A 70,925-nucleotide genomic window follows, 5' to 3' on the forward strand; every position below is an offset into this window, starting at 1 on the left:
CGGGAAAATTGATTCACACTAAACGGTTTTGCCACTAACCGTTCGTACGGTCCCAATATGGTCACTGTGGGCTACCACCCGCGAAGACGGCCATGCAAACTCCTCCGGATGCTCTCGATCCCTGGCCGTGGCGTGAACATGATCGTTGCGCTGATCTTCGGTGCTTCATAATAACCTATGCACGGTCAATGCCGCAATGGGGGAATTATCTGCTTCACTTTCACGCGACCGTCCCCGGGGCAAAGCCCCGTGGTCCAGGAAAAAGGTTCCCGTTTAATTTACCTCACATTGCCCATATTTACCTTCCGTTCGATTGCGAACGTTTCGCAAATCAGTCTTGGTTTTTTTTTGCTGTTCGGTAAAATCTCTTCAACATCGCCGAATGCTCTCTATTTGTGTAAAACTTCGGTCGTATGCGAAGATAAAATTGTTCGCGGCATTCAACAGTGAAGACAGCACTGTTGGAACCAATGGGTGCTTTTTGTTTTGTTTAACAGTGAGCATACTAATTCACGCTAAGTTAATTAACAACTTCCACACACCATCACACCACATGGGAACAGTTCGAGAGATCTCTAATCTTCATGATTTCGTCTGTCAGCAAACAACGGTTTCCTTTGTTTTTGCTCCCGAAAAAGATGAAACTGCACGACGTTCGTCGTCTGCATGGCAAATTGTCTCTTTAAAACCATTCACCAACAAATTAACAACCGATGAGCATCTCCATAATCACCAACGGCTTAACGGTAGATGAAGGCGTCTTTGGTAACGGCTTATTTTCGTCTCGGTTCCCCCTTTTTTCTTTACCGTTCAAACTCGATCGATTCGGGCGATTACGTCCGTTCCGAAGACATTCTATTAATGTCCTTTTGCACAAAGGTGAAAATAGGTGTATAAAAGCGTCTAAATTCTCAGTGTCATAAACCATCCCATTATACTTATTTTGAGATTTTTTGCGTGTGGGTTCGAGATGGTATCGCATTGATAGGGTGCTCAGCCGGAAAATAGCGTAAAATTGAGAGTTGCTACCCATACGTGGCCACACAGCACGTTTCACTGCCAGTGGGAAGCACAATAAATCCACTGCTAATCCTCCGCTGTACGAACCAGTAGATGACAACGGTTTTGAAAGCAAATTAGATCAGATTACGCTAGCTCTCGGGGGGGAATTCTTTATAAAACGAAGTACGTGACGCATGTGGCAATTGGGTGCTATGGAGAAATGTTGAAAGTTTCTATAAAAAATACAGTTGTATTTACAACCACTAACATGTACATTGTGCTTCTTTGTCCTGCTATAATGTGTCGGTGGGAATATGCTCAAGTGGACTAATGCACTCAGAAGCTTGAAAAAAATTACCTTTTCGTGATTTTTTAAATGAAAAACTAGCAACTAACTAACAAATATTAAACGTATAACCATATAAATCTATACAAATCTAAAAATATTAATTTCCAAGGGAAGGTAAAATGCAAAAACTGACGTTACCACATGTTTTTTTAAGATGCTTTGTAAAATAAAGAAGATTAAGTCAAGGTAAGAAGACTTTTTTCCATTTAGGCTGATAACGTTGAAGTCTCAACTTGACGATCCGGACAAAATGACACTCGTTTTAGGGAAGATTTACACACAACATGTTCAAAATAGTCGAACTTAATTAAGATATCTTTCAACTGGTACTGGTTTATTTTAAAAAATTAAAAAAAAAGGCTACACAAAAGTTCAATAAAACAAAAATCTATCGTTTTCATAATATTAGCATTTTATGAAAAAGAGCGCAATAATTTACACATAATAGTACGAGAACGTAAGATATGTATTAGAAGTTACTTGAGTCACTTCCCTCGCAACTCACTTCATCAATTTTCTACACAAATGCCTCCACCTGCAGTTAGCTTTACTTCAAACCATTTCAAATAAATGTACCTCATTACAATAAGGCCGAAAAATTTGGTACCCATTTTTATTATGCAAATTATCAAAAACTCCCATCGGAGCTCCCTCTAAAGCCCGCACTATGCAATTACACATACCGAGATGGCGATGCAGAATTGGGGGGAAAACTTTTTATCTAGCTTCCAGCAACCGCAAACGCAAAGTTTTGCCATAAAGTTGGACTGGCAGCCAAAATTTACTCACTAATAAAATGTAATAACACGCTTGCCAAAGGGTGTCCAGAGCAAAAGCTATTTCGTTCGCTGAAAACCGCCTCATATTCGTATCTGAATTGGGGGATGAATTCTCAGATTCCACCTTTACCACCCAGCCACCATCCCTGGCCGCGTCACAAATCGGCTAGAGAAAAGTCCCGCTAAATCGCTACCCAGTTCGCTGCGCAACGGTGTGAGGTGAACGCTTGGCGAGGGTTGAATATGGATCGGATTTCCTGTGCCTCGTGCCCCGATGGCCCAAAATATAGTGTGTGCATGTGATTGTATGTGCGAGAATCTCGAAGGTGGATCAATATTCGGGGGCATCACGGGATTCTCTTCACCCTTCGGGATGAATAACGTTGCTTTTAGCCTCTTCTTCTGACGTGAGATCCCCTCCACCGCGCACTTCACCACTCGAGACGTTTCAACCCGCTTGAAGGCCACCCGATCTGGAAGGGTCCAACAACGGGCACACATACAGCACATTCACAAATGAGGATGGCCTATAATTCTTGCCTTCACTAATTTGACCTAGTAATAAGGTTTCCCGCTCAAGGCATGCCCCGCCCGGTGCCGCATAGCCGGTGGTAGCGCGTCCGAGGAATATTTATTTGACACTAACTTCCCTTTTCTTCCCAATTCTCTATTCGATGGGATGTAAGCTTGAAGTGGGTACCATTAAGCCACGGTAGCAAACGGTTTATGTCCCGAGGAGGCTGTATCGAAGAATAGACTCCCTACGGGGAGGGAAGCTTTTTTTTATTTTCAACTCGATCGTTCCGAACTTCATTCAATGGTTGGATTTTCGCGCTTTTCAATTTGCCGTTTGCGCTGTCTAAAGAGGCGGCAACCAAGTTGGGGGGAGGTATATTTTTTGACTCCTCCAAAGTTCGCGTCCCCAAACCTTTTCCCGTTGCGTACAATAGCAGTCAGTTCGCTGGGTCACTGCTGACGAGCAGTCAAACTGTTCAGGTTTTGCTTCCGTCGTCCGGGTTCGGGAAGAATAGTCTCCTGAAAAAGCAAAAACAACCACCAGCAGCAGTCGCTTGGATGTGTGTCTGACGAAAAAAAAAACAGATAACCACCATGAGCGGGTCCGGGTCGTTGACGATGAAAATGGCCAATGGGAACTGGCCAGCCAGTACGATGATCGTGCAATAAACGGACACCGTATGGGTGATGCGAAGCGCGAAGGTCACAATTAGTGTTACACTGCTCGTACACACCACCACCACGACCACCCCTTGTCACCACCACCATCAGCATCCTAATAACGGCCCGACCCGGGCCAGGCTATCCAGGCACCGTGGGCACCGTTGTATCGAATCGGCGGATCAATAAAAAGACTCCAATCACCCGAAAAATCTTGCACACCGCATTTCCTTCACCCGGCGCTGACCGATTATTTCGTCGTTTTCGTTGTGTTGTTCTTCCTGCCATTTGCCTTGCTTTCGTTCCACTCATCTTTTCATCCCGCGACTGCAGCGACTGGCCGAACCCTCCCCCAAAAAACAGCGCTGCCCGCACCGATCTTCCAGCCATCTTTTGCTGCCCTCAGGGGTAGGCAATATTTAGGCACTATCATTCCCGGAGAAAGAGGTTGATGGGTCGGGTTGTAAGGGTTTTGGGTTTTCTTTCCCGCTTTCTTCCTTTTGTTCCTATATCAGCTTCCAGCGTCCAGGAGAATGGGTCCGATTTAGCTGTTTAGCTGTTGTGGGCAGTTGTTGTTATTGTTGTATTTAGTTACTACCCATAGCCATCGCATATCACCGTGACAAGCGCCGACCAGCGGTGCCCATTCAGCAGGAATCGAATGTGAAATTGTACTTTCGAAACTACGTACAAAAAAAAACAAAACAAAACACGACACCAAAGACCAAAATTGACCGGAATCTGGGAACTCCGCAGGGATATGCTTGTATAGCCTAAGAAAGAGAGAGGAAGAGGAAAATATATATATATATGTATATTCAGAGACGATCAGAAACAACCGAGTGGCGATTGATTAGAAAACGGGTCGATCGCTTTCCAAACGAGAAGAGCGCTATCCCAGATGAATAAGGTTCGCTATTGGAATAGAAAAGGTGAAATAAAATAACATGCATGTTCCGATAGACAAACACACGCGCACATACACTATCATACAAGAGACGAACATACTCCTTGGGAACCATTCAACACAATCCCAATGGTTCAAAACATCCCAAATCGTCGAGTCTACGGACAGCGATCGCAGATATCGAAGAGCATTTTCCCAAAAAGTTTCACTGCAGACCCTGTCCGAAATACACAAGCAAATGACTTTTAAGAGAAAACCTAGCTGGGCAAGAATTGAATGCCTTTTCCCTTTCATGTTGATCAACACAAACGTAGTGGAAATGTTGTTTGCAACAGTTTTGCGTTTTTGTATCGTTATTGTACTATTAGGTTTCAAATTATAAAGTAAGTCAAAAGGCAAGCAACAAAACAAGAATTAAAATACAGCATCTGATACTTCATTTAATGTGTGATTTGTTGTTAAATTATTGTGACGGAATTTCTTATCTGAGCATTGAGCATCTAATTGATGTGTCAACTCAACTAAATCTCTATTGTCACAACGATTATCAGGCCTGCTATGATATTCTGCCTTGTACATCACTTTGTTTATTCTACAATCAGTTGGAACATAGAACCCGTTTTAATTGTGATTTGCTGTAGAAAATGTTTAAAATAATTTAAAAACTCATAAGACTTCATAGATAACTATCTTATTTCATTAATAGGAATTCCCTAAAATTATGTTGGCCATTTTAAACAATTATTAGTACCATTATATTGTTTGGGTCCGGTAAAAATTAGTGAAAACTTTAATGTACTTACCTCATTTTCAAATCACTAGTCCCACAAATTACAATCTAACATCCGGGTTAGACTTGTACTACGTCCACATAGCCACTCGAACACGTTAAGCTGATGTAAATGATTATTTCTATTATTTCTTTGATAAACAATACATCCTTACTTTCTTCTACTTAAATCCTGGGTGGAGGATTACGAAAATTGTTCTTATCTTTGGCACATTCCTAACCCCGAAATAGAAAATTGCCTGCCTCAGTTTGACGGAAATCCCGGCACATTAGCTAAACACATCCCAGAATGGGTGGCAATCACCCGTATCTCCCATGAGGGCACACTAATGTATCATCCATTAGGACTCATTGATAAAAACATTCGATACCCAAATGCAAATAACCGCTACCACCAACCGATCATGACCCACAAAGTCTGTAAAACGAAAGAAAAATCATACCGAAACTGAACCTCAACAATCGACCAAACGTACCGAATCGATTCCGTTCCAAACATCCGCAAGGAATCGTGGAATTCCCATCGCCTATCACGAGAGAAAGTGCTCCTAATCTGCTCCTTGTTCGTGGTGAAAGATGAGAGCCGGAGGTACTACTTTAAAATTCTAATTTTGACACACAACTTTCGTTGGACCGCAAACAGCAAAACGCGCCACGGTGGTGTCGACTCCGGCGCATCAGCTAATCGTTTGATAAAGTGTGTGATTTGCATTTTTGGATTAGTATCGCTCGATGCGGCGGCGCTGTTTTGCTGATCGGCCCGTTCGATTGCCGTACGACTCATAAAGGCGTATTATTCCATTTTGCTCGCTGCACACTGCTTGATATGATAGCTTGCCAAGAACCAACTGATGCTGGGTTTGATCATTTCTAGCACCAGCAAACATTATTTGTAGCCTACTAAACATGGGTAAAATAAACCTCGTATGACCTTTCGGTAGTATCGGGGGCAATAATTTTCGGTACGCATTTCTCGACGAGGGAAAGTGAGCAGAGCGGTGCGTACGCAGGCGACGACACGGGCCACTGCGCATAGTTGCGGTGAAAACCTTCGAATTTGCTCGCCGCAATCACACATGCGCTTCCTTCACATCATCAGGCGGTGAAGAAAAAATATTTGAAAATTATTTAAATTAATCTACCCGATCCCCACCACAGCAGCCGAAACCTGGGTTCCAGCCCGCTCGGTGTACGCAATCGTACAAGATACTGGTGCGGATTCGAGCGAACGTATGCACCCCCGCACCCGATACCTTCGCTTCCGTGGATGCGTGCTATCAGAGCGGGGGAAACACACATTCACACGCACTACAGCACGGGCAAGGGGTGGTGGGACGTGGTGGCGGAGGAAACGGAGGAAGGATAGTAGAAAAATCAAACCATCGTCCGAATGGGAGAAGTTACGAAGCAACAGCACGCTCACACAAATAAAAAACGCTCACACTGAGCCACAAGCAACCGATCAAGTCAAAACCGAAAACAAACGAAGAACATCAACGCACGGACAAGCGATGAACCTCTGTTTCTCTTTCTTCCCTCGAGCGAACAGTTTTGGTTGAAGCCCCCAAATGGGGGCACCGTACCGAGCTCGGAAGCCCCCAGCAGAGCAGAGTGAGAGAGAAAGAGAGAGGGGGAAGGGGAGGGTGAGAGCGATCGAGTGAGCGAAGGAAAGGAAAAATGGGGAGGTTTGGTGGACTGTTCGCCAGCAGAAACCCGATCGTGCTTTCTTCTTTCTCCAACCTTTAACCATGATCGTGATCGTGAACAGCACCGGTACGGAAGGCCAATCGCCGCATGCCGCCCCAAACCACCCCAGGCAGCTTGTCTGTCCACTATTCTCTCATCCACCCCTTCCCGAACCCTTGTGTAGGTGTCGAATGGGTAAAGTGAAAGAAAACTCAACGGTACAGCAGTAGTGCGCATGTATCAATCCGTGCATATGTGTCTGTGTGTGTGTGTGTGTGGATATCTTCGTCGGTTTTTCACACACTGCCCCCCCCCCCCCCCCCTTCTCCTCCCAGGTGGGTTGAATCCCGAGGATGATCGTGATGATGGCGATGGTGATGATGATGCGATCGGGCATCGCTCTTGCATCTCGCTCGGTACGTATCCGCTCGCACCATTCGCACCGTTTTGTTGCCGGCCACCCGGTTCGGTTCGCCACCGGGACCCGAACGGCCAGCAGACCGGGGCCCGGGCCCGGTTATCGGTGCTGGCTGGCGAAAGAGAATAAAACCCGCGGCAGCATTGTCTTCCAGTCACAGTTCACCGGTTGCTTTCCGACAATTAACAGCGTTAGCTAGGACTCATCCAAGGCCCGGCAGTGAAACCACAGTGCGTGTGTGTTTTAGTGTTGCGAAGGAGCGGATTTTTTCCCCCAAACCACAAATAAGGACTTGCAGTGTGCAGTGTTGTGAGAACCGCAGTGTGATCGCAAAACGAAACAAAACAAAACCAAACAAGAAAACAAACGCAATGAAGCAGTTCTATGTGTTGTTCGCCGTCCTGGCCGTGGCCGTTGCCGCCCCATCCTCCGAAGCCGATGGATTACTAACCTCCGCCCTGAAGTTCGTGCGGGACTGTGGCGATAGGTCGATTATGCTGTGCGCCAAGGTAAGCCGCCAGACCGTTACGGCACGACCCGTCATTGTTCTATTGGTTTTTTGTTTGTTTGTTCGCTGTTTGTGTTTCGGTGACATTACTCACGTGAGGGAAACTGATCGATACTGATCGACAGTTGATAAGCAGGCTGCTGCAGAACAAAAATGAAAAACCAGAACTCAACCCACCGAATGTAGTGCACAGTGTAATCCAAGAGTTGATAGTTTCGCTGGTGCAATAGAGAAGATGAACCCAAACATGGAGGGCGACTTAAACAGTAGGAACGGAAAAACAAACAGCGCATACGCGCTCAGGGAATATGTGAGCTGGGGGGAAATTAGCACAACGAGCAAATGGATGCAATACAGATGCAATCATCACCGAAACCGGCCCTCCGAGGCTGTGATCACCCGTTCCGTTCCCGTTCATGATTTGTGTTGCAATTATTATCACCTTCTGCCAAGGCTGCTGCTATGTGCTTTGCAGAATTGGAAGCGTGCTTGCGACCAGATACGCACTTCACCATCTGCCACTCTCTTTGACAACGAAGACCCGGCTGTTTGAGGCCAGTGTCGATCTTCTGGCCCGGGTCGGGTATCCATGACTTCTATGGTCAACCCACATTCAGACCTTGAGGAAAATCGGCTCAATACCTGTTCGCACAAACAGAGAGTAATTTTGCTGCAGCCCGGCAGGACTGATGGCAAATCGCGGGGAAAAGACTCATCAAGCGCTAATGTTGCGTTTGTTTTTAAACACTAGCACGTCCGATCTTGTCGCCGATTGCACACTAACCTATATATTTGTTCTCTTTCTCCAAAACCCCTTCTCTTCCATTCTGCGCTCGGCCCTGTGGTATCATCCGTTCCATAATTCCACCCAACCTTCATACCGTTTGATGATGATGGCAGGAACGTGCACTACGCCTAGCTGACGCCGCCGAGGGCGATTTCGAGATCACCGACGGTATCAAGTTCGTCCAGACCGAAAAGGACGCCGCGAAGGGCCGCTCCCTCAACGACATCTCCCTGCCCGCCGAGCCGGAAGCCCGCGAATCCGAGATCGATGGACTGCTCGTCGAACGTGCCGCCCGTTTCCTTGGCACCCACACCCTCCAGTTCCAGGTACCGAAGGAATCGATCGAGGACATGCAGCGCTCGCTGGATGAAGGTAAGGAGCTTACATGCATCGAACTGCACCGAACTTCTCGCTAGACGAGATCCATTCATTGATGTCGAAGATGCCGAAGATGCTCAATCTTCGCAGGTGCTTCGATAGCGAATATTGGTCATTAACATCATGCCGCTCGGTTTTTCTTTCGCTTGTTCTTGTTGCGTCCATTTCCTCTCCGCACAGCTCGTGGCAAGAAGAAGAAGGTCAAGAAGCTGCTCCTCCCTCTGCTCCTCCTCCTCAAGTTGAAGGCCGCCGCTCTGCTCCCGCTCGCCCTCGGTGCCCTGGCCCTGATCGCCTTCAAGGCTCTGATCGTCGGCAAGATCGCCCTCATCCTGTCCGCCATCATCGCACTCAAGAAGCTGTTCGACAAGAAGGGCGAGCAGAGCTACGAGGTCGTTGCCCACCCGCACTACTCGCACTCGAGCTCGTACGACGATCATCACGGATACGCCCGCTCCCTGGACGCCGCCCAGAACCTGGCCTACGGCGCTCACGCTCAGTAAGCTTGCCATATTGTAGCGAGAAGCCAGATACCACGGCCGCGGCCTGGCATCCAAAAAGCCAAACCGTAACCGTAACCGTCAACCGAAGCTTACCGTCACCGTAGCGGGGAGGCAAATGGGTTTTGGAGGGTGACAAGAGCGTTCATGGACTTCCAGGATATCTTTCAGCCGACCGATTACCTCTCCGTGCTCCCCGGGATGCTGTCTCGGGGAAAGAAAAACCCCACCCAAAAGCATACACAAAAAGAAACCTTCCCCACAAGCGCAAAATGCTAACCCACCACCCGGTATCGACCCCGGGGTGATGCAGCATCTCAAAACATACTCAAACCAACAAGTGGCAGGAGATAGTTTAACATGAGTGAGAGAGAGAAAGATAAAGATAAAGAGAGAGAGACAAAACCAGTGGGACAGATCGGGGATAGACACCAAGGTTCAGCGGAAGGGGTGGAGAGCGAGCTTAGATTAATTTAATTTATTTGCAAAAAAAACACAACCCCTCACTCGTTCTCCACCCTCCCCTTCCGTACACCCAGCCGTGCATCCCGTACAAACAAACAAACAAAAAAACAGTAGCGACATACATTCACACAAAATCAAAAGTTACACAAACATGCATCAGTACGGATGAATGAAAACGTATTTAAATTAATTTATTAACCAGGATCCGTTTCTTTTTTTTGGTTTTCCTTTTGTCGTTGCACCTGCACATCGGGCAGTGCGCCGCGCGAAAGAGATATTTATTGCGAGCTTACGATCCTTTCCTTTTTTTCAACTTTTTTGTTTGTTTGCTCCACTTTTCCCAGACCCGCCAATCTCTCTTCCAGTTGTTTTTTCCTTCCATGGCCCCGTTTGGAAGCACAAACCTCCCCGGGGGACAGCGTTGCACTGGGAACTGGTGCCGTTTTGAAGGGTGTTGGTTGGTTTTCGTGATATTTGTGGGAATTTGACCCTGTTGGAGATTTGTTTCCGAGTGACCTTAACCGACCTTGGTCGCCTTTGGATCGCGTTGGCCCTTGCTTTACGGCTCAATTGTTCCACAACACGAGCGCCTTAACACTTCCAATTGTAACGTCTTTTACTCAACGTCAACTATGTAGCATTTCGCCGTATCTCTGTATCTCTTTACCCGTCTCCGTCTATGTGCCATCTCCGCACCGCAAACATTGTTCTTCTCCCCCAAAAGCGCTTAACGCCATCACGTGGCAACGACAGCATCGATGATCGACAGAATCGATTATGGAAGCCGAAGTGGGTCAACTCAGATTCCTCGGGAGTCGGAACTCCGCGCGCTCCAAATCTTGGACCCGAGTTCTCGGATGTGATGTTTCGCTTGCCCATGTCTTATGCGCCCAATTTTGGGCGCATTGATGTGTGTGTGTGTTGTTTTGTCAAACCGGTTCCTATCCAATGGAAAACGTGACAAATAACGGGGTTTTTTGCGAACTCAGAACTCCGCTCCCTTCCTGAGGAGTACCCCCTTCAAAGGTCTGCAATCGGTGCAGTGCGCTCGTCTATCCATGCCGGCACACAATACTAAAACGAAAAGTTTATATTAAACTAGCTGCTTTTCACTTTCTTTGCGGCGCACTATGTTGCGTTTGCTCATCTTTCCACTAAAAAATGGGGATCCGGGGGGGTGTTTTCGTTTTTTTGAAAAGACCCACCCCACTCCAATGTTCTACCTCTGGTTTGAGGGGTGAATGGACGGACGCGATCGCTGGTAACCGTCACGATCGTCTCTGTCCGCTCGCTCGGAACTCTGCAAAAAACACATTTCGCACCTCTGCTCTCTACGGGTACTATTATTTACTTAACTCTTCTTCAAGCCAACCTTCGGGCAGACGTAAGGGTCAGGAGACATTAGCAAGGAAATGGAAGGAAAGCAACAAATTCACAATCAAAAATCACAAAACACGCACCTCAGAACGGTGCCCCTGTCGACGTCTGTTTAGCGGGGTTGATACCAGCGGGCCCCGAAGGAAAGAACGTTTTGTAAGAATGATCTGTTCTGTTATTTATTGTTTAAATTATTGTAACTTTAATGCAATCCCACCCCATCGCTTCATCGCCATCGCGGCGTTCGGGCGTTGGGATGGGAAATCAATCCAAACAAAAATTTGACAGGAATGAAATAAAATGAATCGAAAAAAAACTCACACTAGAAAGCTGTCAAATAGGGGTGAATGTGTGTTTGAGAAACTGTAGATACATCTGTACCGGTTCCGAGGGGGGAGATCTCGGCCGAATTCAATAGTTCAATAAAACCAGAAACGTAAAACAAACAACACACGCGAGGCATTGAAACAGGCGGATTCGGAAACCAGCGCGATCGTGGTGTTGTTCTTCCAGATGGTGCAGTTCGTGCGACAGCAAAAACCGGCTTTTGGGAAAGTGATCTTTAACGGTGGGACTCCACCGTCACCGTCTCGTCATCCCGGTGCGGTCCTTAACCTTTGGCGCACGTTCGCCTTTCGCTCCTTTTTCTGTTGGCCCTACTCCCGGTAAGCGTTCATTCCGGAAGGGAAAGTGCAATGTGTGTCAAGAAGCGGCACCAGCGGAATGGTGCCTCAACCGGCCGAAACCTTTCCGGGACGCTCGGGTGTACTCCCGTACACCGAAATGCCCACGCTGTTGCTTGAGATCGAAAGTGTTGTCTTTCGGTGTTCTCCGTCCGGTTCCACATCATCGTTCGTCGGTAGCGAGATCGAAGTTTCTAGGACCGTGCAGGGTAAAGTCAGCAGGTTAGTGGGCGAAAGGATGCAGGAGGGTGGGGAAGGGTGAAAAATAAATACCCAACAAATCCTGTCCCCTGGCCCTACACCAACACCGACGCAAACAGTGCGGGTAGTCAACAACCCCGAAAACCAGCCCCAGCATGAATTAGAACGTGCAGGTCATTATTGGAGAAAGTTTTTTCGGACAGCATCATGCGCATCGAATAAACGATTGCCTCGATCGTTTCACCACCCCACCCCGTTCACATTCTTGCTTCTTTCCGTTTTCCCAAAAAAGAAGATAACACTGTGAAGCCAATCCAACCTCATTCGGTTGCTTTCGATAATATTTTTACTTTTAAGTGCTGCCACCACATCATCATTTTTTATGTTGGGCTTCTCTTTATCATGAAGCTACGGGGTGGGTGTGTGTGCGTGTGTGTGTGTGTGTATTTCTCCTTTTCCCTTCGTATGCCGTCAGCTTACTCCTCGCGCCAGGTAGGTCGGAGAAACTTTTCCTGCCCATTTCCGAAGTACCTGTTTGATTTTTTATGACGCTGCTCGTAACAACTAAACGCACCGGCTTTCGGGTTTTCTGGCCGGACCGGTGCGTCTACATACCGGGCGTACATTTTAACTTACCCGCAGTGGTTTGGTCCGATTGGTTATTTGTCTGTAAAGTGTATTATGTTTTATTCCATCATTTCAAAACCTCACCCAAAACACGGCTTCTCGGAATGGAAATTTGGAATTATACACCGGATACACCGAAAAAAGCACTGTTCTCTACTGCTTTTAACTTATGTTATGTACGTTTCGTTTTGCTGCGGCTTCATAGAGCATTTGCTTTCCGATCCGATAAAACAAAAGTAACAAAACTGGCGCATGGAACATTTCCTGGTTGCGAATGTATGCAGTTTTTGGGGAGTGAAATCCGGAGCCTTACCGCTCGCATCCGTGGGAAGAAGTGTTGCGCGAGTCGGTTGGAACGTTGCGATTTAAACATATGCACAATGCCTGGTTTTTGGCTGAAACCGTACCGAACATAAGCCGCTTAAGTGCGGATAATTGTGCTTGTGCCGGTTTGTGCTGGAAAATGGTATGCACTACCTCCCCAGCCGCACCACATTTCACACTGCAACCGGACGCGATGGCGCTAAAAAGGTTAACAGTTGTTGTACGGCTTTGGTTGTGAGCCATTTTCCTTCGCCTTCGTCTGCAATTTTTCCGATCAATCAACTTCGATGCTTGATTACTTTGTTGTTGCAGTTTACCTAGATTCTGCTAGCTGCGGCTATCGGGCTATCGAGGCAACACAAACACACCGGCCAACAATGCGCGAGTCGAGTGCTGAATTTGAAGAAACTGTAATTGATTCCCGTTTGCGGTTGGGTTGGAGTGTTTTAATGGCAATAGAGTGTTTTCTTCTGTTCAGACCATGATCCGTATAACGTTATATTTGTGCAAAGTTTTGACCTAGTGTGTGTTGCGCTCGAATAATACACATCCGGATCTAGCTGAAGGTATTTGCAATCAGAATTAAATTGTGGTTCAGCTTAAAATTGAGTGAACATCTATCGATCGTACTCTTTTAAATGGATTTAATTTTATTCATGAAGAACGGTTGGGTCGTTTTGCTTACAACTAATGGAATGTAATCTAAAGTATAGTTCACATAAGTTTAAAGTCGTGTACACGACCAAAGTGAATGTTTGGATATGTGGATATGTAATTTTCCTATGAAATTGTGATGTGTGATGAGTTGAATGTACTCTACCATTCAACTCATATTGACTGATGAAGCTTACGATTACATTAAAACATTGCTTAACAGGGTATTTGAGCTTAAATGATGAAAATGAGGACATGTTGGGCATGTTTTTCAAAATTAAACTGGAATTTGTTATGTGTTTGTCGTGGAATTCTGCATTTTGTTCATAATGACATTTATTCTAATCAGAGTTATTTTCCTACTGCCCTCCATTTCCAATCCTCCATTTTGTAAAGCTCCGTAAATGCGGAAATTAAGAAAGCTTTGCAAACAAAAAATTATATCTTACAAAGTTTAGGCGGTGGAGAGATTCCACATCTGGCTGTGCTTATTTCACTTCTACTTGACAAGAACTCCGACTTGACCTTCAATATTGAACCGCTTACAATAACTATTTTTATAAACATGAAAATAGAAATCTGAAATGAATATATAAAGTAAATTGTCAATACAGGAAAGATTCCTTACAATATATTTAGTAATATCTAAATAAAACGCGGGGATTATATTTTTTTATTGTTTTTAAAATTATTTTCTTGTTCCTGTTGATTTTTGTCTTATAAAAAATTATAATTTATATTTATATTTATTTATTTGTTATAATTATAATGGCTCTTAGCCGTATTATCAGTCCCATAAGAAAAAAGTGTGTTTCGTTTGATTTTAATTTATTTCTAGTTAATATCTTTATTTCTTTTCGAGTTTATTTCACAAAAATGTTATATTAAGATATTCTTAATAGTTCATGTTAAACATAATATATTAGTAACAACAGAACCTCAAATTTATAAGCATTTGGCTATTCAAACTTTGACTAATATTACATAACTAATTATGTTGGCAGCAGGGAACTTCAATTTTTTTTTGCTTCGTACCATTGTTTGAAGCAACATAATAATATAATGTTGCTTTTATATACCTACTTACTTTTACTTTCATTATTCATCACTAGAATCCCGACTCACCGGCCAAACGACGTGCGGTAAACAATAAAATATCATCCTACTTGTACAATTCGCGTAAACCAAAAAAAAAGAAAGAAAGGAGGGGATGCTCAAACTCTCCACAATAACCCAACTGTAATAATTACCACCTCTGCGAAAAAGAAGCATCCATCCGCGAAAGAAATGAGAGCAACAACAGCAAAAAAAACGACAGCGTCATCTTTCCATCAAAAGATCACTTTCGCAGAAAGCAGAAGGAAACAAATGTGCAAAGTGGCCTGAAAATACAAGGGAAAAAATGTGCGTCCGCAAAATGGCCAGCTAACGATCATGGCTGAACCCGCGCGAATTTTACCCGGTTCGGCCATTGTTGCGTGCGAATACAGAGATATTCATTTCACCGAAAAAATTACACCAAACAAAGCGCACGACACACGTACACGGGACGCGGGACATGATACGGTCGGCCGGCGCTTCCGGCGACGGCGAGATACTTTCGGCATATTCTTTGTAGCTTGCCAGCGTCCCTGCACGGTTTCCTTCCAGACGGACCCGTGCGTCACTTTCACTTTCCGACGGTTGCAACGGACACTTTCGCATGATTCGCAACCAATTGGGTGGTTGGTTTGTCTTTAGTTTTTTTTTTTGCGCGAGCTACGCATTTGCCATTTCGAATAGAAATGAGTTCTGTTGCTTTTTCTATTTTTTTTTCTTCACAGTTCCTACATTCTCTCACCAAAGTCTCGCAAGAGGGTATTATACAGTTTTTGTTCCACCACCTGGCCGCGAGTGGGATGTCTTTATCTTCCCATCGACCACCCGCAAACGGTCACACTAAGTGGTCGCTATGCAACACCCGTAACGATGATCTTCCGTATAACCGCGGGACCAACTTTTTGACGGAACTAAACCTTTGACACACGCACCACAAAAACAAACAACAGACGAAATCACGAATTGCTCCGTAACTAAGGGAGAGTGAATTCGCAACACAAAAACCCCCCCAAAACGAAAACCTCTCACAGTGGAAATGAAATTGGCCTTTTTTTGTTTTGGGTTTTTGGTTTGCATAATCACTTCCGCTGATTACATCCTTCAACGGAACATGACTATGCTTTCGGCTAGTTTCCTCGTGGGAGTTTTTTTGTTGTTGTGCGGTGCACCTCAACAACATACCCAAATTAGCCCCACCGCTCAATCATATGCCCAACCGGGCAGAAGTGTCCCGGTTGTTTTGGGTTTTTCCTTGCACTGTTCTAACCAAATTACCTGTCAATCCGCATCCCCTAAACTGTAATAACAATGTACGGGACAAAACAACATTATAAAGCCCATGAAAAAATGGTTTCCTTTCCAGGTGAGATTAGCTTGTCTACTTGCATTATGATGGGGGCCGTCGTAAGGGCCAACCCTCTTGGAAGGGTGGCGTAATACTTGCTGCGTGGAAGTCGGGAAATTAGTTCATTGGGTTTATCATAAGACGGTTCACTTTTTGTTACTAGTTTTGTTCAAACACTCGACCGCAATGATGTCATGATGGTCGGTTTTCGGACGCAACTTAAATAGATGCCACCCTCTTTTACCTTTTACACCCCCCGATGGGTCACCCCTCACTTTGCCCAAGGGTTGAATCATGTGTTTTTTTTTTTATTTCTTGCTGTGTGTCGCATAACAATCGGTCATGTTAAAATTACCCAGAGGTTAAAATTGTCTTCCTCCTGGTCCATCATTGTCGCCATAAGCCAACCACCCACTGGGCACTTTTCCTTTCATTTCCTTCCGTTCGAGGTTTGCCAGGGAAGGGGAAACATTTTGTTTTCAATTTGGAGCTTCCTCTTGCCGTGCGCTCTGTTGGCGATTCTCACAAGAAAGTCAACAAAAAAAAACACACACACAAATGGTGGCGCGAAAAGTGCGCACGTAATTTCGAGTTCGAGGTTATGTAAATGTGCACTCATAATCGCAATTCGACCAAACGGCTAGGGCAACCGGGTGCAAAACGGGACACGGTGCCGGCGATACGGATCGCTGATCGCAGGGATCGCCAGACTCCTCCTCGCTCCTCGGTTTGATGGTGCATTGTTGTGGCTAGGGAAGTTTCCCATACCGATCACCGGCGAGCAGCCCGACGTCGGGGGCTACCATTTCTACCATTAAAGTATATAAATTTCTTTCGCATTTCGTGGTGCGCGGCCGCGGGCCAAGCATCCGATTTGCGCGACTTCTTTAACAGTGGAAGGCTTTTTTTTCTCACGCGTTCTCTGGCGGGGGAAGAATTTTCCAGCCCGATTGGCGGCGTGACAAGTTGCCCGTTGCAGTATATATACATTTTGGAGATGATTTTTGCACTCAGTGCCCATCCGGAAGACGACGGGGTATAGTTCGATTGGCGAAAAAATTCCGATGCCGTGCCGTACAAGTTTGTGTCCCAAGTGAACAAGTGCAACAAGTGAACAAACAGGACGAGTGAATCGAGAATCGTAGTGTACTTTTATGCTGTAATGTGCACGCCTTGCCTTCCGTGATTGTGAATACAAGCATTACGTAGTGATACCGCCAAAATGCATCAGCTCCTGACCTTGATCCTGTTCGCGGTAACCGTCCGCGCACAGCTCAATACGTTCGACTACTGCATACGCATGACACCGTCGCCCGGTTTGCTGCAGTGTGCCGGCCAGCAGGCCCTCTCGTCGCTGCAGTTCCTCGAGGAAGCGAACAACTATACGCTCGCGAGCGGACTGCTCATGATCAAGGACGAATCGTTGGTCCCATCGTCACGCATCATACCAAACATTGTCGATCACGATCCGCTCGATTTCAGGCAAGTTTCCCGCTGTGGTGCCTCTCAGCTGACAACACTCGACACATATGTACAAACGAGCACAAACACACACGAAACCACTGAAGAAGAAGAAGAAGAAAAAAAACCATGCCAGTAGGACCGAAACGAAACGGAAACGCCCGCCAGAATGGAATTTGTGTCAATCGGCCGAATTGGGAACGGCCGGCTCAAGAGTGTTTGTACGACCCGCGAGCTCCTCAATTGATATTCCACTTTTTGACCGGGTTTTTTTGGGGTTTGCGTTTGCCATACTGTCGGGCTGGTTGTGTTTTGAATAAATTACGGATCAAGTGCGAAACGAAACGAAAACAAATGAGTGCCAACAGGAAGCCAACGATCACCGGTGCGGGGAGGGTGTCCGATTGAGTCTCAATAATGTGATGGGAGAGTGCCGCGGCGAGTAGCTATTGACTTTCTTTCCAACGTTCCTTTTTCGGTGTAAAATATTCGCCCAACTTTAGGCTACAGACGGAAATACTTGTGCATGCTTCTAATATATGCACATTCCACTTTGCCAACAGTGGGTTTCCTGAGGTTGATGGGCCCATTCTGGTATTTCCATTTCCTAATCCGTTCCGAACTACGCTCTGCAGAAGGTTGCAGTAGCTGAACGTTACAATCACGAATTAAGAGTGCGTGTCGCATTAGAACATCGTATATCCTTGTATAGTAACATACATAGCTCCGATAGACTTGATATTGTGTGAAAATATACCCATTGAACCTATGTTTGCATAAATTGATTGAATTCTGGAAGAATTACTAGGATTTGTGGAGTTCAAGATGGAGTTATAAAGTTTTGTTCCAATCTTCACACATGTAACTGTTTGTGTATACATTTAGCTCAAATTATAACATCTTTTATGGCCCCATAAACTAGTTCCTCGGTCAAAAGTGCCGAAGGTCATGGATCGATTCTATACTTGGCCGGCCGTCCGTAGTATTCTTGCTGCAGTCAAATAGTAATATTCAAATCATCCATTGTGTTGCTCAAGAAATTATTGTAATAGATTCCCCCTTCTCAAAGATGCTCAGAATTTCACGATTGATGGACCACAACGGTGGTGGTCGTTATGGACCTTCAATCGTGAAGTTCTGGGAACAATTTCACCGTGAAAACCTCTTGAAAAACTCTCACCGGAAAATCTTTAGCCGTTGTTTCTAGATTGTCGCTTGATTCTTCGAGAAAGCTCACTTGGACTGACGCTTCCACATTGGAATATTCTTTTGAACAAAGACTGTTTAACCTTTTTGGTTCGTAGCTCCCTCTTGCCAGTCAAATGTATGGAAAGAAGTGGTTATTTAGCCTTCCGCCTTCCATGCGAACTTCTGTTAACACCAACCCGGAACATGGTTCTCTCCTTACACCAGAAATGCCAGAATATTGTAACTGTGAGGAGACTTGCATGATGTTGTCAGGCATGATGTTGTCATTCAATCATACTCAGTAATAATTGCATTAAAAGTATGATTTTACTTATTTTATTTCTGCGTAGTTCAACATTTCATACTTCTTCCGAAATAATTAAAATTCCCTTCGGAGCTGTGATGGATCAGGCCCGTTAGAAGCCCTGAGAGGAATGGCAGAGGCTCTTAACTTGAAAAAGGTCTAATGGCTTCATTTGGCAACCGATGATCGGGGGGTCCTTTGGAGGCCCCTTTCTAAATCTCATCTACCTTATCGTTGACGCCGAGAACACAGTTCCATGTACAGAGTAGTGTTAGTGAAAGGATTATGATAACTAAGTAAAAGTATAAGAGTTTGTGAATAAATTTTAGTTTAAGTTAGCAATCCGTACAGCGTACATCTCCTTTCTTCAGCTATTGAACACTTATCTTAACCTACATTTTAATACATAACATGGGAAAATTCCCCTACCGATGGATTACATTGCTTAACAAAGATTTCCCCGTGCGTGGTAAAGATATCGAATTCCTTTGAATAATCTCATATTAAACTAATTACCGTCCCAATCCACGCTTCAACGCTATCAAACGCCTCAAAGCGTGATAAATCCTATTGATTACAAGAAGTAGGCCTGAAGAAAGGCATATCTATTCGGTTCTGTGTTCCTTGGTTTCACCGAAATGCCATGCTTTCTGCCCACTAGCAATGTCGCTTTGATCTTTTTCCCGCCAACAGGGGAAATATCAAGCAGCAGTCGTAACGGAACCATCCCACCCGTACGCTTAATGCGTCACTGATCCACGCGAAAGGCTTTGGCACCGGGAGTGATCGAACATCGACCACCGGTGGTGATGAAAATTTTGCTCTACCCGTCCTAATTTTTCCTTTTGCATTTTTCACGCCATTTTCCCGCGCACCCTTCGAAATCCGACACCCTGCAGAGGAATCCTGGAGAATGCAGGCGCCGTGATGGCTCAGCGCCAGCTGCTGTGGGACATGGGTATCATCTACCCGGGGCTGAAGCTAAAGCTTGGCCCAACCATCGGTGCTGCCGGATTGCTGGAGTTTGTGCTAGATCCATCCGTGCAAAACGACGAACGTTCACTTTTCGAAGAAAAATCTACCGGTGAGTGTCTTGGATTTTTCAAAAGTTTATTTTAAAATATTAGGTAAAGATAATATTGTTCGAACAACTTTCTTTTCTTCGTACTTCTATCAACATCAATGTGGAAAAATATTATTTTTATATTGTTTTGTAACCAAACCACCCACAATTCATTTACATTCATAAAACAGTATACACATTGAACTTCCTTTGAGTCGAAGCGTTTTTCAGTATCTATAAATAAAAGCCACGCGAAAGCTCACTGTCCTTCCAAGGTTAAGCTTTCATCTGCCTTGCGTGCAAGCAAGCTCTCTCTCTCCATACGCGCTTTGCTTGATGGTGAAACAGCCTAACAGTCCCATTTTCCCCACAGCACGCATACTGACCAAAAGCTTCGTCGTACCGTTCCTGCTTGGCCTTAAATTCAACCTGGCAACACTGCTGCCGCTCGTCTTTGGCGGTCTGATACTACTCAGCAAAAAGGCGCTCATCCTAGGCAAGATAGCTCTCTTTCTGTCCGGACTGTTTGGCTACGGTTCGTTTCTAACTCCCTCCCTCTACGGTGGTGGATTCGGTGGCTATGGCGGAGGCTTTGCCGGTCACGGAGGTATCGGTGGTTTTGGATTCGGTGCCAAACCCTTCCGCTACAACAACCCGCTCGCCGACAGTCCTGACTTTGACAATCACCAACATCATCAGCATCATCATCACGATGACTACCACGGCGGCGGTGGTGGTGGTGGTGTGTCCCATGATTCCCACACCAGCGGTGGCTATTACAAGAAGAAGGATAAGTTCCTCAATCTGGATGAGCGTGTCGAACCGCAAACAGCTGCCTCGCTGGTGGATAAATTCTACGAGTACGAAAAGCAGCAAATGCTAAAAGATCGAACCGCACGGCTGTTCGAACGGAAGTTCTACGAACGGGAACAGCAACACCCGGGCGGTGGTGCAGCCGGTGGTCCGGATTATCCCTTTGTCACCGCAGACTTGGCCACCGAGCGTAACGAACGGTCGCTACCGGAAGGTGGCGGCACTGGAACTAGCGGACGTAACTTTGCCTGGAACGATCATTAGCGAGGGCAAGCGAAGATACGAAAGTGCAAGTATTGCTCTTCAATAGCTTACCAAAAATCGAAAACCTCAGTATTATGGGAAATGGTTTTACCTGCCTAGCAAAGTCAAACCGTGATGAGTTTACTTACAATTTAAACAGCTCCGGTTATTACTATCGGGGTTAATATTCACAGTATTTTCATTATATGAAACTTATCGTTCTCTATCTCAATAAAATGCATTTGCATCGATATCGTAACACACAATTGGTAGTTATTCAAAACTTACAAATTTGAGAAATTTTGTTCATACTTTTAGTCGAAAACTTGAAAAAAGTAAAAAAAAGAAAAAAGGCTCAAACATTTATCTACAATTTACAGCTCAAAATTTGCACACACTCAAATTATTCAATAACTAGTTTTCTAAGAGGCAGATTGACCCCTTTTAAGTTAGAAATATTCAATAACTCCTAGGATTTAGAAACCCTGTTCGGGTACTTAAGAATTGTAGCAACAATTGCATACAATCAGGCGAGCGCTTACTGGAAAAATAACTTTCCGGGGAACAGTTGGGATTGAGTTGAATATGATTAACCCAGTGCATTCCAGAAGTACGAAATCTTACTACAAATGTCATGAAAACGGAATGCTTCGACAATATTTTTAATTCAAATATATTTAACCGCCTGTTTAATTTTTTTCTTCACGATGTCGACCATCAGATAAAATGGCAAAGTTAAAATCGTTTACGGATAAACTTCCTACTAAAGTGGATTATGTGAAGCTAGATCAGTAGAATCTCTCAACTTTTCTCGAACCTTTAAATGGTTTAGTATAAAACTTACTAAGCTTACACATTTACAGTGCTTTCCGATTTGTCACACATATCCGTTAAGTAAACAAGTGAATTTGATTATTTACTGAAAATGTAATTGCTTCTACTGTTACTATTCTTTTAAAATTATATTTGCCTCTAAAGCTTCTAAATTTACACGCATGAATTTTTTTTCCATGAGAACTATTCTCTCTACAGAATGACGATTCATCAAGTATAGAAAGTGACTCCTAGAAACGGATGCTCAGGAAAAGAAAGTGCAAGTTCCGTTCAGAATGCGTATGTCCCCTTTCCCAATCGCATTCCCTCCCAAAAACGCATTCAAACTGAAGAACATCCACTAATAAACCATACTTTACGCTCTAATGGCCACCGCTGAGCCCGAATCGGGTTACTAAGCCAAACACCTTCACCCGCGGATGGGCTGCCTGAGAGATGGGTGCATGGAAAATCTGAGACCCATTTTCCTTTGGGATATGGGTAGCAGGGTAGAGCGTGTTTTTTTTTTGTTCGCTTTTCGCCACAATCAACCATGCCGACACGCATGTATGTTGTGCCTAATTAATCCACTGTGTACATACTCCACCGGATCCGACCAGCCCCACAATGCGCAACCTTCATTTCTTGCAGCGTAATGAAGAACTTACCAGTTCGTTCCTGTTGGAATTTACTTTCTTTGTTGATTCTTTCCATCTTCTGCGGTGGATGGATTTGCTATGCGATGTGCCTATGCCTATGCGTTGTACGGTGGTCTTCTCCCAAATTTCAACTGCTCTTCTTTCCATGCCCACACACAAAGCCACATTCAGTGAAGTGGGATCAATTTTGGAAGCAAAACAATCAAGAATGAGGAAACATGTGAGGCGAACGGTAATTAACAAAACGAACTCATTTTCCGTCTGGTGCTTTTCAAGGCCACGACCCCATGAGGATTGCTACTGAAAAGCGCTGAGGTATTATCCGTCAATTGTGGTACGGTTTTCGGGTAATGGTTGCACTACTTTTTACCGATCCCCAAACCAAAACTAGAACGTTTCACATCCGTATAAAACTGTCACTCATCTGTCACCGGACGGATATTTATCATTCGCTTGCCGGTGCCTCGAGACCTGCCGTGATCTCGACGAGATGTCGCGGAGTTGCTGTTACTGGTTAGGACTAGTGATCGGATGCCTGCTACGAGGATCGTGTGTAACTGAGGCGCGTGTGTTACTAGATGCGGTATCTTCAGAGTCTACGACGAACGATACCCGTTCCCCTACGCTACAGCGACACCTGCTCAATCGAGCCCGCAGTTGCTTCGATAGTGGTCAAATGGTGGAATGTTTTCGTGGTGAAGTGCTTCGAGTTCTTGATCGCGCTATCGATTCTAACGTGACGTTTCGCGTAACTCCATTCGTAACCGTGCGCCGAAATCCTGATTGGTCCAGCAGTGAGCCACGCAACCCAACAGACGTTGCCCGGCTTTCCGGTTGGTCGGGATTGTTCCGGAAGTTGCGCGAGCTTCTGCTCTCTCGGCTGTTTCAGCTCAGCTTGGTGGATGTGGATGGACGGGCACTGCTCGACTCCACGGCAGAAGGCCGGGGTAAAAAGCACAAGCAAAAGGGTGGTATGTTCTCGATGGCACTGATGGCACTGATGGCGATGATAGCGCAAGTCATTCTTGGCAAGGTGGCCGTCCTGGCGGCGGTCGCACTGATCATGGCAAAGATCGCACTCGTCTTCTCCACCTTGGTAAATACGCTCGCACTGGTGTTCCGCGCGGTCCTACATGACGGAGGCGCCCACCATCACTGTACATAGCTACGAAACGGCTGAAATTGGATTCTCTTTTCCTCTCTCTCTCTCCCTCTATGTTTTGCCCCTTTCCCCACGCACGGCACTGCTTTCCTTCACAGAATGGGCTGAAGAAATCGAACGGAACGGGCGGAGGGCACGGAACCGAAGTCGTCTACGACCACTCGAATCATGGGGGCGGAGGTGGAGGTGGCTGGCAGCGGAGCATCGAACCGCGGAAACCCTACCAGCGTTACCATTACTACGAGGAGGACGATCTACCATACTGGAAGCGACGCCCCGAGCATCACGATTATCAGGACGCCTACGATGGCGCCTAAATGTAGACAATGCTCCAAACCTTGTACATAGCTCCACTTAGACGGGTAGGAAATTAACCGAGAAACAGAGCTCGTTAGCTCGAACATTGGTACGACGCTGTACACAGAAGAAAAGAAAAAAAAACACTCCCTGCAGCCCGCCGGTCTTGAATGAGCATGGCGGTGGCCCTGCTTAAGGCAAGTATAGGCAATAAAATTAACCCACTGCAAGCTGCATCTTAATAGACCACTTAAGTCCTTGAGGATCTCATACGCGTTCGCACATCAAACCATCGCTAATAGCCGTGTGACTACCCATTGATTGTGTGGGAAATCTGGTCAATGACCGACGGGAATGGGTTGATGCTACTGTAAAACAATTATATCACAACCACCAACTACCTAAGGTGATGATTTTCTAACAGAACATTAGGAACTGTGGGTTAAAAACCCATCATGGAGCGTTGGGGTGCCCGTAAACTACCGTAATCGATTTCACTTTCATGTCACGAACCACTCGCTGCTAGCCGTGGCTTGTTATGAAATCATCTCCAATAGGGAGAAAAAGGTTTCGAACGTTCGGAACTCGCGTAGCTTCCGCTGTCACCTCAACAGGCAGCACGCTTAATCCAATCGAGGCTTAAGCCCTTGGTACACCCTCACCAACTACAAACTTCCTACCGCATTCTGCACGGGCAATAGGGAAATTAAAATTGCCATTCTTTTCTCTCCTTTTCCATGTTGCTGTTTCCGTTTCTCTTCACTTTACCGTGATGAGCTGCTAAACGACACGTGGGTCAGATCGTGAGCAAGCATTCGAAACACTAACTTAACTATGCTTCGCCTGCGGTTTTTATCCATCCCGTTGAAGGTTTGCCGGATTCTCGAAGTAATATTACGGTGAAAATTAGAAAACGCTTTCCATTTTATTTTCTTCTTGTAGCTCACGACCTTTCCTGGGGGCTAAAACTAAGGGGATTAATTTTGTGCGATAAATTCTAACGATAACACGTCGAGGGGCGGGTAAGATCACATGTTATTGTGCCGATATTTCTATAATTCAATTAAAACCTCAGGTGGCCCATTAAAGCATGGAAGTAAAAAGGAGAGTGAGTAACATAAATGGCAAAAAAAAACAGTTAAAAAAGTGCTATCTGAACGATACATATACTTACTGTTGTAACAGAATTTTAAAACATAAATTTAACATAACAAAGAAGTAAAACGAAGCTTTCCATTCTAAATTTACACGAGTGTTCATCATTGAAACAGTGCTCGCTACACCATTTTTCTATCAAAATGGAAAAGCTACGCAGTTGAAATGTTTACGACCAACATTAAACACATTCACCTCGCGTAGGTGGGAACGATATGAATAAAGTGAAGGTACACACGGACACGACCGGGAAAGGCAGATGCACCCGAGATGCAAGCTAATAAAATCAAACACACACACATATATATTTTCTGGTGAGTGATGTAAAGGGGTAAAAACAGGTTGCTGACTGCCAATTTCTTCTCTTACTGCAATCTCACCTTCAATTGCATCCCAACGGTGCACGATGATGTGAGCCGTGCGCCGAAAGTAATAGCGTCGAACAAAAGAATAAACTACCGAAGGCACCAACAGTCAAGTTTCCCAGTGGGAAAGAAACTACAAACAGCGGGTGTATCCCTAATGCCAAGTGCAGTAGCGCTGCTCGGCTGCCGCTCGGTAAGAATGTGACAAGGCAGGAGAAAATGCATCGGAAGACACACACAGACACACCGACCAAAACATACACTTCAACCGTCTTATGGCGCCCTTTGGCAGTCCTCCTCCACTCACCCCACCAGTCCTTCCGAGTGCGATTCCCGGGACCACATAATCCACCACGCCAAATGGGGAAGCTATAAAGCTTACGCGACCATGCAACCTGTGGCCGATGCGATTGCGCAGGGCTATATACCGGGTGAAAGTCTTACCAGCTGCATGTTGTTTTTCCTTCTCGCGCGACCTCGGGAAAAGGGTGGAAATCCGCTCCCGCCACTGCTTCCTTTCTAGCCGAATCATTTTTCTTTATTTCATTCCCTCCTTTCATTGCATTCGCTTTGGATTAGTCAAACAAACAGAGACGACATCGACAGGGGATACGGCGACAGCAGAACTTCTCGACCTGGGCTTTGCCACGGGGCCCCAAAAAGAGAGCTTACCTTTCCTTCTTTCCTGTACACACGGATGGCAATAAGTCACCCCGGTCGGTACCGGTGGCTAATGTTGGCTGTAACAAAACAGGAAGCTTACGGGAAAGGAAGGAAGCAAGGGCCTTGGACAACACTTTTGCTTTCCCATTGGGAAATGGATGAATGGTTGGAAAAACGATGTTTCGTAATGGATTGTGGCAAAGAAAAAGATCCACAACTACTACCAATAGGTAGTTGCATGGACATCGGTTGCCCGGAGTGCCAGCACGACAATGACCTTTCGTTTTGAATATGAAAGTTATTACGTTCGTAGTATTTGTCTTCACAGGTATGGATGAAAGTGAGTTTCAGATTGATTTTCAATTGAACATTTTTATGCGTTGATTTTAATTTATTATATGCGAAAGAAGTAGTTTTAGGAAAGCTGACAGATGTAATTCTTTTATTTTCAAGAATCTTCAGTAGAATGGCGAAAACCGGTTATAAGCTAACATATAACATAACAAGTAGTGAATCAAGTAGTAATAGGAAGATGTCCAAATTTTTCCAAAAAAGATGTCCAATTTCCAAACACCGCGATCTCTAGTTGTTTACTGATCATACAATAAACTTCTTTTGAGCAGTAAACAGTTCTCGTCTAATAATTTTATCTTATATGTAATCGAACAGTTCATCCATCAGCTCTACCAAATGTTTCCTGTAGCATTCATCTGCCTGAAAAGCCTTAACGCAAACCCATACTTTCTTATCCGGCATGAAACTTGCCGTCGTTTGCAAGTCTCCGAAAATTTCCTCCAGAAACCGGCTCGGTAAGGTCACCTCACCGCTAATTATCGTTGAGTGTATAAGCCCTGCCAAACGATAATGTTCGCAGCAGCGAAGGAACGTTTCGCGCGGGAAAATGTCACACACGTTGAGCTGATTTCGCTCCAACACTACCGAAAAGCACGTATAGTAATGATCTAAAAGTGAAGGTAGATGCTCATCCCGCATTTGACGGCTTGTCGTTAGGTACAGTAACAGATTGATGTCGTACGCCGGAGGCACGTAACGAGACAGCTGATAGTCAACCAACGCACAGCCGGTCGGCACTCCTTGTTCATTGCACTTGAACATGATATTATTGCACCAGAGGTCACCGTGGTTCAGACAGTTCCGAAATTCATGCGACGGTTCCACATACGAGTAGATCCTTCTTATCAGCGGTGCTAGACGCTCCAGAATGGTTTGCTTACGTACGCCCTGCCAGTGTTCACATATCTTAACCAACTCCGTGTACAGTTTGATAACATTCGCCACATCTTTCACTCTGGTGCTGGTGGGTGTCTGGACCCAACCGTTTTCGTTGAGAGCGTTGGGAAAAAGCTCTGACAATCGTTTACCTCGCTGCTCTTCCAGCACGATCGAACCCGCATGCAAACAGGCTAACGTTTCGAGAGCTTGTTGTACCAATGCCATATCCAACAGGCCACTTGGACGCTTAACAGTCGTATAGCCGTCCGATTTGAGATTATTCATGACGAGCATTTTTTTGCCCTTGGCAAAGATCACTCGCGGAGCCACCGTTCGCCATGGGCAGTAGCGCTGAATCGATCCCACCATGCACTGTAACACACTACATTCCTTGCGGAAGCTACCCATTTCTTCGATGTAGTTCCGGAGCACCGGGTTCTCGGTGGGAAGACATTTTACGAAGAAACAAAGCTCCTCCGATCGATCGCTTCTCTCGACGGTAACTTTCAGCGCATAGTGATCTGCTAGAAAACCTTCCGGGCACGGGCTAAACGGTTCCAGCAGTGCCCGCACAACACGATACGTTTGGTCAACAGCACTCCCACTGGACGACAAGTGATCGCTCACTATTTTTCGTAGATCTTCATCCGATAGATCTAACTGCTTTGCTTCCATTCTTTGGCGTGTACTGAGTGAAACTGGCCCGATTCAAAATAAGCAGTCTTACTTTGAGAATTACCTGAAATTGCTTTTAAATGAGCACTCACAGGTTACGAATGGCTCGGCTGTTTGTAGAACGATTTTTTGATAATGAGTTCGACCCACCAGCGGAAACAGGAGAACATACACTAACGATAAGGAACAAGATTTACCAGCTTTCCAGTGGCGTGTGTATCGTGTGAACAGTCTATCTCTTGTTCTTACCCTTATGAATGTACCCTTTAGTGTAATCACTACACCACCAAGTTTTATCTACCATGATTTATAATGGCTTTCTTAATTTGTGTTAGGCTAGGGCAGAACAACACGTGCAGATAACAAAAGGCCAGCGTTTGGATACAAGCACTTGCTACCAATCGTTTTCGGGTGGTCAGTGACGGATGATTTGGATTTACATAAGATATCAAATTTTTAATGTTACAAAAGAACTTGGCAGAATTCCATATTATGAACATAATTTCAAATATATATTTTTAATTCGTTAGAGGCTGGCTCGATTTTCCAGAAAGGAATCCTGCAAAAATTGCTAAATTGTGCATTAAATCTAAATATTAATATTATAAATATAAATCTATTAAATAGATTCATTAAATCAAATTAATTTTATAATAAATATAAAATATAAATCTCCATCACAGTGACTTCTGTACCGACATTTAGTTCCATCAACTATTGGAACCACCATCGGGTCTGCTTTCACTGAAAATGACTACCAACCACATGACATAACGGACACCTGAAAACACGTCGTAATCCACAGTAACGATCAATACTGTAGGCTTCGTGTCTCGCACTGCAAACTAAAGCAACCATTTCACGGCACGCCAGTAGGCCAGGGTCATGGGCCTTGCCTTTTAAATATGCAAAACACTTCCGGGGTGCATAAAATCACACACCCCTCCATTCCCAGCTCCTGCATAGACTCCCCATCACAACCATCATGGCCCGAGTGACATCGAACTCTCGGTAACATCGTTTGCGATAGCGAGGCAAATAACAAATCTCGCTGAGTGAAAACTACTGTTTATCTGCTGACGAAACAAAAAAAACAAGGCTTCAGCACCGCTTATTCCTTGCCCGCTCTCGTCTGGCTCTGCAGTCATGGTCATGGTCTGCGGGACGCGTGCTGCTAAACGACCCGCAAGCCTGCATCGTTCGGGGCCAAGAATCGAAAAACACGAAACGAACCGTCCGTCCAAACGAATTAAAAGTAAAAATCCGTTGCAAGCGCATCGAACAGGTGCGATGAACACGCGCTGCTACCAGTGCCGGTTACCATTTCACCAAAGCATTAGCTGGTGTTTGTGTGCATGCGTGACTGTGTGTGTGTGTCCTAGTGATTTTTTGCCTACCGTTCCTCCTTCGTCTAAATCCTACCGTTTTTCATGGGCTAATGTTTAAGCTGAAGAACGCCTGCGCTTCATTTTTAGCCAGTTTTTCCTTTTCGCTTTCTGCACAGTTCCACAACGCCGGCAGGGAGCATCCACCGGCTATGCATTTTCTGACTGCCTTCTCTGGGCGGGGTGGAGAAGTGGAGAAGCGGTGTGATAAAGAGAAAAGTTTTGCATGTCCATCCGAAGGAATCAGAGCTCACCGGATCGGATTAGTTCAGTTCGACTTTTTCCACCACCGCACAAACCTTCCCGCTGACTATGTTGCCTGGCACTGGGGCTACTCCATACATGTGTGGAGTAACTCTGGGTTTTCTACTTTTTTGTGCATATTTTTTCACCACCACGTACCACCCATCCTTCCTGCACACCCTTTTTTCACCCTCCCAACCGCCAACCGCTTCAAAGATCTCCGATCGCTGGAGGCATGTTTACTTTTTGCATGTTGCACAAATTAGTGAAGCAGTTAGGCGAACAGCCGCCAGCACCCTGTCGTTCGCGGTGTACGCCAACACAGTAGAAATCGGTACTCCGCGAAGATCCGCCTCTCGCCCACCTGCCCCGGGTTGCTAATCGCCCCGGTCGGATCGGTAGCAAAATATCGGTAACGCTCACCAATCCGGAGCGCCGTTCCTAGTGATCCTCCGGGCGTGCAGTTCGTTGCATTGCGTGCCGTACGATGTGCAGATGGATCTTGGCTTTCACGCTCCAAAAAGTTCTAGCAAATGCCTTTTTTTACGCGAAGCGATACTGATGATGTCGGTGCAGTCAGTCAGCTGTTTTGTCCGAAATGCATGCAAAGGCGCTTGTGGGAGGATGGATCGTCTAGGAGGGAAAAAGTACGTGCATGTGTGTGTGTGTGTGTTCACGTGCGTTATCGCTTGGCTGGCCAGCTCGGGCCCTTTCCGTCGGGCGATAAAATCTGGCCACAGCTCCTTGCAAGCTATCAGTAGTATAAATACCTTCGAGCGGCCAAGATCGGAAGGAAGTGCATCCAGTATCCGATCGATAGTAGTCTAGCAGCAGCAGCAGCAGCTTGATCAAGACCGTTTTGTGTGGCAACACAAGAAAAAGGAAGAGTTACGCTCTCCTTTTCGTCCTTCGTCCCACCCCACCCAACAACAAAAACCCCTACTTCCCACCCCCACCCACCGAACAATGGTTTCGTTGAAGTTTGTGTGCGCGGTAGTGTGCGTGCTAGCAGTGGCCGGCCGTGGTTATGCCGCCGAGGACGGTACGGTGCGCGCCCTGCGCAAAGTGTACTCCCTGTGCGAGGATAGTGACGAGCTGCTGAAGTGCATCAAGGTGCAAGCCCTCAAGCTCACCGACCGGGCAATCAAGCTGCCGAGCATCAAGCTGCTCGACGGTATGTCGATCGTGAAGAAAGCCGACGGTGGTGAATCGAGCACCCGCGCCCTGAACGAACCGAGCCTCGGCGAACACGACCTGGCCAAGCTGTCCTCGGCCAAGATCGACGAGCTGCTGTTCCAGCGTGCCCAGCGCTTCATGGACGGACACCAGCTGCAGCTGAATGTGCCGCGTATGCTCGCGTCGGGCCAGCAGGAAACCGGACGTCTGGTCGAGGAGGGCCGCAAGAAGATGAAGAAATACCTCGGACCATTCCTCGCTGCAATGGCTATCAAGGGAGGTATCCTGACCATGGTCTACCACTCGATCGCCATCGTCGCCGGTAAGGCGCTCATCATCGGCAAGATCGCCCTCGTCATCTCCGCCATCATCGGTCTGAAGAAGCTCGTCACCCCGGAGGGCCATGAGAAGACGACCTACGAGATCGTGAAGCACCCGCACGTCCAGCAGAGCCACACCTACTCGTCCAACCACGGTGACTTCGACACGCACGAGGCGGGCCAGTTCCACCGCAGCTTCGGCAACTCCGTCGACATGGTGATGCAGGACCGTGCCTACCGTGCTCACGTCCCCAAGAACTAGAGCCGTTCTTTCGTGCGTGAACGTGTGGATGATGATGACGACGACGACTACCCCCCCAAAAAACAAGCAACCCTGGCCATAACCGCACTAACAACTACGAAACCATGTGTCGCCGGAACTGGAATGGAGCAGCAGAGCTTCGGTGCGCCACACGAACGCCTGCAGTCCAGCCACCCGTGCTCCCGGTGTGGGTGGGGGACAGCAACACGGCGTCTGAACCAGGGATCAAAACAACAAAACAACCCATCCGGAACTGCTGCGGTCTGCTCATAGAATTAAGCTCCCCGTAACTTCGTCGCAAGATCCCAGCCGGGTGTTCGCCGATGGAGCAGCCACAGTTCAACGTGCGCCAAGCAACCTGAGGAACAGATTAACCCCTCCAAATACCTTCCAATCAGTCAAAACGTACACAAACACTACACGCTCCACTACCCTGGACTCTACACGTACACGAACACGTACACACATACACACCCCCACACACCATTAGACATGGCGCGGAAGCGAATCTGCCATTGGCGCAAAAAGGGTTTATGTGTTTTGTATTTATAATGATTAATTTAAATTATTTATTTATTAAACCTTCATTCCCAATCGAAACCTCCCCCCCATTTTCCCAACCCCCGCCCCTCCCTCCTCGCCCTTTCCATCACCAGCTCGTGTTGCTTCCACACGGTTCGCCCATGTCTTTTCCACAGTCGAAAGGGATGCGGTGTATCGGCCGGACCAACGGATGCGGGCGAATCTTTTGTCGTCTTCTTCCATTTCCGCGAGCAGACGTTGAAATGTGTAATTAAATCTCCCAACAAATCGAGCAAAATAAAGAATTATCATTCAAAAAATATGATTTAAGACTAGTTTTTTTATTATTGTTTGAGCTTTTCCGAAATAATAGTACGAGTCATAAAAGTAAAGAATAAAAATGGAATACAACAATCAACAGTAAATGCTAAACAAACTAAAGAAGATAGTAATAAAATAAATCAAACCTTTCATCAAGCGTACAATCAAATACTGCCGAATATTCAAAAACTTCAGACATTTTTTTTCTGATAAGCTCTTTCACCTTTACTTCAATTAGATTAGAGAAAGTGAAGGAACTTGAGTCACACACGGAACTCCCATTGTCGATCCATTACTGCCATTAACTGCAATGTATGCACATTGTTCAACAAAATATTTACATAAGGCACATTTACCTACATCAACTAACAGCGCTCCGTTCTGTCCGAACCAAGCACCGTGTTTGTTTGTGCTGGCAAATTAATTCCGTTCCAAGCGGGAAACTCTTACCAATTTCGCTCCCATCTCAAACCGTAACCCGGTTAACAAACACGACAACCGCACCGTTGTTTTCCAGCTCGTTTGCCCGTCGAGAAAAGAAGTACTCCCGGGCCACGACACAAGTAGCGGAGAATGCCAAAAACAGCACCGGACACACTCGGTTGCCCTTTTTTTTTGCAGTCACTTTTCCTTTCGCCGAACCGACGCGCATCCGAAATGAGTTTGCGCGAATAAACGGACGCGTTTGTTCTCCAGCTGGCCAAACGTCAAACGCTACCGGAACCGTTTGCAAGTCCCGCAAAACCCCAAGCGACCCACGGGTCTACCGTCAATGACTCATAAATCGGCATCCCGTTAAGGTCGAGTGTGCTCCGCCGCTTCGGCTTAGAAGGGCTTCGGCAAACAGGCCAAACGGCAATAAATCCGTCTTGCGTTTTGCGACCGTTGCCTTGCAAACGGCAGGCTGTGTCCGAGAGACCCGGTAAAAACCGGAGCATAAATCAACCCCCGGTCGATGGGTGGTTTGGTGGACCGCGTAATGGAAATGTGCAAGCCTGCCCATCATTACTGCCCTTTCAAATTCAATCGCGCACAATTTGGGTGGAGCTTTGTGCGCTTCGGCACAACTTTCTACCATGAGTCGTACGCTCCAGTCCATCATTGTCCATCGCGTACCGGCCAGAACTGTCGTGCAGTTCCTTTCCCTTCGAACGACCGAGCTGCAGCGTCTCTCGTTACCCATTAGACGGCTTTGGTACATGCATCAATGAACGTACACTTTCAGTTTCCTTTTACAAAAATCAGACCCCAAACATCTTAATTTAATAGCTTTGAGGGTAAATGTATACAACCAGCCAGATTGGAATCTCCAAACGCTTGGCCGGTTCTGGACAATTTGACAAAGCATCACTTTTACCTTAATTTCAATCAACAAACCGTGATTGAAGCTTTCTCAGATGCTCGGATTGAATCTGCCTGTCAAACGATCCCGGCCCGATCCCCACTTGCCGCTGGTATGAACTGCATTCCCAGCCGTCCAAACACCAACTTTGCACACTTTCTCAGGGGCCGGCTTGGTGTTAATCGCTTGTTTTACAAGCCATTAATCTTGCAACCACGAGTTGCCGTGAACCGATCGGTAATCAACGTTTGACGATGATCACGAGTACGAGTTGTATACCGTAGGGGACGACGTGCTCATACCTCTTATATGATCCTTTTATTGCTGGTGTTTTTTTTTTGCATATGTGCATTGAATCATTTATTATTTTATTAAATATAAACACAAATGCGAATCACTACGCTATGTCCAATTCGCATGCAACGAGGAAAATTCGTATGCAGGTTAGCTTTGGATAGTAAATCTGTAAGAAAGTTAGTGTTCAAGTGAGTGCTATCAAGTCCCAACATACCGATGATGAGAACGACAGTAAGTTTTTGGAAACTCTCAATGAATTTCCCTAAAATAAGGAACTATAAGAACTCCAAATCCATCGAGTGAAAGAACTCCCTTAAAGTTCCCTTCCAACTCCACCTTTTGACCGGACGCCCTCCATATTCTTAATCTACAGTGAACTTTGGCGCATTCGCCTACTTCCTGCCACCGTAAAAGCGCACTGGCCATTCGTTGAAAATTGCACTAAAATCATGCCGATCGCCAAATTGACCTCCATCGAAGGTCATTAGTGTACCGGTCGTTTCAAGGTGCTCAATATTACCGTTTCTCCCACGATCAAAGACACACACACACACATTGCTTCTAGCTCAACCTACATTACACTGCCAAGTACCTATCCCCGTACACGTATGTTTTCGATTTCGTTTCACACGCCAACTCTGCAATCCCTAAATGACCCCGTGCCTCATGCAGTACACCTGGTCGAAAGAAAGTGGCCGCGGATGGCAAACTATCCAACAAAACGGTTGTATCCGCTTTTTGCCTGCAGTGCGGTTTTTTTTTTTATTTTCCCCATCAATGTAGCTGGACCGTTTTCATCTCGACTCTCGCGGCATCTATCATCGGGGCGTTACAGATTGTTGCAAACTAGCCACCTGTCCGGGTGCTTGTCAAGCTCGCCCGGTTGGAGAGGCTGATGCACCGATCAACGGCACCGGGCACCAACGTGAGACGGAATGTAAATTAATAGTTATTCAAATAATGTAACTATCCTTCTGCATCATTTCCGACGGAAACTAGCTATCTTGCGCGTCGCGTGAAATAATCGCTCAGCGAAGTAATGGCAGTTAAAGTGTGCATTGCGTTGCGCACTAGTGTGCAGTGAGTTTTGACGAAAGTGAAACGGGTAAAAGCATCATATGAAGATAGTTTCAGCAACAAAATGTCGTTTATGATCACTTGAAAGTAAACGTTAAAAGTAAGTTGGTGATCATTATGAAATATGCTTATTGTTATGTTCATCGTTTTAAGCACATTACAACAGTATGCACCTATTTCAAGTTAATTTTTCACACTATAAATTTTAAACAACACATGAAAATGGATTAAATATACAAGGAATATGTAAAATAGAAGTAAAATAAGCCTTTATTTAATAAACTTTATTAAACACATCATTTAAAAGTGTTACAAGTGAAAGTGCAATCCACTACCTATCGGTAACTAATACCAATAATAGACGATCTTCTCTTTAAAGTCTTAAGTTGCACGTTTATAATTTCAAAACCAAATTTTAAGCTGAATATCTACATTTTGCAATATGTTGAATTAAAAACACTTAATTTTATTACATTTTTATTGCTGATTAATGCATCATTATAAAGTACTAAAACGTATATTTAAAAGTTTACCATTAGAACTCGTAAGACGGAAAAGCAGTTTCTCTTTCAACTTCATCATGCTCTTTGGTTACTGATGGGCCACAAAAGCAGGTGAAAAGTAATACCCCTACTTGCTAACATCCTATATTCAAACAGATATTCGAAGAGCTTCCTGCTAAGCACATGAGATCCCTTTATCCTATTTGTCCTTCATCATGCTCACCGTACAAATCATTCTAGAAACATCCATCATTCAGCGTCTGTCTTGCCGAAGCGGCTCAATCTCACTGGAACATACACACATCCACGATCACTTTCCCTCTTCAAGCATCTCGACCGTCCATCCCATCGGATTTCCCAACGCCCACAACCACTCCATCATACAGCTGTGTCTGCAAGGCACATAGCAGCGTGTTGCACTGCATTCTTGCATGTGCACATCCCTCCGGCCATCATTTAATGGCATCCCGTGGGAGTCGTAAACGCTGCCACCATTTATAACCCCCAAGGAAACGTTCCGGACATCCCGAATGGTGGGGTTTGCTGCAGCAATTTGTAAGGAAAAACTAAATGATCCACAATCGCTGCGGCAACACGTTCAACAGCCAAGTGTCAAAAAGGTGTGTGTATGTAGTATCGCACGCCTGCACAGACTGCAACAGCCCCCGAACAATCCAGCTACCCCCCCCCCCCCCCCCCCCCCCCCCCCCCTCGGACAGTGGTACCCCGGAAGGGCACACCACTTTCACATGTGATCGAACGAAACAAAACGCGGCCATGAATCGAAAAACCTTCCGGCCAGAACGAATTACCGGTCTGTCGCTAGATCGTTCATCATCTTTTCTAGCAAGTGGAGGCTACTTCCTGCACGCCGGAGGACGATTTTAATTTAATTTTCCAATCGGGTTCCTCGCCCGCACATTCACACCTGCACGAGCACGCCCATCAATGAAACGGAGCATCGTGATTGTTTTCGGCCTAGTCGTTTTTCGGAGAAAGCACTTTTTGCCTCCAAATTTTCAAACGCGCCAGATGACTTATTAAATTCACATTTAAACTAAAGAGGCAAAAACTGAAACCCCGTGGTGAATTGTTTTCACGAACGTTACCCACACCCGCGAGCGCGAACGAAAATGTTTGCCTCGCAACGGTAGTCTCGGATTCACCCATTAACTGTGCCGGTTGGTTAATTATGACGGATTTTTGGATGCATTAATCGAAAACGATCCATGTCCCTAGTCGACGGCAACGCTCGAAACCGGCAGAAAAGCTATTTTTCTGTTTTTAACCTCGCACGTTGGTCAACACTGCACCAACCGCACGCCGTTTCTGGCCGTTTTGTGCGTTTTGCGTTTAATGGCGAGAGAAAGCCATGTCCTACGGTAACATAATTGAATTAAACTTTTTCGGTGTTTTTTTTTTTGTTTTATTTCCTTGCCCTTACACACCTCTGTTCACACACACCTGACCCGGTCCCCGGTGCGTTGGGTGGAAATTTTTGGTAGCAATAGCAGCAACATTGTTTTTATCTGCATGCGTACAAGCGTATCGGTTCCAGGCGAGCACAGCTTACTAATGGTGGGTTGTATTTTTCCTTCGCCGGGTTTTTTTTCTTCTTTACACACTAGATAGTAAAACATTCATCCGGTTTTGTGCAATACACATGTTTTCCGGACGAAGGAAAAACAGAAGGACCAGAACAGGAGGAAGAGAAGCAAGGAAATGAAAGGAAATGAAAATGGTTTTACTGTTAATAAACATGCTTTTTTACCACTTCGGGTGATGTGATGTCAATTTGCCAAAGCAACTTTAAAAATATAAGCAAATTTATGAATAACTTACAAAATGATCATTCCAATCCTAAAATACATCATCGATCCCCGTACTTCACTCAAATAATCCATATAATTACTGAAAACACAAATATTCCTCTGCGAAGACTTTATTGCTCAAGGTCATAGCGAAAGACATCAACAGTCACATTGATCTCTGTCTCATGTAATGTTTAAATCATTTACCTACAGTTTATTAAAACCTCGGGATAAACATTATTTCTTCTGCTTCTCTGCTCTGGAATCTCAGCCCAGAATTACTCCACAGGTTAAAAAACCAAATGCTCAACTACCTCCAACTACTTTTTGACCATATGTCCTATAATCTAAGCAAATTCATTTTAAATAAGCCACATAATTATGGTAAAAATATTCTCTGCAAAGGCTGCTCGGTTAAGCACGATAGAAAGACATCAACAGCAATAGGGACAACGAACCTATAACATGAACTGCAATTTGGACTTGGTTAATCTTCCGAATTTAGCTTTAGCATATTTGTTTACAAAGAATTTATCAATACAATATAAACTCTAACCCCAAAACATATCATCAATCCCATCTAACCTCTTTCCAACAACCCACATAAGTATGGCAAACATAGTTGTTCTGCTAGTGCAATGGTGGAACCGCGCTCAAGCGCACTCGAAAGACATCAACAGCCGCAACGACAACGAACCTTCTGCTACATACTTCAAAAATTATTCCCTTGTTCCCGTTCCCATTTCCCGTGCTACTGTGCCTTTTCCCACACGATTCTGGCATGATCCGCTGTTCGGTGTATGTCTAACATTTCACAAATTAGTAAAGAAAATAATTCTACCACTCCTCCACGAGCTACATTTTGTGTAGCGCACGTCCATTTCCACTCCAGCAAGCGTGCACCAAACACACTCATGCACGCCTGTGAATCATACATTCGCGTCGGTTTATCGCATACGAACAATCATTGCTTCTCACATTAGATTACCAATCATCCGCCAGGAACCGCCGTGGCCGCTGCCAGCCGCCGGAAGAAAGCAAAACGGGAAAATAAAAGCCCTAGCCTCATGGAAATGGTAGTTTGGCCCGTTTGTAACCCACCCTCCACACATCACTGCCCTTTGCGAAAACGACTTCATACTGTACCAACGCTCCGCGCACTGTGATTGTGATTGCAGTGACAACTAGGTTGCACTTTGGCGTTTTGAGATGCGAGAGAGAGAGAGCCCCCAGGGGAATGCAATCGAGTGTGCTCAACATTAAACCACATCATGATGTGGTTGAACTGACCCGAATACACAACAATATCAAATCCAGGACGCTTCTCTTACCAGAGCTCAAGCACGGAGAAAAATAGATAAAGTATCCTTACGTCTTATCAATACATGATACAAACTACCCTTGCGCCATGTTTTGCCTTCAATCACTGATGTGCACTTCGTCCCAAGCCCTCGTTACGTACCGCGTACCTGGCATACCAGCCAGGTTTCATACACGACAAAGTGCATCGAACCCTTCTCTTGCAGCATCACAAACTGCAGCATTGTTTCGCGACTTTGACACACTTTTACGCGCGAACAGAAACGAGTTCATTCCATTCCGCCACCGAGAGTGGCCTTAGGGGGCCCACACTTTCCTTCCCACAAATCGTAAAGCTTCTAAGCTTCATCCGCAGGTTCAAAGGTAACTGAACTGAACTTCCGAACATCGTTCGCGCACGGGTTCAAATCGATTACCGACGCGTCATAGCTCGGGTCTCTAGGTTTCTGCGCACCGTCATCGATCGTATTGCTGCCGATATGCGCACATGCTTCACTGCACCGCACACTTTGGTTTGATTTGCTCCGTTCGTCCGGTAGTTGCATCGACAGTCGACAGTGCGGCGCATGCGCAGTTTGACCCCGAATGTGGCATTCGGTGGAAATTTCTCCCCACACAGTGCATGATTTATCATCGCGAAAAGGCCGTACGGCGCCGTTAACCCGGTGTAGTGCTGATAAATCGCTGATAAAATGTCCGCGCACCGTGGCCAGCGGAAAGTTTGCCACTGGTGAACCTCGATAATAGATGGGTCCGGTTTGTGGCCTTTCGTTACAAAACAGGGTAATGTTCGAGACGTATTTTTTACATTGTTGAGCCTTTATTGGTCAATTTTGAAACCCTTAATGTCTGCAATGTGTAGTTTGTAATAATTTGCACTTTTCGCATCCTAAGGTGATCGACTTGTTGAATTAAAAACACCTAAGGGATTATATTAAAATCTCCCTTAATCCTCAATTCTAGCAAGACATTTTTTCTTCGTGGAATCCCATTATTTTCATTGCCAACCATGGCGGAACGTGCCGATCATTTTCTTTTTCACTGAAGAATGCCAAACACGTGACCAAGCAGCAGAAAATTTCTCTCGCCTCCCTATTCTGCGTTAACACACTGCCCAGTGACAAATGGTTTTCACCTTCGGTTCGTTCCAGCAACAGGATTTTGTTTTTATCTTGCCGAGGTGAACGAACGCGAACCTGGGGGTCAATCGTAATGTGATTAGCCAAATGAGCACAACGATATGGCGGGGGACTGGCGACGGGTTGGATGAGTAAGTACAATTCGATCGAGACCGGCCTTCAACTGGCCGGAAGTTTAATCGCCAATACGTTTGACACGAATCTTCTATCACCACGGTTGGCGCCCGTTTCCTTACACCACCATACTGTGCGGTGTAATGTTATTAGTTTTTTTGTTCCTGCTATGCTTTATTACACTCTCGCTCTGGACCAGCGTGCCCCTTTTCCATAACAGCCACCACACAGTGGTCCACGTGCCTGCCCGCGTGTCAGAATGACAACGAAGTTGCAGTACTTTCTCCCGCCTCTGTACAGCCAACTAGCGGGAACATTCCGATCGCCAAACAATGGCATACCGCAATGATGAAAGCAATCGGTTCACCCACGGTCAGGCTCACCGACCATCAGCGATCAGCATTAATTGTCACGTGTTGAAGCGAATGAATTGATGTGGGGTGATTTTTTTTTCTCGCGTTCTCTTTGATCTCCTTTATGAGCATGCTTCGATCCTTTCCGATCGTTGCACCGTTCGATGGGTAGAGTGTTTGAATGGTGATCGTTTTACTAACTCTAGAGCAAACTCCTTTCCACCTTCTCGCGAGCGTGATAAATGACGCACGTCCGAATCGTCACCATTCGGCGCTTCCATTGTTACTTTCGTTCGCATCGAAGCGGAAAACGGATCCGAAAAAAGCTCAACGGACAGGAACACTGTCGAGCATAATGTGTAACATATGTTTCGCTCACGTGCAGCCAACCCGTACCCACCCCTGATGCAGTGTTTATGCAGATCTTTTATCCGATTCGATCTGCCGGGAGGATGGGTCTGGTTGGCGTGAAAAAGAAAAGTGAAAACGCAGCCCACTTCCGTTTGGTTGAATTTTCACGTTTTTCCACCGTTTTTTTTTTTCGTTTCTCCTTTATCGAATTAGCGAAAAACTCGATCGGCACATAAGGCACTACCCGCCATCATCCCCTAACGGATGTGGACCGAAAATGATCTTCCATTTGCTCCGCCAGTCCAAGTGGTACTGCGAAGAGGTGTTGGGGTTTGGGAGTGTGGGGGAGGGGGTGAAACGGGACAGGGTTGCGTCAGAGGGAAAGCCGACATGTTTTTTTTTTCGCCCCATACGTTAATTGCCCATGATCACGGTCATGGCGTTTCGGTCTGTTATCGGTTTAATTTTTATAGGTGAGTCCAACGGACAACGCACAAACTGAAGGGAAAACGAAGAGGTTTCCGGGTGCCAAATTAGGGTGAAATTTTTCCAAGAAAGCTTTTCCACGGCCAGCGCCACCCATGGTGCGAAACCACACACACGCGCGCGCATACAAAACGCACGTTGGAAGGCAAACACTGTGCGGGGGAAGATGTGAATGTTGCTATTTATTTATTCGCAATTAGGAGCATTTGGTGCCATCTGCAGATGCAACAATCAGGCGTGCAAAGAGGTTTCGATTTGTGATTAAAAAGAGTACACAGCCTCCATAAACGCTGGCCAATCGAAAGTACTCTACACGGTACTCCGTTTGTGCGTGTTTCCCGAAAAAAGAAGGAAAAAGAAAATATCTTCAACTTCCGCAAACGAAATTGAAGTGCAATTTTAGCAAGAAGCGCTCAAATCGATCATCAACCACAGCCACCTTAAGTGACCGAAAAGTGGTCTAGTAATGGCAAACTCTTTATGGAGTTCCTGTCAACAAAATGGCCCATATCTGGCACCCGTAACCACGTTGGTGTTTGCTCTAAATTTGTGAAGCACCACCGCAAAACAATCCAAATCTGGCTGTCACACATTCCCCGTCGTGTGGCCGTTTTTTGGGGAAAGGGAGAGAAAAGCGATACTGTTGCAACGTCGCAACTAAATAGCTTTTATGCGCGAATTTATTTTAAAGACTTTTATTTAGCAATAATAACGTTTATAACCTCTGTAGGGCTGTAGGTGGTGTAGGCTTTAAAAAACGTCTTCTTTCGCGGCGATTACTTTTGCTACTACTTCAGTAATATTTCGTCAACCAGCTGATCGGGCGCCGGTTGTCCCTGAACCTTATGACCTGGGTTGCCCTTTTCTCTGATTCGTTCGCCCCGCGTCCATTTGTTGCTTCGCTCCCACGCAGTTGTTATCTCTTTCCACTCAGGAGTGGCCAGCGCCATCTAGCGATCGGTAGCACGACTCTTTGCATATCGATCGCACATCAAGATCGAATCGACCACCAGATGACAGCTGGTAAACAACAACCGAAGCTTTCTGAATTGTGCCAACATTCCCCACCCCGTGAACACATCTGCTTGCACGAAACTGTTGTTCACAATCGATTTCGCGCACTATTCTGTACTGGTGTTAAACGTTTGTTGCTGGTCATCTAGTTCCGCGTTTATCACGGCCAATTTCACCGTCGGGCGTCTCAATATTTTTCCCGTAGCAGTACGTACTGCTGCTTGTCTAACTGTACCATCGCTTCCCGGGAACGTTTCCTGCACTATCGCCCGTGGCCACTCTTTCCTGGGGCCTTCTGTAATGAAAACTAAATCGCCTGGTTCTAACTGTTTGCTTCGAGCTAGCCATTTCGTACGTCGGTTAAGCGTCGGGACGTATTCTTTCAACCAACGGTCCCACATTGTTTCAGCAAGAACCACTGCTCGTTGGTAGCTACTACGAAGGGCTACAGCTAATTCCGGTAACGCTCGCAACTTTTCTTTTCTACCAGCTGAGTCGCCTAAAAGAAAATGATTCGGAGTTAATGCTTCCTTATCTGCGGACGTTTGGGGCATATATGTTAGTGGGCGAGAGTTTATCAAACTTTCTACTTCAATCAGCACCGTTGTCAAAATCTCATCGTTCAACCTTCTTCCATCATCTAACGCTTTCAATCCTTCTTTGACACTCCGTACCAAACGTTCCCATACTCCACCCATATGCGGCGCCGATGGGGGGTTGAAAGACCACGTAGTGTAAGTGTTTGTAAATGTAGCGGCACAGGTGAGATTAACATCTGCCATCTGTTTTTTCAGCTCGTTGCAGGCCCCTTGAAAATTCGTTCCATTGTCTGAAAATATTTCGGCCGGTGGTCCTCTTCTACAAACGAATCTTTTGATGGCCATTATGCACGATTCCGTAGACAGGCTATGTGCAACCTCCAGATGAACCGCTCGTGTCACCAAGCAGGTGAAGACAGCCACATACCGTTTTTCATTTCGTCGTGCATTAGTGACATCTATTGGGCCGAGGTAATCCACTCCTACGTTGCTGAATGGACGTATAAACGGTGTAAGTCGTTGCGTTGGTAGTTGAGCCATTCGAGGATTTTGTGATTTACACTTTCGTATTTTGCAGCGTTGGCAGGATCTCATAACTTTGTCGATAGCTGTTCGCAAACATGGTATATAAAAACGCTGACGAACTTCGTTTACTACAGTCTCTCGATTAGCATGCGCGTAGCGTTCGTGGTAGTGACGTAGTATTAGTGTCGTGATATGGTGTTGAGCGGGAAGGATTATTGGGAACCTTGCATCGAAGGGTATGTTAATAGCGTTAGCGGTGCGTCCGTCCATTCTAAGTACCCCTTCTTCATCTATAAACGGGTCAAGGTTGTACAATAGGCTCGTTCGTTCCACAGTTGGTTTTGTGGCTAGCCTATCTTCGTCGCCATTCATAAGAGTTTTTAAATCTCTTTGGAAGGACTCCTTTTGTGCCATGCGAAATAGGATTATTTCTGACCGCCGAAATTCTTCTGACTCTATTGGGACAATCTTTGCTTGCACCTGCCCCTTGATGATAAGCTTCGATTGCTTATCGGTAGCTATGAGGGTTCGTATAGATTCTCCTTTCCTCTTCAGTCGACAGTTAGATGGGAATCTTTGGACTACTGCAACTGTCCTCAGAAGTATTGTCCATTTTGAAAAGCGGGATGTGTCTATGTAAGGTACGTCGGGGGGGTAGACTGCATGAGCGAGAAGATGAACTTTGCTTTCCTTTTTTTCCTCCACTGTGGGTTTCACGGGTTTTTGTTCTGGCCAGAACTCTTTCGGATGGTAGAGAAACGACGGGCCATTTAACCATTTTCCTTGTGCGTTGATTTCCGAGTCTCTATTCCATTTAGTCAGGCAGTCAGCTGGGTTTTCTTGTGTAGGTACATGTCTCCAGTTACACGAATCCGTAAGTGTTCGAATTTCTCCGACCCTATGAGCCACGTATTGTTTGAATTCGCGCGGGGGAGATCGAATCCAGGAAAGTACAACTTCGGAATCCGTATGGATATACTTTTCCGTTACTTTGATGTCATGGTTTTCACAGACGGTGTGCATCAGTCTTGCGCCGAGTACGGCTGCTTGCAGTTCCAGCCTTGGTACTGATAAATGTTGCAAGGGAGCCACCTTGGTTCGTGACATTACTAACGCGCAACGAACTTTGTCTCCCATCTCTAGTCGGAAATACGCCACACACCCATATCCTTGCTCACTAGCATCTGTGAAGACGTGTAATTGAACAGCTTCTGGTGGTATGGGTGAGGCACCTTTGAAGTACCATCGTGGTATCTTAAGTTGGAAAATGATTGGTAACATAGCAATCCATTTTTTCCATTTGGCGTATTCATTATCACCTATTTGTTCATCCCAGTCAATGCACGTCCTCCAGAGGTCTTGCATCAGTAAGCGTCCGTGGATCAAAATCGGAGACAATAATCCCAACGGGTCGAAAAGACTCATGATCACTCTCAATGAAATCCGTTTTGTGGGGCGTTTATCTTCCATAACGTGGGGTTTTAGGTCTCGGTGCCAAGATGACGTGAACCGAAAAACGTCCTCAGTTGGATCCCAAACCATTCCAAGCACTGTGGTTTGGTTTTCGTTTAGTTTAAAGGTTACTGGGTTTTGTTTGTTGTTAGACTCTTCCATGCATTCTAGCAGGGTTGGATCGTTGCTCACCCAGTTACGCATATTAAAACCAGCTTGGGAATGGATGAACTTAACTTGTTTTGCTCGCTCGATCGCTTCCTCCCTGGTATTGCAGCTGTCGAAATAGTCATCCATATAGGTGGAACGTTTTATAGCAGCTGCTGCAATCGGGTATTTAGTCGCGTGTTCGTCTGCGTTACGATGCATAATGTACTGCGCAGAGCATGGCGAGCAAGTGGCACCAAATGTAGCAACATCCATAAGGTACACATCTGGATCTTTATCATCCTCGAACCGGAACATAAATCGTTGGCTGTGGGTGTCCTCGCTTCGAATCCGGATTTGGTGAAACATCTTTTCTATGTCTCCACCAAATGCAACCCGTCTTTGTCTGAATACACATAATACTCCCGGCAACATCGTGAGTAAGTCGGGTCCCTTTAGAAGCTGCGAATTTAAGGACACTCCATTGACCTTTGCTGCTGCATCCCACACAAGACGCCTTTTCGTTGGTTTTTTTGGGTGAGTCACGACGTTTAATGGGAGGTACCACACTCTCTTTTGATCCACTGAGTTAAGCTCATCTGGCGATGCTTTATGCGCGTACCCTTTTTTGACGTAAACTTTAATTTGCTCATGTACTTCTCTTTTTAAATCAGGATCTTTGCTTAACTTCTTTTCTAGAGCGAATAACCGTTTCATTGCCATTGGTTTGCTATCAGGGAAACATATGTTATCGTCTTTCCAGAGAAGACCTGTTGTGAACCTGTCGTCTATTTTAACTGACGAATTCTTCAGTATTGATTTGGCTCTGGCTATATCGGTGGGTTCTGCAACGGAGCCAATGTACGTTCCAACGTCTTCAACTAAGAATTGTTGCCGTAGTATCTCATTTAATTCACGGTTGGAGTCGTCTTTGCCGGTTCCCTCTTCGCGAGATTCGTCGCGGGAACAATCTCTTACTGTTTCTAAGTGGTGGTTGACTGGCAAAGCTGATATACTAAGATGCTTGTTCGTCGAGTGTTGTTGGGATACTTCATCCTTTTCCGCGTCCACGTTCACTCCCCCATCGCGTTTGGTTTCGCGGGAGTATTCAACTGGCGTCTTAGGGAGAAGACCGCTGTTTGTTCCCTCTTCGCGGTTATTGTCGCGGGAACATTGCACTACAAGAACGTCTACTTCAGCTTTACCGGCACTCACTTGATTCGGGCCATAGATAGCCCAACCTAGAGCACTCCTCACTGCAATCGGCTCGTTGGGTTGGCCAAAACGAGTCTCCAACGGCTTGATGAGGTCCACATCTTGAAGTCCAATTAGCAGGGCTGGCCTTGCGTCTCCCAGTGTAGTTGACGGCAAATCCTGCAAGTGTGTAAAAGAACTTATCAATGTATTGTAATAACGTCCGTTATTGCACGGAAGACTTAGCTCGTTAACAGTGTGAGCGGCCGCTATATAATAGCGCCGCTCCTCCCCTCTCGCTGATATCTCGAAGCTCACACGTCGCGATGTGTCTTCCTTTCGCGTCACATTGGCTGTCCAGCGTAGCTCCAGTGGCTCCACCTCCCCGTTCAGGTTCAGTTGAGAAGCCAGTCCGGCTTCCACGAGAGTGATGGAGGATCCTTCGTCGAGGAACGCGAAGGTGTCGATGCTGAGTCCGTTTTGATGAACCGTAACTGGCACGATACGGAAGAACACTTGTTGTCTCTCGTGGTGATGTGCGTGGTGTTGAACGGCTTCACTTGTCGGCTTCCGCTCACCGTGTAGCAGCGTATGATGTCGCTCCTTGCAGCCTTGAATTCGACATGTAAATCGTGAACGACATGGTTTAGATCCATGCCGGTTGAGACACGTTGAACAAAGTTGCAGTTTCGACACAATTTCCAGTCGTTCCTTCAGGTTCATTCTCTTGAACTTCTCACAAAACTTGACTCCATGTCCTTGGGTGGCGCAAACTAAACATTCCACGACGGATATTTGCGAACTGCACGTTACCTCCTTTGACGGTTCCGCTTCGGCAGCATGCACGTGAAGAGATGAAAACTTTCTTCGATCGACTTTTGGTGGAACGTATACCGACACTTTACACACTTCGTTTATTAACGTTTCCATAAAGGCTCCGAATTCCTTTAAGGTGGGTTCTTCGAACTGCTCCTGGTATCGAGACCATTCTAAAAGTCGGGAAGCGGGTAGTTTTTCCTCCAAATCCTCCAATAATACTGGATTGTTGAAGTGGCTATGCATGTTGTTCATCCGCAAATGATTGCATAGGTTTTGCACTTCTAATCCGAACGTGACCAGATCATTTAATTTTTCCGCTTTCGGTGCCTCCATTTTCTTCACCTTCTCTATTAGCTGTCTCACTAAGACCGATGGTTTTCCGAAAAGTTTTTCCAGTGTCTTTATAATGAGTGGCGCGGCGTTTGGTAGCATTAGCTTGGACTCTACTGCATCTCGAGCTGCACCCCTTAAACACTCCACCAAACGTATGGTGTTTTCCCCGTCAGTAAATCCACAGGCAGTGGTTGCTTCTCGGTAACAATTCAAAAAAATCGGCCATTCCTTCGGGCTTCCTGAGAAGTATGGCAGCTTTTTCGGCCATAGCTTGCGCGCTTCTTTGTGTGCTGCGTTCGGTACATGCATTTCGACTGGCGTCGATGTTCTTTGCTGTGGTGAGCATTGCGGAATGGGACGTTTCACGCTTGAATCCACTTGACGACACATCACTGGGTCATTTTGTTGCTCCTGCTGTTTCACCCACTCCGTTGTTCTGTCACCATTACTAGCCGCCGAATACACCGACAGGCTTTCCAATTCATCTTGTAATGCATTGCGCATCGTTTCATGCTGTAATTCCATTTCCGCCATTTTCGCGCTAGTTTCCGCCAGCAAGATCTGCTTCTTAAGCGCTTGCTCCTTTTCCAAACGTTTTAACGCTACTTGCGCCGATAAGCGAGAGGTAGAGCTTAGACCGGACTTAGAAAGTGGTTTCGGTGGGAACTCGCTGCTTGCACTGGTTTCCCGTAGAGGCTTAGTTGGCGCTTCTTGCTTCTTACCAAACGCTGCCAAGGATCCTGTCTCCTTTTTTGCAGGATCGCGGCGCTGGCTGGAGCTTTCACCGATCGCCATCGCTTTTTCACTCTTCGGACGTCGCGTCTTTATCGCGGTTCCCACACCCTTTTCCTTGCACGTGTCGCACAACCAGAAAGCTTCGGTAATGCTTTCTTCTACCCCGGCACAGCTAAAGTGACACCACTTATTGCATTCTTGGCACTGCACCATATCGTCCGTGTCGTTTGGTAAATCGCACTTCACGCAATCGCACTTGACCGTCGGCATTTTCTTTACACGTATTACTTTACGATTGATCACTTTTAAGCGAACGTTTTTTAAAGAATGTTGCAACGTCGCAACTAAATAGCTTTTATGCGCGAATTTATTTTAAAGACTTTTATTTAGCAATAATAACGTTTATAACCTCTGTAGGGCTGTAGGTGGTGTAGGCTTTAAAAAACGTCTTCTTTCGCGGCGATTACTTTTGCTACTACTTCAGTAATATTTCGTCAACCAGCTGATCGGGCGCCGGTTGTCCCTGAACCTTATGACCTGGGTTGCCCTTTTCTCTGATTCGTTCGCCCCGCGTCCATTTGTTGCTTCGCTCCCACGCAGTTGTTATCTCTTTCCACTCAGGAGTGGCCAGCGCCATCTAGCGATCGGTAGCACGACTCTTTGCATATCGATCGCACATCAAGATCGAATCGACCACCAGATGACAGCTGGTAAACAACAACCGAAGCTTTCTGAATTGTGCCAACAGATACAATGTCTGATGCTTATCAATATTTAGACAATTTCGGCTCGTAACGCTCCGTGGAACGGGCGGTTTGCCGATTATTGTGCTGCTAATTTTTGTACCGATTATTTTCCACTTTGTGCGTTTGTGCCAGATCGTTGTCGAACAGTTTTGGAACATTATTAAATTATTCTTTCGTTTTGTTTTGTTTTTTTTTTTATAGCCTACTCGTTTCTTTTTCGAGTACTTTGGACAAATTTCCACGATAAAGTAGGTCTCGTTTGTGAGATGCTCCTGTGAGTCATGAAACATGTGTTGACGACTAAATGCTGGTCGAAAGTTGGTCAAGCAATCACGATTTGTTCCCTTCAATTCAAGTGCCTACTGCTCGGAACACTTTTTGGTAAAAAATGTTTTTTAACATAAATTTCGCTACTTATATTTAACGTCTTAAATGATGGTGAGGATCTTATACTTTATTAACTTGGAATTCGAAAGAAAATTAAAATAAAATTTTAACATTATAATAAAATTTAAGTTTAGAATTCTACATCTCAGCATATAACCATTCTTTTCGAAAATAGTTTAATTAAGATCTTACAGAATTTTCCACCTCATGCAAGAAAGTTGCATTGAAATCTCGAATGGTAGTACGTCCCTTTTTTAAGTTCATGTGCATTAAGTAGCGGTACGAGTGAAATTTGTCCAGCTAACTAGATCTTCATTAAAATGAATCTGATTCTTTCCAAAAGTTTATTTATTTGACACATCCTTTATGTAGGAATTCTAATAATTTAGGTGAGAAAGTTTTAAAGAAAAATGTTGAGAAAGATTAAAATTCTAGATAGATCTCTACATATTACATTTTGATTAGAAAATTATCCAGAACTTGTTCAAAGTTAAAATATCAAAAAGGATTGGAAGGTCAGATGTGTAAAGTTTTGGTCATTGCTGGATCATTTTCAGATAGTTGAAGTCCAGTTCCCGTTCTTACCTCGACACTATCCTATTCAACTTGAAATTGTTCCAAATTGTCATTTCCTCTTGGATATTTGTATTTGGAATAAAAAACCCTTTAGTTGTAGTAAAAGCCAAAAAGCTTTCCTGTTCCCTTTTCATCAGTAGCAATTGTCAAAAAGGCTGGTTCACTCATTTTCTTCCAAAAGCAACTGGAAATCTTACTAAGCATTTGATGTTAAAGATCGCCACAAGAACTGCTTTAGCTCGTTAAGCATGGGCCACACACCACCTCTTCCTCTCTAAATCATCTGTTGAAAATCGAAAGTGGAAGCATTTTTGCACATGCAAACATACGGTACTGGACATCAGATAGCGGTACCAGCTGAAACTAGACTGGAAGTACCTGTTTTCGCTAGCCACTTCTAAGCAACAATCGTCCCACAGTTACAACCGCCCGCCACACAACAACCAGCAGATTCCTTCCGAAATTCCCTGCCCGCGGTGAAACGGACGCGCGAAGGTCCACCAACCGAAATTTATTATTCGCGCTCGGGAACTTGCAGGAACTTTCCTGCCACATCTCCATCCAACACATACACACCGGGGCAGACACATCTGCGAGTCGGCGACGTCTGCATCGAGACCCCCAGAGGGAGGAGGGCGAGATTAGGCGAGAAAGATTATTGCTCTCGGCCGCACTTAACCATGCAGCGCGATGCGATCGCGCAGGGTGAAAGTAAATCTAATAAAATTGTAATTGTTAATTTCAAGTGACGGTCGCGGACGACGTGTGCGATTGCGCGACCCTTTGCACCTACACGGGCACACCGCGCACTTTGCCCACTCACAGGCCCACAGTAAAGGGGGTAGTGTTACCCAAGACGAACGGACGCATCCTTCGAGCAACCAGTGCCTTAATGGTAGGTGCGCAATGATTAAAGTTTATGCGTCCTGAGATTGTCCCTTTTTAGGATTCATAAATTATTGATGAGCAATCCGCACCGTGGTGGAGTTACGGAAAATACGGATATGATTGCAACAAAAATTGCCATCAGCAAACGTATCGGTGTGTGCAAATGAAAGTATTATTGGGAAAGGTGTTGTCACGGTTGGCGAACAAGTGGTGAATGTTTATTCCGGAAGTTGAAGACGTATATGTATTATTTCAATTTTATTAGCGACATGCGGTTTGCCCTTCACAACTTGAACCAATACTCTCTCCTGCTATGCTAAACATGTATGACAAAAAAAAACTATGACAGCTTATGGAATTAGTATTCACATTAATTAGAGATTAAGTTTGAATGTACACATAAATGCATGTAACATTAACATAACCAGCTGAATACTGCTTGTTAAAAATATATAAGTCAGTAATAAGATATGTTTGCATGACTATCTGCTGACTTACAATTTTATTTCTTTTAATTTCTTCTTTAAGTTAAATAGCTTAAAATAGGTAAATCTGGCTCGTTAAGTAATAGAAATTGTAATTAATTTAATTATTGCATCCAATTTTTTTAATATAATATGATAAATAATATTATAATATTTAATATATATTTAATTTAATGTAACCTTGCTTCAAAAATTCCTAAAGTAATTCTTCCATATAAAACCTTTGTCCATCCACTGTCCGCTAACGTTTGTCTAAAAATAACACAAAAAGTCCTTGTTTCTAGCATTTCCCTTGATGCCAAAAACAAATGGAAATGTATATATCTGCTGAAATACCAACTCTAAAGCGTAATAATTACTATGAACCCATTAGTTAGCGTATCTGTGAGAGTTAAAATGTGAAATGAACCGTAATGGTCCAAGATAGATTTGATTGCAACTAGAGCTGTTTAAGAAATGTTTTTCCCTACCTTCAATTAGATTCACGATCTTGCACACCACACACGTATCAATTATCGTGCGTATACATAAATTCGTTTGCTACACCACACGTGGATACACCTTACCATTCACTGGGAAAAACTGCCCGGAAGAAACGTGTGCCTTCCCAGCGCCAAAACGGATCGCAATGCCGTTTCTTACCCGTTCATTAAGCACTAACCAACAGGTTCATTGCTTTGACCTACCGAAAAACGCATTAAATACGTCGCGGTAAGCTGCCGTCATACCCATAAAGCCCCGAAGCGCTTCCCGCCCGTTGGCCGGCTTTGCACGCACTCCAGGTGAAACACACTTACCGTACGTGTGTGTGACTTTCTTTGTCTAATAAAATGAAAATAAACACTACGCCCCACCTGCCACATTTCTGCTCCTTCGTACCGTTCCCAGCTAACGAACGTAGGCAAAAAACGATAGCGTTGAGGTCACCAAATTCATTACTTCCCTTGGGAGCCCTCGAAGGAAAAGCAGGGCGCCAGAGCAACTGCTCAAGTTATTCGCGCGTTAAAAAGGAAGGAAAAGGACGTCAAACTGAACCGACTTTTTTCTATGAGAAATGTTTAGGGTGAACAAAAACCAGCAAACAAGAAAACAAAAAAACGTAGCTAAAACTATGACAAGCATCTCATCATGCGAGTGTGCTTTTATGATACCAGTCAGGTGAATATACTCCGACCCACCAACTTTCCACCGGCCAACCATTCCTCCACGAGCGATCGTACGGAAATAAATCACAACCATTTGCCACAACCGGTGAAAAGTTAAATATTAATTATTCATCACCGGGATGGACGGGTGGTGGTCTTATGTCAAGTATCAATGTTTCCACTTCGCGCGTGCACTTGCATGAGTCATTCTTGGGGAGGAATTTTCACTCCACCGTTAGTTTTCCAAAACCACCCCATTTGGCCGGAGCGTCAACAGCAAAAACAGGTGAACATTCCACATCGAAAAGGAAAAGTCATTCCAAAGGCACTCCCCCAACCGCCACTCGCTCTCGTCACCCGTTGTAAACTGGGGGGAAGGAAATGGGCGACTAATGCCCGCTGGGAGTCCATAAAGATTTGTCTGCGGGTAGGTATATGCAAAGTGCGCAGAAACAAACGATCGTATGCGATCACACGCGCGTGCAGAAGTAGACACACCAACCGTTTCAAAGCCATAGGGACTTCGCACCCACCCCTACACCGTTCTGTTGCCCCGAAAAAATTTAGCCTGCACGGAACGGAAAAGAGAGTGTTCCAGGGCTTGCACGCTGCTCCGGTGCTAACCGGGCAACCGGGTTGGTCGAATGTGGCAAGGTAAACTCACGACCACAAACGACTCGTATGCAACATGCCCCCAACCAAATCCCTCCAGAATGGGACAGCACACGGACATACACGGAGGGTTGTTGTTTTTGCGCATGGTGAAAACCATCCGTACGATTTTTCCCACCGTGAAAAGCGAAAACACTCGCGCCATCTCACTCTGCCCGCGAGCGCAAGCCGGCAAAGCGAAACGGAAAAAGGTCGGAGTTCTTTTCCACTTCCGCTCCATGTGGCCAAAACCGCGCGCACACACACACGAGAAAACGCGCGAAAAGGTTCGCGTTGCTCCACCGAGATTGAACTTTTCGTCCGCAGACGCCCGAGAGTGAGAAAGATCCGTACAGCGCTTTCTACACGCTTGCTCACTCTCATCGCTGTCACTCACGCGGGATAGCAGGCGCGCGCGCGGGAAAAGCTCACCAACCGGTGGTGGCGTGTGTATAAATATGACGTTACCGTTGCAGTACAGCATCAGTGATCTTGCAACCGGCGATCGAGCCTGAACAGTCTTGCAGTCGTCTCCCGCTTCAGTGCGCAAACAGTGCCAGGACATTACGTGTCGCTCCGGTCATTCCGTGTTCTTCAGACCCTTGTGTTTGTGTGCGTGCCGTGTGTAGTGTGTGTGCCGTGTCTAGTGCGACCAAAAATGAATCCATCCGTGGTGCGTATCGCCTTTGCCGTTGTGATGCTGGTCGGTGTGGTTGCCGCCTCCACCGAGGACTACCAGAGCCAAAGCTTACGGGCTATCGTGCGGGTGTACGACGAGTGCTCCAAGGCTGAGACCGGCTTCACTCCGTGTCTGAAGAAGCGCGCCATTACCTTTATCGACCGGTTGTCCCGTGTGGATGCCCTTGCGCTCGGTGATCTCAAGATTGTAAGAAACGAGCGGTCCGCGTCGGAACCAACCAAACCATTGACCGAGGCCGAGCTCGAGCAAAGTTTGCCCCGTGGACTGGAGGCACGCGATGAGGCACTCACCAACATGCTGCTCGAGAAGGTTGCCGGAATCTTCAGCAGCCGTACGGTGCAGGTTACGCTACCGAAACTGTCCAGCGAGGAACTCGGCCGTGGATTAGAAGAAGGTGAGCTGTTCGGATAGGAAAAAGTTTGCTAGAAGTGATGTAGTATTCGAAAATACCTACCGAACTTAAGAATCTTGGTTCTCTTGGAATTGAAAATCCTCAAAAAATGTATCTTTGAATGTCACATCTAGTCAGACTTTTGGATCACATCTAGACAACTTCAAGAAGATCATATTATCCTACACCCCTTACTGATCTCCACTGTTCTGTTGTATCTTTTCGGAATTCTTGATTTGCAGGCCGCGGCAAGATGAAGAAGATGATGAGCATGATGATCATGGGCTTCATGATGAAGATGGCAGCCATGGTGCCGGTCGCAATTGCCGGTCTCTATCTGCTCGCCGGTAAGGCACTGATCGTGTCCAAGATCGCCCTCCTGCTGGCCGGAATCATCGGACTGAAGAAGCTGGTCGCCAGCAAGCAGCAGCACGGAAGCGGCTGGTCGAGCGGTGGCTCCGGACACGGTGGCTGGGATCGACGATCGGCCGATGCAGCGGCGATCGCCCAAAACATGGCCTACAGTGCGTACGCCAAGAACCAGGCGTAAAACTGACCAATTCCCTGAGAATTCACCACCCAACCATCATCACCATCCCCGTACATTAGTTCTTTCATCACCGCGAAAAAAAAAAACACCATCGTCCTCCTTTCCTTCATCATCTCGAGACGCCCACAAAGCAGACCGGACCGCGTCTAGAAACATATTTATTTATTTATTTAAGTTATTTAAATTATTTAACGTTCGACCTTTAGCCCCGCCTCGGTTAGGCCCTTGTCAGTCAGTGCCCGACACACAAAATGGTACACACAAAAATACGGGGAAAAATACCTTTTTCTTTCCGCGATGCCACATTCACATGTGGCGCAAGGTAACCTGCAGCTTGCGATACAATCTGTCCTACACCCTTGGTGCGCCCTATCGACCTCTCCTTTCGCCCGTTTCTTCCTACCGCTTTCCCTTCGTAACCGTGACACTTTTTTCGCGCGGAAAAAATGGCGAACCCAATCTGCATACAATTGTCTACGACCCGTTTTTTTTTTCATTTCGCTCCCACATTGCTTCAATTCTATCAATCGTCTATCAACAGTTGACCCTTTGCGTACTTTCTCCACTCGGGCTGGGTGCCACTTGGGGGCCCTTTTTAACTTTTCATCGCCCTCCCAGTATTTGCCACCATTTCTCACCATACCGTTCTTCCGAATCGCGTAGTAGAAAATGCTTTGCCACGCGATTTCAATCTCTTTATTCAATTGTTTCGCGCATTTTCACGCTCGCACATCATCCCCGGGCCCACATTCTCACGTCCCAGGCTTCCAACCCCGACTGTCCCCAACTTTCACTCCTTACTTATCTTTGCACCACCATGTATCGGGTGTGCGATTTTTCCGACCTGGCACTCACACAATTTTCTCCACCATTTTCCGAACCATTGTCAATTTGCAAAGAACGATAGACGGAAGACACGGGAGGGAAAGGGGGGCCTGCACGGACACGGGGAGCAGGCGAGGGGTATCACAACGCGAACAAACATCTCTCGTGGCTCTCGTCACGGCGGCAAGTAGGACAACAACTTTGGCGTGCGATCGCGCACATTATACGGCGCATAAATGATACCGATGCAAGTTGTTGTGTTATGCTTTTTTTTTTGTTTTGTTACGGTGTGCCAGAGTATTAACTGCAAGACGACAACGACACACCAACAAACACACATACGAACACGCACACACCCAAATAGACGCTCTTAAATGGCTGTCCGAGTTTCCCGAAACGATCGTAGTGGCCTGTGCATTAAAAACGAATAGGGTAAAAACAAACGGAACAGCAAAAGAACAGTATCATAGAGCAGCAGCATTCAAAGATGAACCGAAAATAAGAACAGAAGAAATGAAAACAAACAAAAAAACATTTGTTGTACGATGCAGCAGCAGTGAGGGAAACTTCAAATCACAGAAATGCAACCAAACAGAGTCAAATCAATTACAGACACGCAGTGTTGTGTTTTTCTTCTCCTTTCGTACATCATTAGCCTTGCTTTTCACCGGTTTTCCGTCACATTTTCATCACCTACCGGGTGATATGGTGTGAGGAAATTTTGCTTTTTGCCGGAAAACTCCCAAACCGAAAGAAATCACATTACACCCCCACCTTTCAGTTGCATCCCCCGACCTCATTCGGGGTGCATTTCACTTGCATTCGAAATAAAATCTATTTGTGTATGCCTGCATGCCTTAGGCGGGAAGGAAGCGCACCTGAGACATGCTCATCTCCCCAACCCTCTCACATTAGGTCATTGAACGGTGCATTATTTCTCGTTGCTTCGTTAGGAAAGTATGCTTTTGCTCCCATGGGGCCACGGGAACACAGCGTCTATGATCGCAAAGCAAAGAATGGGCGAAATGCGTTCGAATAACACACCATCTAAATATGATGTGATAGATCTTCATCTTGCAGATTATGCAGTACGCTCGCGTAAAAAGCTCAATCACGTTCGTTAACGTACATTTCCCGGGTAAACGAAGAAAAGAAAAAAAAGGTTCTCACCCCGTATCGCATCTCCACAAAACTTCGCACATTAAAGTTGGACCGAATGCCGTATCGGTCCGATGCGATCGATCAGTTTCGCACTCAACGGGTAACCCACCAAAAAGGAGGATTAAATCGTGCGTAGCTAAAGGCTGGATCGTTACCAAACCACCGGTTATGTCTAATCTAATATATGCTAGCTTCCCGTACGCCGAGAACGTAGCCAATTATCACGCGCAAACGGGCTAACTGCTCCCAAACTGCCACGGTTTGTACGGTAATGCTTTCAAGCTTCTCGTCCCGAAGTGGGTCAGTAATCAAGCGACCTAACTAGGTGCTGCTATGGATAGCATCTTTAACGGATGATTAGAGATTAACTACGCGATGCGGATGCCTTTTCCATCTGCGGTATTATTTAAAACGGTCTTTTAAACCGTTCGCCCGATGTGTTGTAAAAGTTCTACCCGTTGGTGGATAGATCCCCACATACCAATAATAAGTTACTGTGTATCGTGACATTTTGGCCAATCACAGTCAATTAGAACATTTAGGTACAAATGCAGGCTGTCGTGTTGGCCGGATTTACATAACACCTGCTTGTTTCAACTTTCAAAAATACCGCACACTGAGTACTTATAAACTCTCGAGTACATTGATAACTGATAATTATAAATTCTTTCATTATTTTCACCTACATTCGTGTTTTCAAAGTTTGAGCTTTCATTTTTACCTACCTTATTTTGCTCGTAACGCGCGTAAATGCTTGTTTGCGCCTTAATGTATGCATTTCGAATAGCTTACCATATCGAACTGGTATACTGTCTAGGAGAAAGCATTGTTATACGTGAACTATTCTGATTTAACGGATTTTGTTTTCAGTTTCTAGTAAGCAAAATGTTACTTTGCTTGTTTATAACGAAAAATTGCTGTTTAATATCATAAAACTGTAGCAAAAGCTATAAATTTACGCATATACGTCAACATACATTGAAAATCCGTGAGAAATGATTGATATGCAAAAACATTTCGTAGAAATATTATCCAAAACTGTTCAAAGATCTAAACATCCCACAGAAAAACAAATCATACTTTTTAGATCCAAAATTAAATAAAATACTTAACTTTGCAGAAAACAAACTTCTGCTGTAATAGATCAAAACAATCGTTTTAATGCGAATGACATAAGATTAACTAGCAATCAGCAGACAAACAAAAATTATGTCTTTAATTGTATTTTTTTTAATTATATTTTATAGTAAAAGTAATATCTAATATCGTGTGATATAACTACAAAAAGAGTGACACGGTGATGAATATGGTAGTGACGCCGATCTTCACACAATAAGACCGATACCAAAATCCTTTCCGGGTTTTACGACCATCCGGACAAAAGAACATAAAAAGTCAAAAAAATTACAGATCAAGTGTTCTTGTGGTTGTAGAGCTACCAAAGCAGATATTTTCTGAACAATTCCTACAACAAAAACTCAAATACATTGCAGCTTTTTACTAGTCTTGAGGATGGAATGATGATTCGCTTTATTTTGCAGAACATGAGCTTCAGGTTTAAATACAATTTACAAAAGAATTGTTGTAATCTTACCTAACGATGAGTATTTTGCTGCTCCGGTCGCGGAACCTTAGATCAATTATGGGCAGTGTTACTGTTTCAATGGCGCTGTTTTGTTTACTAGTCGCATCATCGTCGTACCGGCAAACGCCATACTTGCGTTTGCCACCGATTCGAAAGCTATTGCAGTAAAATCTCTTTCGGTGTAACGTCCTCCTACTTATCTTATATACAAACTTATCACTCGTTCGACATGCTCGACCCAGCGTGCTCAGTGTACAGCCGTCTGGTTTACCGGCAAACTCTTCCTGTAGCGCAACAGGTTGAGATCGTTGAAGTTCTGATTGATTTTCGGTACGAATATCGGAGCACCACTTGCACCGTACTGTGGCCGAGAACCGAAGTTTGATGGTGGGAACGACATTTCTCCGTTGTTCAGTGAAAATAACGGTTGCGATGGTTTTCCCTGACCAAGGACGGTGCTGTGTCCGAATGTTGATTGTTTGGTGAAAAGTCCATGATGACCGAAAGGCATATTTTGTGTGTTGAACACGCTGACCGGCGTGGAGGTTGTGGCTGCCGGTGGCAACGCAATGCTTTGTCCCGGTGGCAGCGGTTTGTACGGTACCGGTAGTACGACCGATGGATGATAGTAAGCGTTTCCGTGCAGCGTATCATAGGGAATCGTCGGCCGCAGGTGGCTCTGGGAGGCTAGATGCCCGCTTGGAATGGCCACCCCATCGATGCGAAGGATACGCGTGTTGAACTCATTGGCGTCGAGGTTTTTCAGGAAGAACCGATGGAATTTAGACGTCAGCACGTAAAGAGCCGTAGCGTCGCGGTCTGGTGTACGAAGATCGGCAGCAAACTGGATTTTCTCTTGATCTTGCACAAGGATCCTGAAAGAAGTGATCGTACCAAACGTAATTTTAGTACCAAAATTTACCGTAAAGTTAAAACTAACAACATTCCACCGATACTTACTGATGCTCGTTCGTTCGTGGGTTCCAAGATGCAACGGCCGTTTCGGACAATGGTGCATAGAAGATGGTGCCACCGCGGGGAGAGGCACCCAGTCCAATACCTTGGGAGGACTTGCGTCCTACCAGCTTCACGGGAAGATCTTTTCCAAACGGCAATGGTCCAGCACGGAGTGCAGCCGTAGTCACGGAGAAAATGCTATATTAAAAAGAACCTGATAAATCTGATCTGGATCTGAGGAGTTCTCATTCTTACCGATCAGTAGCCAAGGGCTGGAAGTACACGATGCCTGCTTCCATGTCGAACGCCAATCCTACGATACCATCCATCAGCGTAAACCGATGCTCAAGAATCGATGACTCCGCAAAGTCCGGATCGGGATACATCGCCGGATGGCTCACACGCCAGGTCAGATCTTTGCCACTGTCGTACACAACTATGCCCGGTGCAACCGTGTCCGTCATGTACACGAACACATCATCACAGTTGTTCTCCGGCCGGGACGTAGTTTCGTCCACGATCAGGTTAGTGTACAACGATTCGCGTCGCACTACCTCGGGTGGAAAGTCAATACGGCGCACCACCTGATCGGTGTGCAGATCGTACACGAGAATCTTTGGTGGGCAAGTTACCTCAAAGTCTTCGAGCGAGCGCGACACACCTGCATCCAGTGCCCACAATCGGTTGCAGGAATCGATACGCAGCCGGTACACCGACACTAGCCCTATGTCGGAGCAGTTGTACTCCTTGGTTGCGGCACGGTGGTGCGTCCAGTCGGGGTAGGCCTGCAGTACGGGTGAGTCACCGTTGTTGCCGCGCGGAATGCTCGAAACCGTCGCCGGAACGCCCGAAAAAAGGCGAGGGGTGGCAATAAAAATTCGATCGTACCCCACTTCCAGCCCGGTGGCGACGACATTTTCCGGGTTGTAGTACTCCTTGCTGCCGGCCGGATAGTCCCACGGGAAGTTGTAGTTGAGCAGGTTCCACTGCTTCACGACCTCCATCTTGTGCGACCCGTCGGCCAGGCAGGGTGCGTAAGTAAGCAGCACGCTGCTGCACAGGACCGCCACCAAACTCCAGCGATGCATTTTGAACAGCTGCAACGGAAAGAGATTGGAAGTCGATTACATCACTGGGGCTGCCAAACGTTGAACTCGCGTGACAACGAGCCCCGCGGTGTGCTTTAGCAGTGCCTGCTTGAGCTGCGCGCAAGCAAAAGGTTTTCGCATCGTATTACAAACGGGGCTATTGGTAAACTGGGTACACACTAATGGCTAGCCAAATGTCAACGGTTTCTGGTAGGCGATGTTGAGAGCGAATACTTTCAGTTTTGTTTAACTTTTTTTCTAATAACAGTTTAATGAAGCTGTGCTTTGCCAAGTAAATGGAGGACCTTAGGACGATTTTATATTATAAATAAAAAAAAAGAATACCTCGTTGGTATGTATTCAAAGCCAACAAATGGAAATGGAATTTATTAAATATGGAAAACCTAAACACAAATGAAACTATTTCGATTATTTGCATAACATTCACGACCTGATTCGTTGGGTACACGGTCAATCTCATATGAATTATTAATACGTAAAATTATCAAGAAGCGAACGAATCATTCGATTACCTAACTCTCTTGTAACGTCATTTAAAAAGAAAAACAAGCTTAAGCTACATTTTATAATCCATTGTTGTGTAAAATAATGTACAATGCTTCGCTACGTATGCACAACCATCCACTACCGATGGCTAGCAGATGGTTGCTGTTGACAATTGGCAGGTTCGTGCCTGCGCACACTAGATGAAGCAACGGAAGACAAAATTGTGTATTTGCAGCTTTTTCTTTCCTTGACCCGCACATTGCAAAAAAAAACCCGGTCAAAACATACGCCTACGAGCGTATTTTGGGGCGGATATGACTCCATCCAATTATTGCCCATTTCATTACAGCGTCGTATCGTCCACAATAACTTCTCCATATTTAGGGGGATGTGATGGAAAAAGGAGAATAATCTTATGCAATCGCACGATTGCACCAATCGATACGCTTTTGTTCATTGGACTTCGCGATAAAGGAGATAATGACTTTAAAAAACAGGACTCTTTCAAGTGGAGCGTTTGTGTGTCATTAAAATTTGGCAATGCAAATTAACTAAAAACAAGTTCCCAAGCTCGTTAAATCACACCATAGGAAGATGTAACAAGCTTTATGATTCATTGTTCTCATCGGAACCGGTCACGTAACGTCGTAACGTGGTAAGGAAGTGCTAAAACGCCAATAACGTTAGATTTAAATGCCTTCACTGCTAGGGCAAGGAGAAAATCGTACAATGTCAAACCAAACGGGTGAAAAGAAAACCACGGAAACATCGGAAACTCCAAACGGCACCAACCATATCCGGCACTGAATGAAGTCAGACCAAACAACATGGTAACAAGGCGAAAATCCCACACGCGCTTCGCTAATTAAGTCTCCCGAGTGTGTCTCTTTCGCTCGCTCCAAACCAGCGCCTCAATTCATTGCCGACCTCGGTCATCAGACCCGGAGGCTCGAAGACCCAGGCGGGTTTCACGCTTAAAGACAACCTTACAACACCCGAATTGCGGCAGGTTGAAGCATTAGTATCGATGTAAACTCTATTCGCACACCAACCGAGAACACTTTATTAAAGGAACAACTTCAATTTCCCAACCGGGTCGCAACCGACCGTCCACCAGATTGGCGTGAAAAATGGACCCCGAAATGACTCTATTTACACAATATGCATGTAGTGCACATTTTCTCGCTCTAACCCCCCTTGGTACAATGTGGCGCGAAGAGATTCCCATGACGATTGTCGATCGTACGGCGTGTCTCATTTAGCGACCCGTGTCATTTGCTCCATTGTTCGATCCGGCGTTGCCAGCGCACGATGAGCCGCATCGGCCTAGATCACTCTCCACATCGGAATTCGTCACACCTTTCATATACCACGGTATGCACACATCCACACACACACACATACGGACACAATTCACATGCGAACGGATCATAAGCGGAGCATTACGCAAACGTGCCATCCTACGGTAAGCTACTTAACGATCACACTCAAGGCCACCGCACGCAATGTACCGGAGTCCGGAATGGAGCGGTTCTTCCCAAAAATGGACTGGACCACTCCACTCGAACGGGTCGTCCCCTAACGGGACACGTTCCCGAAGGAGACACACCACATTCTGGGCCGATCGGCAATTAGCGCAATTCCCGAGAAGCCCACCAGCCAGAGTTTGAAGGGAGATCCGGCAGCGCACGAGAAAACCGACCACCACTGACACAGAATGCACGCGCGGTTCGGGTGGGCTCGCCCTGCAAGGGTTCGGTTGTCCCGTGCTCGCGCACGGTGGTCACCATCTGGACCGGTTGCACTCGGTTGGGCCCCCAGATGCATTCGTGCTTGCCTTCGCCACTGCACCGTTCATGGGCACCTTTCACTTTCCGCGATTCTGGTTCTAAGGACACACTGGCACAACTTACATTGTCTCTTGCTTTGCTGCTGCTTAAACACTGCGAGGCGGCCCGCAACAATGGGGAGCACGACACCGCACAACACCTTGGCCAACCCAACGGGGAAATGGATACAGGCGCACACACTCCAAACCACCAAAGCCGGAACGGACCGCTGCAAATGTGTCTGCACCGATTCGCAACCGAACGGCAACTGTGATCGTGCGCCGTTTGTCGAGGCTCTTTTGATGCGTTGCTGAGCGACCGAAGCCGGGCAGCAACGCTACGAAATGAACCGGACGGTTCGTCGGTGTACTCCTTCCATCTTGGCGGCGCGACCACTGCTGGTGACGTAGCATGGGAACGTTTTGCACAGCAACCACCAACACGGCAACGACGTCCTTTGCCCCCAAATGCCTTTTCGTCCTTAGCGCGTGCCGGTTGAAAAACCGACAGCCACAAAAATGGTTTGGGAAGGTTTCGTTTTAGCACGATTGTTACCAATCTAACAAATGTCAAAGTGTGTTATCGGTTTGATCTACGGACAGGTTAGCAATCCATCATTGTTTTATTCGGGGCAATTTTAGGTGTAACGACAAGAAATGGGAAAAGGAGCCGTGTTACGTAATGCTATGCATTTTCTACTGAATTAAAAGTTAATATTTCTATTGGCAGCTGTGTTTTCTTTGAAATTCTTTAAATTAATCGTCATTATTTCATTAGTCACTCCCAACGATCAGAAGATACAAACAAAAGAGTATTGGGTGAATCAGATTCAGATTCAGGAATAATTTCTACTCTTAAGACTGACAAATCCTCACATAGTTACGAATTCTCGAAGATTCATGAGACCCTATCTAAGTTATTCAACGAATTATACGCTACGGACATAAAAAAGGCGTAAAACATGATTCATTAATCTTTGAGGACTCACGAATCTACGGCTATTCATGAATCTTTGAAGATTCATGACTCCATGAGGATTCGAGAGTCGATTAGTATTTGTGAGTCTATGAGGATTCATGAATGTTTTGAGAGTTTATTCATAATTTACGCGATTCATTAGCAACGATTCATATGAAGGGCTCTTCTAAAATTGATTCATAAAACATAACATCTTTTCACAATCTTTTGTGTTCGAAGTGAAGTTTTCCTTTCTTATTATTCAGTTTTCATACTACAGTCCGATTATTTACTCTAATACCTTTTTAATTTGATAATATTATTCATTTTACCCATTATTATTGAGGAACATTTCTATCATAAACATTATTTGCTAATCTTTGCGGCAAAAGTTTATTAAAATTGGTTTTTAAAATTTTTCATGGTTTCTTTGTAATTTAATATTTCGTGACAATATTGCAAGGAGCGTTAAAAACGTTAATTCTCTTTCATGTAATAAAAAAAAATAATAATTGAAACAAGAAATGGAACTGTTTATTCACCAAATACTTTATGTAAAATAAAATTATTTTTTAAATATTCTTGTCTCATCGCTCACTTAAACTGGCATAATATCGTAACGGAATTGAAATCTCCATCACTGCGGATACGTTCGATTGTGGCCGTGTTGTTTTATTCATCATTTAATTAATCACATCAAAATAAAACAATTTTATTTCAGTCCCTCCATTGCTGATACCTGCGATGATTTACAATAACAGGGTAATAAATGCTTCATGACCTTACTTTGACGTTGGCTCGGATTGCATTGTTGCTTCCTGTTTCTTTCTAAAGTCATTTGTTGTAGGTGTAATTTGTTGTTTCTATTACCTTGCTTTATTTTGATAGCGATAATGGTAAAAACATTTAAATTTTTTAAAACATGTACAATAACATAAGCTTACTAAACTGCATCAGCTTGGACTGTGCAGCTCAATGCTTGATAGCTTGGTTTAGGGGATGATATTATTTTATACACCCATTTTACTATAATTCAATGTATTATTTGTTTTTTGTTTCGTAAATAGAGAAAAAATCTATTTACGTTAAATAGTAATAAATTTGACAATATACTTCTCTTTTATTTCATCGTACGTGAACTCTTATGTCCAGTCCTTCAGTCTAGTTCAAACGGTCTTCACCCATTTTCCCACGAGTTGCACCGTTCCCACACCCAAGACACGAACACCGTACCCATTTGAACGATAGCTCAATTTGGGTCCGTGCCTTTAAAGCACCTTCTCTTGATATTTGACATTTCAACGGCACTGCGGCCGTGCGCCAAAATTCGTCTTACATCGAAGCGAGCACCATAAAAAAAGCGGGACTATATAAATCACACTAATAATCGCCTAGTAACCAAATTTGACAGGCACGTGGCTGATGAAGAATTAGAATATTTTTTTTGTGGGGCGCGTGTCTCGCCATGTTCGATACAACAGTAAAAAAAAGGAAGGAGGTCCCGTCGTGATTGGGATAGAACCGAAATAAATAAATGTTTAGTCAGTCAGCCGTTACGTTCACGGTGCCGAGGCTTCTATCGACGACCACGAGTCTACGGCAGGTACTAGCGCGATCTGTTGCTGATCGTTCACTCTCACTCGCCGTCCATGTTTAAAATATTTTTTCGCATTCGTTGATATCTTACGAAACAGGTCACGCTACACCTTCTGGCAGAGCAGGCTAGCGATCGAACATACTTGACAACAACCTAGCGTTTTTTTTTTCTCCATCTCACATACAAATTCTTGCTCTTGTGGCGACCTTCGGTTGCACCAAAAGTACTCCCCTTTCAGACGTTTAGTAGTTATACTTAACTCAACAAATAAATAATCATGACAATATGAAAGACCAAAAAAAATACACTACCCAATCAAAGTCTGCGTATGATCTTGGTCTTCGTCACTTAAAGGTTTGACCTCGGTCCACCATAACCCGGCGGGCTTACACTGCATCAATCAATGCTTTTTCGGAATATTTTTAACTTATCCTCCGCACTTTTTTTACTGTGCCACCCCAAAAACAGACCGCAAGACAGACACGTGCAGACCAAAAAGGAAAACTGCATTTACTTGCTTTTATTGCCAAACCTGTTTCCGTTTTGCTATCGGTTCGCTTTCGATGGAGAGATTTTGCCCTGAAAATAAAAGAGTGTCCCTAGCGGTGGTGTGTGCATTTCGCACTGAACGCCACGCCAAGGACCGGTGCGACGGGTCATAGCGCCTTCACTATACATATTTTATACATTCATGTATATTCCTTTCTTTCGTCATTTTTTTTTTGCGGCCCTTCCAGGAGACCCGGATTGTGAGCTGGATTATTTTACATAACACCCCGATACCACTGATTTCTGCACCGAACTTTGCACGCATAAACTGACCCTGCTGCGCCATGATCTGCACTGTAATCTACAACCGGTCAGCAAAACCCTGTGCCCTGCATGTCAACGCTACATTGTTCACCGTTCCTGTGCGAAGGGTTTTTTAGTGGGAGGAATGAATTACAAGCGTCTTTTAGCTACGGGGCCATTTGCCGCCGTGATAAGTGGACGGTTTGCAATTAAAACTGCACGTACTCGAGCTCTTTGCGAAGGTTAATATAACCCAATTTGTTTCGTAGCTTACAGGCAGGTCTCACTCGCACCTTAGTTCACAGCCCCAGGCAGGTCGCTTACTTGTTGGTAAGCGTCACAAGATGTTTAATGCACTTATTGTTTATTGTTCGTGTGTCTAGATCCAATATCCATGTTGGCCAATTTGTTAGAATGTTTGATTTGTTAGGGGACCTTCTTTGAAGTTGATATGTCTAGAAGGTGATAATTATTTTTCAGCCTTGAATGGAACATTAATTTTAGTAAAGGAAAATTGAACATCATTAAAACATCAACTTACTGGTGCATATTTAGGTGAGCTTACAGAACCACAGTAAAGACACAAAAGGGTAGCTTGCAAGATTATATCCCACAAATATACAGCTCCGTAAGTTCCGGAGGCTAAGTTTCTTTAACTCAATCATAAAACGTTTGAGATCATGCCTTCTCAGCCGATCCTTTCCACTAACTTCTCGTCCACTTCAAGGTTCATGCATTTCAGAGGTTCCTCAGGGAATCGATCTGCAACTGCTTCTTTTCATCCTGTCGATGTCTGTAGGCCTGTGTTGATCACGCCTTCTATACGCAGACGACGCAACATTATGTCAGCTAGTGAAACACTGTGGACAACTGCGAGAGATTACAGCAAGTTGTGAAAGTTTTCAACGCGTGGTGCGTCCAGAATTTATTTATCATTTTGTATGTAAAAGTGCTTTGCGTTGGCTTTCACTCAATCACGTTCGCCTTGAAGGCACAAGTGTCACAGATAAATGTAACCAATGTCTCCAGTACCATTCCGATATCTCCAGAACAATTAAGCTAGCAGTATTGATTTACTTTTCTCTGGTTAACATAATAAGTTCAGTTGAAAATATAATTAAGACTTTATGACATTCGGATTACTATTTAAGTCAAATATCTGTATTGTTATTGTTATATTGTCTAAAGCCCTCAATTTAGACGACCCAGAAAAAGTTCACGCGATACGTCATCAGAATCCTACAATCCTACGTTCTCTCTTTCTGCACCTGTAATCCAGGTCAGACAAAGCAGGCTCCTTTATATTATGTTACGCACTGTATTTTATTTTAAATTATGCACAATAATTTTATTATTTTACTTCAGTATACGAAGCGCAGACTGCTCATCTCGCGCCGTATTGATAATTGCTCGTCAGGGACATTGTTTAGCAATAGTTATTTACATTGCAATCGCATTTTCACAACAAATTTTACTACTTTATACACAAATATTATTCCCACATTTTGCACTCAAATGCCTTTCCCTGGTACCGAATCCACTTGCACGCATAATCGATGTACAACGTTTCCCTTCCATTGGGCAAGCTTAGGCTTAAAAAAACACCTAATCCTAACTGACAACTGTTAAAATTGTACATTCGAACCTTCTCTTCTCATCACTTCCGCCTGCAGGGCAATGGCGCACACTGAATAATTCATGTGTACTACCAACATTGGAGCATTGGGTAATACTTTGCAAAACAGATTTCCTACAACCGATTGATAGCGAGGGGGGGGGGGGTGGCCAAGCCTTCAACATTGAATGGCTCGGGTGGGCGTACGTCAAGATTTTCCGCACCTTAAACATAGGTACCGCACTCCGCCACAAGACATCAGTACCCATTTTGTTCCAACGGCGGTGCTTATCGAGCGGAATTTGCGTTTCGCAGTTTTCCGCACTAAGTCCGGCCGGAAATCGACGAGGTTCCCTTGCTGGCACTAATTACTGCACACGCTGCCCCAATGCCTCCTAAACCGTTGACAACGCGTTCCATCAACCAATGTGCGCGCGTGTGTTTATGAGTACAAATGGATCAAACACAGGCGGCTAGCCACAATCAAATTGGACCTTCTTTTTAAAAGCCCCCTCTCTTTGGTAAGGTAAGTCCGCACATTGGAATGTAAGCGAGTTCGCGGGTTCCCTCTCTCCGTATTGTTCATCACAAACGGAACAACATTCGTCCGAATAATAGTAACACAAAAAAAAACCAAACATTTACACTCCACACCACAGGCCTCTAGGCCTCTCCGAAGGCATCAGCAGCAACAACAACAAAAAAAAGCCAACGCACCATATCTTGGCTACAAGTTCCTTACAAGCAGACCGATCGCGGGCGCGCACGCGCACGCTCAAGTAAGCCTTCGATCGGTTGCACAAGGTTACTAACTTCCTTTCACATGGCACGCGCCAAATTCCTCCACCATCCCTTTCCATTCTACCCCAAGCCTCACCCGCCCCCTTTTTTTACAGAAGGAACCGATCGAGCAGATTGTCTCGCCATCGATAGCGCCGCTTCGCCCGATAGTATAACACCTCGCCGATGAAAGCGATCAGTGCGAGGATCAGCCCAGCAGCCCCCAAATAAAACGCACCCTCTATGTGATCCAACCGCAGAATGGTCTGTCCTTCTCCGTTCTTCTCCCCACCGCCGCCGGTCCCATCCTCCTCATCCTGATCGATGCGGATCTTTTCGCTCTCCTTCTGCCATTTGCCCAGCAGCCCCGACTCGCTGATCCGCCGGATGAGCTCGTTTATTTTCGGCAGCAGATGGAAGTCCTTCTTCGCCAGCATGCTCACCGAGTAGGTGTAGATGTTTTCGACCTTCGGAAAGCAATACAGCTCCGCCTCACCGATCGCCCGGCTGTTGCTCGAGTGGGCACGACTCATTGCGATCGCGATCGTACGTTCGATCCGCAGCCGGCCGAGACATTCGTCCAGGTTTTTGCACACCCGATAGTTAGCGGCAATGTGGCGCGAGTTTGCATCCGGTTTGTCGAACTGGCCGAGTGTATTTTCGGCTCCCGCAAACCCAAACCCGGCCTGGATCGCTTGCTGGATGGTGGCGATTTGGGGCTCGAACCGGGGGCGCGTTAACACCGAGATCAGGAAGCTGTGGTAGGCCGCGTTCCAGTGCAAACCGTAAAACATGTACCCGATCAGGAAGAGCCGTATGGAGACGCGCCGTGGCCAGTAGTGTGCGTACACGCTCAGCGAGAACGCTAGTGACTGCAGCAGCATCCACGTATAATTGACCCGATACAACCGTTCGACGTAATTGAAGCGATACAGCAGTGCGGCCGCGGCAAAGATGATCCCGATCGCGATCAACCACGTCCACACGTTGAAGATGATAAACACGTTCAGCCATTTGGGTGCGTGCCGTGCCGTCGGCACGCACCACGTCAGGTCGTCCTGGTAGTACGGTATGGTGGCCGACAGCAGCTTGCGACTGATCGGGTTCTCGTGCAACCCGCCGACCATCAGATCGGTGCGGCGCTGCAGCACATCCGCGTACAAACCCGTCTGGTTGTCGGCCGTGATGCGGGCCGTGGTAAGTGCCGATTCGATTACGCTAAATACCGGTACCAGCCGCATCCGGGCAGTAATAGCGTCCAGCATTAGCACCTCCAGCCCCTTCTCGATGTGGCTCGCATTCCCCACCACGAACGGTTCCCAGATGCTGGTCGACACCTTGAGCGGACAGTAGTGGTAGTACTTCGGTATCTTTGGCCCATAGTCGGAGAAGTAGTGCCGCTCGCGGTACACCCACGCGGCCCGCACGTTGTGCTCCGGGTCGGCCTCCTGCAACGCGTACTCACACTCGTCGACCAGCCGCAACCGGTCGATATTGTCCGCACAGCCACCGCTCTCGTACGGGAACCAGGTCCACACCTCCAGCACGGACGTATTGTACCGCTGCACCATCACGTTCACGTTCAGCACCGAATGGTCGAACAGCTCCTGCAGCACATTGCGCACCTCGATCTCGAACACGAGCGGCGTTAGTTCGGCCGTAAACACAACCACCACCTGTGCGAGCGGGTTCCACGTCGGCAGCCGGCGCAGCTGCCGTATCGGGGCGGCCAGCGCGGACGAGTCCGCTATCAGCATCAGATAGTTCTTTGCCTTCTCCGTCACGTGCGATGCGTTCCAGTGCGGTCGGCTCGCGTCCTTCACCATCACGCCCAGCTCGTGGCGCGGATCTTCGTTGAACGAGCGCAGAATGTGCTGCTGGAAAGCGGACGCATCCGGTTTGATGTTGATGATCGCCAGCGAACCCTTCATGGCGCGTTCCGAGCGAAAGTACTTCTCGCACAGCCGCCTAATGCAGGGCACTACCGAAAGCAGCTGCTCGTGGTCGGACTCGTCCATCGGTATTTCGCCGATGGTTTGTGGTGCCGTCGCCAGCACCAGCAGCACTACTGCAAGCGAAACACTCACCATTCCGTTGCATTCCGTGACTGAGCTGGCGAGGATGCGACCCCGAAACGTCCAGCGACCGGCTTGGCGTATGGCCTGGGCGTATTTATACCACACGGGAACGCTCAAAACAAACCCATCCGGACCGATTACGGTGTGAATTATTAACAGACAAAGCCCGCCGGCCCGCGGATGCAACGCGGTGCGAGGGTACAATTATTGTTATTGATTTATCATAACGACACGCCGATTAGAATCGGTCCTAATGCGGACACGGATCATTACAGATGGTACGGCGATAGGACGAAACGAAACGGTCGTCAGCGCTGGACGATAAATCCACACACGACATTAGCCTTTCAGCAAACGATCAGCTCGGAATTCGTTTCGGGATTCGTCTGTAGTCCCGCTACATTGAAGGTGTCACATTACTGCACCCCCACTGCCGGTGAGTGGTGGTTTGCGGCCAGTGCAAGAATCATGCCGTACGGGGGACACTCACAAAACCTTCCCAAAACGCACCCGAGACCGTGTTTGCTACCAAAGGATCAGGTTCCGTATTCCAAGGTCGTTCGGCCCAAAAATAACACAAGAAACCTGTGCGCACCTGCACGTAAGCCAATTACCAGAGAGTTAGCTACACCGCCGAGTTTACCGTATGTGGACCGTACACAAACCAGTTTGTCATTTTGATTAAAAGCACTCCATCTAGATGCGGTACA

General features: G+C 45.7%; 8 protein-coding genes across 8 annotated transcripts; 5 read left to right on the forward strand and 3 right to left on the reverse strand.

Moving 5' to 3' along the window:
- Positions 1-7,478: 7,478 nt before the first annotated feature.
- LOC128706735 (uncharacterized) lies at positions 7,479-9,280 on the forward strand. The gene is made up of 3 exons (XM_053801678.1): positions 7,479-7,616; positions 8,516-8,774; positions 8,961-9,280. The coding sequence occupies exons 1-3, from the start codon at positions 7,479-7,481 to the stop codon at positions 9,278-9,280; spliced, it is 717 nt and encodes a 238-aa protein (XP_053657653.1).
- An 8,227-nt stretch (positions 9,281-17,507) lies between these two features.
- LOC128709224 (uncharacterized) lies at positions 17,508-21,144 on the forward strand. Its single transcript, XM_053804208.1, has 3 exons — positions 17,508-17,533; positions 19,904-20,088; positions 20,441-21,144. The coding sequence occupies exons 2-3, from the start codon at positions 19,932-19,934 to the stop codon at positions 21,142-21,144; spliced, it is 861 nt and encodes a 286-aa protein (XP_053660183.1). The 5' UTR covers positions 17,508-17,533; positions 19,904-19,931.
- Positions 21,145-22,803: 1,659 nt separating this feature from the next.
- Positions 22,804-24,074, forward strand: LOC128716019 (uncharacterized). The gene is made up of 3 exons (XM_053810946.1): positions 22,804-22,827; positions 23,227-23,691; positions 23,856-24,074. The coding sequence occupies exons 1-3, from the start codon at positions 22,804-22,806 to the stop codon at positions 24,072-24,074; spliced, it is 708 nt and encodes a 235-aa protein (XP_053666921.1).
- A 2,814-nt stretch (positions 24,075-26,888) lies between these two features.
- LOC128707935 (uncharacterized) lies at positions 26,889-28,145 on the reverse strand. Its single transcript, XM_053802893.1, has one exon. It carries the CDS (start codon positions 28,143-28,145, stop codon positions 26,889-26,891), a length of 1,257 nt encoding a protein of 418 aa, XP_053658868.1.
- Positions 28,146-30,739: 2,594 nt separating this feature from the next.
- LOC128707835 (uncharacterized) lies at positions 30,740-31,531 on the forward strand. The gene has a single exon (XM_053802794.1). The coding sequence runs from the start codon at positions 30,740-30,742 to the stop codon at positions 31,529-31,531; it is 792 nt and encodes a 263-aa protein (XP_053658769.1).
- Positions 31,532-53,461: 21,930 nt separating this feature from the next.
- Positions 53,462-54,444, forward strand: LOC128708176 (uncharacterized). Its single transcript, XM_053803137.1, has 2 exons — positions 53,462-53,897; positions 54,137-54,444. Exons 1-2 carry the CDS (start codon positions 53,462-53,464, stop codon positions 54,442-54,444), a joined length of 744 nt encoding a protein of 247 aa, XP_053659112.1.
- A 3,818-nt stretch (positions 54,445-58,262) lies between these two features.
- On the reverse strand, positions 58,263-60,063 carry LOC128708793 (major royal jelly protein 1-like). The gene is made up of 3 exons (XM_053803774.1): positions 59,228-60,063; positions 58,976-59,170; positions 58,263-58,890 (listed from the first exon to the last, which is right to left on the reverse strand). The coding sequence occupies exons 1-3, from the start codon at positions 60,058-60,060 to the stop codon at positions 58,263-58,265; spliced, it is 1,656 nt and encodes a 551-aa protein (XP_053659749.1). The 5' UTR covers positions 60,061-60,063.
- An 8,184-nt stretch (positions 60,064-68,247) lies between these two features.
- Positions 68,248-70,227, reverse strand: LOC128716030 (uncharacterized). The gene has a single exon (XM_053810957.1). The coding sequence runs from the start codon at positions 70,225-70,227 to the stop codon at positions 68,248-68,250; it is 1,980 nt and encodes a 659-aa protein (XP_053666932.1).
- Between the last annotated feature and the right edge of the window lie 698 nt (positions 70,228-70,925).

This window comes from Anopheles marshallii, chromosome 2 (assembly GCF_943734725.1).
Source record: "Anopheles marshallii chromosome 2, idAnoMarsDA_429_01, whole genome shotgun sequence".
NCBI classification, from domain to species: Eukaryota; Metazoa; Arthropoda; class Insecta; order Diptera; family Culicidae; genus Anopheles; species Anopheles marshallii.

Coding starts and splice junctions, on each gene's coding strand:
- LOC128706735 (XM_053801678.1), top strand. CDS start 7,479: ATGAAGCAGTTCTATGTGTTGTTCGCCGTCCTGGCCGTGGCCGTTGCC. Junction 7,617..8,515: donor CGATTATGCTGTGCGCCAAG/GTAAGCCGCCAG, acceptor TGATGATGGCAG/GAACGTGCACTACGCCTAGC. Junction 8,775..8,960: donor GCAGCGCTCGCTGGATGAAG/GTAAGGAGCTTA, acceptor CTCTCCGCACAG/CTCGTGGCAAGAAGAAGAAG.
- LOC128709224 (XM_053804208.1), top strand. CDS start 19,932: ATGGCTCAGCGCCAGCTGCTGTGGGACATGGGTATCATCTACCCGGGG. Junction 20,089..20,440: donor TTTCGAAGAAAAATCTACCG/GTGAGTGTCTTG, acceptor TTTTCCCCACAG/CACGCATACTGACCAAAAGC.
- LOC128716019 (XM_053810946.1), top strand. CDS start 22,804: ATGAGGAAACATGTGAGGCGAACG. Junction 22,828..23,226: donor GGAAACATGTGAGGCGAACG/GTAATTAACAAA, acceptor CCTACGCTACAG/CGACACCTGCTCAATCGAGC. Junction 23,692..23,855: donor CACTCGTCTTCTCCACCTTG/GTAAATACGCTC, acceptor TTTCCTTCACAG/AATGGGCTGAAGAAATCGAA.
- LOC128707935 (XM_053802893.1), bottom strand. CDS start 28,145: ATGGAAGCAAAGCAGTTAGATCTATCGGATGAAGATCTACGAAAAATA.
- LOC128707835 (XM_053802794.1), top strand. CDS start 30,740: ATGGTTTCGTTGAAGTTTGTGTGCGCGGTAGTGTGCGTGCTAGCAGTG.
- LOC128708176 (XM_053803137.1), top strand. CDS start 53,462: ATGAATCCATCCGTGGTGCGTATCGCCTTTGCCGTTGTGATGCTGGTC. Junction 53,898..54,136: donor CGGCCGTGGATTAGAAGAAG/GTGAGCTGTTCG, acceptor CTTGATTTGCAG/GCCGCGGCAAGATGAAGAAG.
- LOC128708793 (XM_053803774.1), bottom strand. CDS start 60,060: ATGCATCGCTGGAGTTTGGTGGCGGTCCTGTGCAGCAGCGTGCTGCTT. Junction 59,171..59,227: donor CAGCCCTTGGCTACTGATCG/GTAAGAATGAGA, acceptor TTTTTAATATAG/CATTTTCTCCGTGACTACGG. Junction 58,891..58,975: donor CCACGAACGAACGAGCATCA/GTAAGTATCGGT, acceptor CACTTCTTTCAG/GATCCTTGTGCAAGATCAAG.
- LOC128716030 (XM_053810957.1), bottom strand. CDS start 70,227: ATGGTGAGTGTTTCGCTTGCAGTAGTGCTGCTGGTGCTGGCGACGGCA.